The sequence below is a fragment of the Prosopis cineraria genome, unplaced genomic scaffold, assembly GCF_029017545.1.
Source record: "Prosopis cineraria cultivar Desert tree isolate PC_DT_omini unplaced genomic scaffold, ASM2901754v1 PC1, whole genome shotgun sequence".
Classification (NCBI taxonomy): Eukaryota; Viridiplantae; Streptophyta; class Magnoliopsida; order Fabales; family Fabaceae; genus Prosopis; species Prosopis cineraria.
Genome location: NW_026555332.1, coordinates 54,307,111 through 54,364,854, shown reverse-complemented (window position 1 = coordinate 54,364,854; position 57,744 = coordinate 54,307,111). Strand labels below are relative to the sequence as shown.

The 57,744-nt window shown below is 31.9% G+C and overlaps 8 protein-coding genes and 2 pseudogenes across 8 annotated transcripts; 2 read left to right on the top strand and 8 right to left on the bottom strand.

The window, feature by feature from the left end:
• Window positions 1-1,088: 1,088 nt before the first annotated feature.
• On the bottom strand, window positions 1,089-3,359 carry LOC129285344 (GDSL esterase/lipase At5g14450-like; annotated as a pseudogene).
• A 671-nt stretch (window positions 3,360-4,030) lies between these two features.
• LOC129294299 (GDSL esterase/lipase At5g14450-like) lies at window positions 4,031-6,103 on the bottom strand. The gene is made up of 5 exons (XM_054932549.1): window positions 5,715-6,103; window positions 5,296-5,505; window positions 5,012-5,184; window positions 4,550-4,823; window positions 4,031-4,465 (listed from the first exon to the last, which is right to left on the bottom strand). Exons 1-5 carry the CDS (start codon window positions 5,950-5,952, stop codon window positions 4,209-4,211), a joined length of 1,152 nt encoding a protein of 383 aa, XP_054788524.1. The 5' UTR covers window positions 5,953-6,103; the 3' UTR covers window positions 4,031-4,208.
• A 4,016-nt stretch (window positions 6,104-10,119) lies between these two features.
• LOC129291528 (uncharacterized) lies at window positions 10,120-12,310 on the bottom strand. Its single transcript, XM_054928933.1, has 5 exons — window positions 12,038-12,310; window positions 11,597-11,694; window positions 11,128-11,421; window positions 10,587-10,635; window positions 10,120-10,467 (listed from the first exon to the last, which is right to left on the bottom strand). The coding sequence occupies exons 1-5, from the start codon at window positions 12,262-12,264 to the stop codon at window positions 10,386-10,388; spliced, it is 750 nt and encodes a 249-aa protein (XP_054784908.1). The 5' UTR covers window positions 12,265-12,310; the 3' UTR covers window positions 10,120-10,385.
• Window positions 12,311-12,789: 479 nt separating this feature from the next.
• Window positions 12,790-13,242, bottom strand: LOC129302566 (S-protein homolog 29-like). The gene has a single exon (XM_054941501.1). It carries the CDS (start codon window positions 13,240-13,242, stop codon window positions 12,790-12,792), a length of 453 nt encoding a protein of 150 aa, XP_054797476.1.
• A 2,190-nt stretch (window positions 13,243-15,432) lies between these two features.
• On the bottom strand, window positions 15,433-15,909 carry LOC129302556 (S-protein homolog 5-like). The gene is made up of 2 exons (XM_054941494.1): window positions 15,730-15,909; window positions 15,433-15,645 (listed from the first exon to the last, which is right to left on the bottom strand). The coding sequence occupies exons 1-2, from the start codon at window positions 15,907-15,909 to the stop codon at window positions 15,433-15,435; spliced, it is 393 nt and encodes a 130-aa protein (XP_054797469.1).
• Window positions 15,910-21,390: 5,481 nt separating this feature from the next.
• LOC129302545 (S-protein homolog 5-like) lies at window positions 21,391-21,867 on the bottom strand. The gene has a single exon (XM_054941486.1). The coding sequence runs from the start codon at window positions 21,865-21,867 to the stop codon at window positions 21,391-21,393; it is 477 nt and encodes a 158-aa protein (XP_054797461.1).
• A 4,055-nt stretch (window positions 21,868-25,922) lies between these two features.
• On the bottom strand, window positions 25,923-29,204 carry LOC129302533 (uncharacterized). Its single transcript, XM_054941475.1, has 2 exons — window positions 28,758-29,204; window positions 25,923-26,332 (listed from the first exon to the last, which is right to left on the bottom strand). The coding sequence occupies exons 1-2, from the start codon at window positions 29,143-29,145 to the stop codon at window positions 25,923-25,925; spliced, it is 798 nt and encodes a 265-aa protein (XP_054797450.1). The 5' UTR covers window positions 29,146-29,204.
• A 1,127-nt stretch (window positions 29,205-30,331) lies between these two features.
• On the bottom strand, window positions 30,332-30,817 carry LOC129302522 (S-protein homolog 5-like). Its single transcript, XM_054941467.1, has one exon. The coding sequence runs from the start codon at window positions 30,815-30,817 to the stop codon at window positions 30,332-30,334; it is 486 nt and encodes a 161-aa protein (XP_054797442.1).
• A 7,897-nt stretch (window positions 30,818-38,714) lies between these two features.
• Window positions 38,715-43,911, top strand: LOC129319830 (E3 ubiquitin-protein ligase RGLG2-like; annotated as a pseudogene).
• Window positions 43,912-50,779: 6,868 nt separating this feature from the next.
• Window positions 50,780-56,918, top strand: LOC129287252 (pentatricopeptide repeat-containing protein At4g35850, mitochondrial-like). Its single transcript, XM_054923454.1, has 13 exons — window positions 50,780-50,931; window positions 51,049-51,184; window positions 51,281-51,443; window positions 52,281-52,346; window positions 52,468-52,565; window positions 52,823-52,940; window positions 53,031-53,240; window positions 54,617-54,693; window positions 55,048-55,141; window positions 55,847-55,912; window positions 55,992-56,069; window positions 56,168-56,269; window positions 56,450-56,918. The coding sequence occupies exons 1-13, from the start codon at window positions 50,907-50,909 to the stop codon at window positions 56,549-56,551; spliced, it is 1,335 nt and encodes a 444-aa protein (XP_054779429.1). The 5' UTR covers window positions 50,780-50,906; the 3' UTR covers window positions 56,552-56,918.
• The last annotated feature ends 826 nt before the right edge of the window (window positions 56,919-57,744 follow it).

The window sequence follows — 57,744 nt, the reverse complement described above, 5'->3', positions numbered from 1 at the left end:
GATACTTTGTTAAATTCAAAAGAACTGTAACAAGTATTTATGTGCAATTCTCTGTTTGCTTAAAGAGTTGTTTAGCCAGACCTGCAACCTAGCTTCCCACATCAGATGTGGCGGGTTCTTAATCATAAGCATAGGCTATTTGATAGGCTCGAACAGCTAAAAAGTTGAGTTCATTTTCCAACTCTTCATATGATGGGGCGTAGTAGAGATGAATACCTAAAATTGTCTTATCATGGGGTAGGGAGAATGACAAAGAGGTAAGGGCTAATTAATTTAAATTAAATTTTAAATGTTAAATTTTAAAAATTTATAAATTGTCTTTCAATGTTGTAACTATATTAGGATAAATTTATAATTTATTTTTTAAATTTTAACTTGGTTGAAAAAATTAAAAAAAATTATTTTTTAATTAAATTTTAAAATACAAGTAATAAATTTATCACAACAAAATTTTGAAGTTAAAAGATTGAATTATAAATTTTTAAACTTAACATTTAAAATCTAATTTAAATTAATTAATTTTTTTAAAACCTTTCTATCATTCTCCTTCTTTTTTCATGGCAAGGTGTGCAATAGCCTAGTAGGCTACGCGTTGTTTGCACTTTACATTGTGCCTTGATGTGAGAGTAAAGGCTAGTGACAAGAGTTGGATTCCAGATATGTCGTTGGACATGTTTTAGATTCGCACGTCGTAACTCTGGTTCCAAACTTCAGGATGGAGTGGATGGATGATCAATGAAAAGTTTTCACCTTCGGTTTCTTCAATGAAGAAAATGTATTTCCAAGTTGAATTTTGTACGCTAATGGTGGTTTTCTTGCACGTGGACTTTGACCATCTGACGGACGTAGTTCAATTTCACATTGATTGGACAAAGACAAGGTGACTACTTCAACGGCAATGGTAATGTGGCTCTGATCTTTCCTCACAAGATTTTAGTGCAGATAAAGCTTTAGATCCTATCTGGGCTTTCTTGGAAGCAAAATTCGATGCTCAGGATGCAAGAACGTGTTGTTTAGACGAGCTTTTTCTTTTCCAATATGCATGTCATGCCAAGAAACAAAAAAGCTCACTTGCTAAAAGAGACAAGAACGTTGAATAATGCAGTTTCATTTTGCAAGCACATATTTCTCAACAACACTGGTAATTAGATATGTGCGCAGCGCATTCCTGATCTAACACAGAAATAAGCTCCATTTATGCTTGCAATTTGCCACATCACTTCCTTTGGGAATGCTCGATAAGTTGATTTGTAGCTCGAATTTGTGGCAGGACCTACCTTTAGTGCCTGTAACATGCTCGAGTAATTGAAATTGGTGGGTCTGACAAAGAACCATTGAGTATCCGATCAGCAACCCAATGATTAGCAGCCTCAGCGTAATGCACACCGTCCCAGCTTACATATTTCAAGGGATTCTCGCAAGAAGCACCATACACGGCTTTTCCATTTACCATTGCTTTCGTCCCACACCATATATGAGTGTCATTCACGTGATATCCACAGCAGATCTTCAGTGGATCAGCAAATCCTGAAAACACAAACCAAAAAAACCGTTGATACCCTCAGCTTATGTATATCTTGTTACCATTATATGTTTGTCTAATAAGAACCTAGTATGAAAAATGATGCCAATAACGAATAGACAGATATTACCTTCATTCTTGGCTTTGCTGATGAGTCCATATTTTGCAGCATAGACATCCACATACGTAATTGAAGCCTGTGGGAGCTCTGCCCTGAGATTAATCACTCTGTTCTTAAGCTGCTTGTTGAACTCTACAGCCATCTCATTCTGATCCTTCACGCACCCATACTGGTCAAGATAACCTGCTGGTAAATTATGCTTGTAAAACAGGTTCACTGGCAAACACCCAATTGGTCCTGTGTTGTGTATCCAAAATGCCCTCCCCCCTTGTTGGTATAGATGCTTCAAATCAATTATTCAACCTCAGTCCCATTTCAATTCAATCATGTTAATTTTAAGTTTTCCTAAATTCTCAGGAATCTGAAAGTTTATCTACTTACTCGCACTGCAGAGGCTAGCTGGTTGATGATATCTGGCATAGCTGCACGTAGCTGGTCGAAGCTCATCTTTCTGAAGCCAACAGAGAGATCATTTTGACCAATATCGAATGTGTAGAGAGCCTTGGAGAACTCCTCTGGTACCGGAAGTTGCTTCTTTCGAATGGGTTCTTAGCTAAATTTCAAGAAACAAGCACTATATATGCAATGAGTGACAATAACATCGAGTAGTATGGTAGTTTCTTCAAATTTTATAGAAGTATAGCTCACCTTGTTTGTAGAGCTCAATGGTGCGTGCTTTAAACTGATCAAATTGGACGATCTGGATGTCAAGCGAGAATGGGCTTATCCCATACTCAAAAATGGTCTCGTTTTGCCTTCTGATGGTGGATCCTCCAGTCGCAAAATTTGCACCGTGCCGGTAATTGGTCCCAAGTGAATTCAGATAAGCACTCAAGTAAGGCAATTTCAGCTTCTCAGCTGCCCAGAAAATTACTACAGTTAAAAGTTCCCTCACACTTGCCGACCAGTAGAAGCAAAAAAAAAAAAAAAAAATCATTTGCGTGCTTGTTACCTATGAAATCTATGATGAGGCGGCCATCGCTGTCTCTTCCTGAAGGCTTATGGAAGAAGCCCTCGCCATAAGGCCCAGAGATGGGCACAAATGCAGCTGATATGCCTCCAGTGTCTGAATTGGAGTCTCCGAAGTTGTAAATTGCCGGGAATGCACAAAAGAGTGGGCCTTTCAGCTCTACACCACTCACACATAGAAACCAGAATAACAAGAACCCGCAGACAAAATGTTTCCCTAACCCCATTTTCAAGCCTGGGTTAGCGTATCTCATGCTGGATTGACAAGTGAGCTCACCTATTTATAGAGACCCAGAAGCACCCTCAGACAGAACCAGAAGAGAGGGATAAACTTGGCTCATGGGCACAATCTCTAGATATTTGTCTTGGAGCAAGACCCACGTGATTTCATTCGTTCTAGGCTTTTGTACGTTTGCTAATTGGCACTCTTGAGCGGTAAATTTAGAGCTTCATTGATGCCCCGTGTCTGTGACATTGGCCTAAAATAAGTGGCAGAAACAGTGGGTTTTTGGAGTAACATAATGAGGTTAATGTGGGGAATTGAGAGGATAAAATATATCGTATGATTAGGGCATGGGGTCAATGCATAGATCGAACACACGTCAGTGTTTGCAAGGACTTGGACACAAGTCGGCTAGCCTGGATGATACTGTGACGGAGCATATAAATATAATTGAAGTGGACCATCTTATATTGTGTCGGTGTATGCTCGAGAGCTGGACAAGGTTCAAAATTGTTGAATTGAAAAAACAAAAAAGAGGCTTTTGCCGTTTTGCGTAATCAGTGGGCGAGACACAGCCAGTAGAGTCAATCTTCTAGGGATGTGCAACCTACATTTTCATTTCTACAGGAGTGACACCAACCCTTTCTGTTGTAAATGGAAAAGCTTAAAAAAAATTGATGTAAAATTTTCCTGTGTAATTTTTTATTTTAAGATACCAGAAATAATGAGATAATCATCAACACCTAACACTTGCTGAATATCTCTGGGAGTTAATTGCTGAAATGTAATTAGAAGTTATTATTAACGGTCAGGAAAAATGCTGGTAATATTAGACGTTATCAACTTGCCTCGACCTTATTAAATCGGTGGTCAAATAACAATGACCCATACTGGCAATTACGCACTTGCACTGGTGCTCATAAACAAAAATTTCAAGCTTTGGATTTTGATCCCACAAGACAAGAATTGAAAATTTTAAGGGTAAAAGGTTCAGAAACATGAAAAAGATAAGTTCTTTAGTGAAGTTGAAGTACGAGATGATACAAAAGTCCAAAATTTTTTGCGCGCGCGTTTATTTGTCATTGAGCTCAAGCCTTGATTCATTTTTGCTGCCAGTTTCATGTAACGCTTGATTGACCCAAAAATAGAGAAGTTATTTTACCACTTCTTTATCACAATCATAATACAGTAGAACTTGTAAAATATAGCTTTTCTTTCGTTAAAGATGCAGGGGATTGCCCTGTTTTACAAATCACCCTGACCACGCACACCTCTTCCATCGTGTGCTTTAATTATATTAACTATTAAGTAAGGCACTTTGTTATGTATGTAATATTGTAATCATATGATGAGGAAGAACAAAAGGGTCAGAATCATGGGGACCCAAGTTCATGACACGAGTGCGTGATCGCTATTGGTGGATCTGAGAAAGAACCATTGAGTATACGATCAGCAATCCAGCGATTGGCTGCTTCAGTGTAATGTACTCCATCCCAGCTGATATATGAGGAAGGATCTTCACAAGAACCAGCAAATATTTCAGTGCCATTTACTATTCCTTTGTTTCCACACCATATATCATTCCCGTCTTCGTGATACCCACAACAGATCTTAGATGGATCTACAAAGCCTGCAATGTCAAGAGTGAGTAAAGTTGAAATGCGCGGTGGTTTCTTCAAATTTGTGATAGCAGTGAGAATTAATTAGTAATTACCTTCCTTCTTTGCATTGCTGATTAGCTGGTACTTGGCAGAGAAGAGGTCTACGTATGTTAATGAGGCGGCAGGGAGTTGTGATCTTAGAGTGACTACCGTATTCTTGAGTTTTTCGTTGAATTCTTTGGCCATGTCGTTTTGGTAATTCACACAGCCGTTTTGATCAACGTAACCAGCCACTGGGTTGTGAGTGTTGTGCATGGTCACTGCCAAGCATCCAATTGGGCCAGTGTTGTGTATCCAGAATGTCCTTGCTCCTTCTTTGTACAAATTCTGAATAAGGGTACTAAATTCTCTCAGCAAAGCTTTTTTCAAGTATGTTTTTTTACCGCCTTAGTGGAAAATTTTGTTTTGGTTTCAAGTTCAGGTTGCAACAAATATTAAATCTTTTAACTTGTAAAGTGATATTAAAAAATCACAAAATGAGAAGTGGGTTAACTCCTCTTATATGAATAACTTACCTGAACTTGAGTAGCAAAATGCTGCACAATATCCGAGATTACATCATGAGAATCCTCTTTGCCCACTCTGTTAATAGCAGCAGCAATATCATTTTGACCGATATCCATGGTGTAGATAGCCTTCGGAAAGTCCTCTGGCCTGGGAAATTGCCTTCTGCAGGAATGATTGTCTCCTGCAAATCACAGACATACTCAGTTTTAGCAGAATCCAAAAATTAAAAGAAGAAGAAGAAGAGAAAGGGAGAGAATGAAAGGTGTTACATAGGTATTATATCAGAACCAACCAGCTTGATTGAAGAACTTGGCAGTGCGTGCCTTGAACTGGTTAAATTGTGCAGTCTGAATCTCAAGAGTGAATGGAGTGCCTCCATCAAAGAAGGTTCTATTTTGCCTCCTAATAGTTGATGATCCTGCAGCAAAATTCGCCCCGTGCCCATAGCTTGTTCCAATTGAATCAATATAAGCACTCAACAAAGGAAAACCAAGCTGCTTTGCTGCATTCAAATATAATAAAAGAACTCTCACCTGAACTCTCATCTGAGACAAGTTACAAATGAAGTAAAGAAGCCAAACTGACGCAAAAGATTGTGATCATGTTATATACTATACTAATTACTAAATATATGATTGATTTGTATCTGTGAAAGATGTCGATTTACAAAGAAACACAGAATAGTAGAGAAAGAGCTAAGATTAGTGATACCGATGAAGTCAATGATAAGGCGACCATCAGAAGCTCGACCAGCGGGCTCATGGAAGAAGGTCTCACCACAAGGTGAAGCCATAGGGAAGAAAGCAGCAGCCATGCAGCCTGTATCTGAATTGGAATCACCAAAGTTGAAGATCGCTGGGAAATCACAAGAAGGCACAGAATTCACTTCTTCAGACTTCACAGCACTCATCACTAACCAAAACACAAAGATCCCACCAATAACATCCATTGTGTTCTGGTCACAGGCCTGGCTAACCCATGTATATATATAGAGAGAGAGAGAGAGAGGAGAGAGAGATTATTTGGATGGCTTTGCAGAGGCGGAGTGAGTATTCATGTACCTAACGGCTAAAAGTCACATGATGAGGTGATGGTAGAAGTAACAGAGGAATCTAAAATTGAAAGAAATGAGAGATCCGGCTTGCCTGACTGTTAATTTCATGAGAAAGAACTAAACAAATGTGACTCTCTGACAAAATGCTCCTCTTCTCTTTGTTATATCTTTTGATTGTGTTCCTTGTTTGTTTCAATTTTCCCCATTAAATGTTCGATGATCTTTTTCTTCATTTGTTCTATTGCCATTATGATGTTTACTTTTAGCCTTTCTCAAAAATATAAGCAGGCATACAATTCCTAGGTAAATTTTTTTTTTAAATGGTAGGTTAAATTATTTGTCAAATCTTAACATAAACTTAGTCAATGACTCCTCATATTCATAATATAGACCTGGTTTATTTACTTGCACAGCGATCAACGAAGATAGTTAAACAGAAGTTGACTCGTTGAAGATTTAAAAAAAAAAATTTATAATGTTCTCCCAAATTGCCTTATTAAAAGTCATAAACTATATCAATTACTCATGATATTTAATTGTACAATGTACAAAGAGGGTAAAATAAAAAATTAAATGCAATTGATTATTATCAAACTGGATTTATATTTTTTAATAAAAAATAAAAGAAACAGGAAAACTAAAAAAAATAAAGGTTAAATTACACACAGTTTTCCTAAATTTTAAATCATGTATAAATAACTTTCTTAACTTTTAAAACTTAATAATAAATATCCTTGAGCTTTTAGGTTAATGCATCATTAATTATATATCCTCTTAAATTTTATTTTTGTGTGCATTTAAGCTCCCAAATTTTGATTGATATACCGATAATACTACTAAATTTTAAGTTATGTGTAAATAATTAATGTATAAAATTAATCACATAGAGTTATCAACATAAATATAAGAGTTGAGCGGGGTTCATTATAAAGTTTCAAAAGTTAATGAGGTTATGTATATATGATTCAAAATTTAAAAGAGTAATGTATAATTTAACCAAAAATTAAACACTCTAGAAGTTATCAAACTGGATTTATATTTTAGATTGAGAAAGATCAAATAAAAAGACAAAAGAAAAGGGAAATAACAATTACTCTGGATAAAGAGAAAAAAAATACTCTAGATATTGTAACGTTGTGGTAATGGTAATTATGTCTGAGGACTAAGGAGACCAGAAGCGTTGAAATGACTAATGTAATAATCTCGCGCATGATTCTATGCAGTGGACATATGAAGTGTGAACACCTTAACCCGCAGCATTTTCACCCATAAAATCCAATCCAAATGGTTGTCCTATAAGCTGGGGTTTTCTTCTTCGTTCAAGTTTCTTAATTAATATCACGTGACATTGAATCTTTATAAAACGATTTAGAAGCTTTATCTGCAATGACAGGGATCCCGAAACTTAAACTCAATTGATTAAAATAAATATCATATATCCTTTATACTATGCTTGGTATATCCAACAAAAATAATATAAATGCATTGGAAGAGCTTCTCCTATGTAAACTACAATGGAATTCGTATTTAAATTAATCGATAACTGAATATTACACTCGTGCACTGGACGTTAAGTTTTTATCCTTGATTTTAGGGAAATGAATAAGAATAGAATGGTGGAGATATTTTAATGGTTTCAATTAAAAAAATAGATAAATAGTGTTATAAAATTTTAAATAAATTTTTTTCAAATTTACATTATATCTTCTCTCATAATTAATGAGTTTAAACAAGAATATTATTATAAAAATATAATTAATATCCCATCAAGTGCCTTATATTAAGTATGAACAAATTTTTCTAAACACCGCCCTATAATAGAAACAAAAGAGAGTGTAAAATAAATGTATAATTAAAAAATATATAAAATATACCTAATACTTTAATTTTAGGCCAAGTGAAAAAATTTTGTACATTCATTTTTTATTATGGCCCACACCCAATTTTTTTTTAATGTAGACCACACAACTCCCAACTCTTCTAACTATATAAATTTAAAAAAAAAATGTCAAAATGGTTCGGCGATTACAATAGGTAAACATATTAAATAGTAGTCTTAAAAAAATAATAGTACCTCTATGGGTGTAAGAACCCTAGTGTTGAATAATCTATTGATGTATAATCACTTTTTTTATTAAAAATAATTGTAAGGTCTATTGTGATTTCTGATCAACTCAGCTAAATTTGTTCGAATAAAAAATGATAATACAAGGTTTGAGGATTAGGGAAATGAGGGGTGGGGGCAAATAATAAAGTAATAACAGAAAGGGACAGGAGCGAAAATCATGGGGAGAAAACAAGCTCCACATAGCGGATATGGGGTTGTTGAGGTCTCTGCTGATTGGAGCTTGTGCAATAGAGTGCAGGCCTCGCCATTATGGTCTTAATCCAAATTATAATAATCGCTGGGAAGAACAGAATCATGTTTTGTTCAATAAACAAAATCCAAATCCTCCGGGTTGTTGCGAACTGTAATTGGTTGCCTGGGAAGGCAAAGCAATGGAAGGACGGGACAGTAGGCAATGTGCAAAATGCAGGATTCACATGCGGCCTGGCGGGTGCTGGCCGGTACAGACTCGACACAACTATATAATCCCACTCCTTCTTCTTCTTCTTTTTGGTTGGAAATGGAAATGATTCTGACATAACACGTAACATAACTTAGAGACGGGGCTTCTCTCTCTCTCGCCATCATCGTCTTTCTGCCCAGTTTGGTGGTCATCAGAATTCAATATAAAATGATTAAAATCGCGAGCCGTGGTGGATCCCTCCCTTTGACGCCTAGGAGGCTTTAGCATGCTTTACTAGGTCTAGTCGTCTTCCTCAATCTTCATTAGCATCATCAACCTCAACCTCAACCTCAATCTCTGGGTGCGCCACTGTCGGCTCCCATTTAACCATTTTGATTTCACCTTTTGACTCTACCCAACGCTTTACTGACCATTCCCTAAAGGTAATTGCTTCTTAAATGCTAATACCCCGAATCGCATGTTAAACGGAATGTCATGAAGAACAGGACAACCACTTTTAATCACGTATTTAGAGAGAAGTTAATAAATGTGTGCATTGAATTATTTGCCAAATTTTTAATGATAATTTAAACATTAAGATTTTACACAATCCACTTTAGGGTGCCAAAAAACCTTGTGAATTTTGACTTGATCTGATTTTTATCCTTTGCAAAGTTCTTCCTGGCTCTATACTACTTAAAAATGACTGGACCACAGTAGCATTCCTCTTCTGTAACGCGTGGGTTGTTGAGTTCGTGGTATTTTATGCATACTACAATCACATTTTATAGCTTATAATTGTTCAGTTCGCAACCTGACATAGTGACATAGATTAAAGTTTAAATGACTTTTTAATTCTAATTTCTACAAGAAACAAGCGCATGAATTACTAAAAAAAAATACATAATACTAGTGCATTCTTTACAATTTTAAGGAAAAATTAAAATTTAAAACTCTACATGCCTAAAGCCTACGGTAAAATTTACTCCCGACTTACATTTTAAAAAGCCTACGGTAAAATATTTTGTAGCAATAATTTCTTTCTCAATTAGAATCAGATTCTCCTTAAAATTAAATTTTATCGAATATCTGAAAGTCAAACTTTTGATTACAAAGGAATTATGAACCCCAACTGTCATGTTCTTTTGCTTCGAACTCATGGAAATACAGTTTCACCCCAATTAAACATGTCGGCTTAATTTCAAAATCTGATTCTCAATCTATTGTCTCTACATTTATATCTCCAGCACAAGGGAGAATGTAACATTAAATGGCCCAATTCCGCTTTTCCACAAAACCTGCGAGCCCATTAAAAAAAAAGAGTTTTTAAGCTTTCTTTTACAAAATTATATTCTCACTTTTCATCAACACAGACAAGATTGTGCGAATTGGACTTTGGAGGAAATTTGAAAATACACCATTCCCGCTCTAGTCTGTACTCTTTTAATTAATGCCTGGCGCTTAACAAACCTTGGAAAGTTACCAGGCTTACGCAAATATGTCAAGCAAAACATGATATCACGATTAACGAGGAGTATTAGACCGTAGCAGATGAAATCATGAATTAAATTATATTCTAAATCACTAAAGCATCAACTGCGAAACTTGCTGCCTGTCCAAAAGAAGCAAAAAGAGTGAAAAAGGGCAGCAATTATAGCAATGGATTTGCAACAAACCATTGACACACAAGAAAGTTGAGTCAAGCCTATCTTACAGAATGTAATGTAGAAGCAGCAGCACCTTGAATCTTGAATTTGAAAATCCTCACTTACTATCCTGTCAAGCATATAACCACAAAATTTGCATTACCAATGGATACTAGCTTTGGTGGTTCTTCTTACTTTTCTTCTTCCTCGAGGCAAAGCTACTGGGTCCAATTTCCACAGACATCCTTTTCGTCCTGCAAGGTAGGGGGAAAGCTAAGTTCAACAGATACTGTGCGATCTGAAAATTTGCACATGAAATCTAGAAAAAATAATTTTAAATGAAATTCATCCATTCCATAATTTTGCAACATACCGAGAAGATAGCTCTTCTGAATCCTTGGAATTTCCATCTACAGCAACATCTGCGGTAACACCATTTACTCAATTATTAATTTATCTTTTGTATAAGTTCATCAAAACACATATGAGAAACCCAAGTCAAGCTTGAGCTTGACGCACTTAAAAAGCTGCTCTATCCATTGGGACAAAATGTTGTCACTTCACATAATTTGTTGACAAGATAATCTACTTATGTTTTATCGCAAAATAAGATTTGTCACATAGCAGACAGGATAAGATTTTGCATCTAACTGAATCTTTAGATTGTACATGTACCATTATGCAATCGTTTATTGGAAATTCAGTCTCTGCCCATCAAGTTTCCCCCTACTTATCAATAGCATTTATTGGGAAGTTTTCACTCCCAATCATATTATCTTGCTTATATCCCAAACCATTACAACTAATTTTCCGCCTTGTTAACACTTTCTATGACCATGACAAAGCAGCTGATGAAAGAAACCAAACGTGACGTTGATAATAAATCAACTGAAATCAGCAGGAGAGAAACATACCAATTTCATCACCCTCTTCACTTTCCTGCTCTGACTCTGTTCCTGAGCCCCATCGATCTCCTCCATCATCAAAGTCCCAGCGATCTCCAACAGGAGGCACCCAGAATTCTGCCTCTTCAGAGTCACTATCCTCGTTAGAAGACTTCCGTACTTCAGATTTGATTTCTTCAATTCCCTTGTTCTTCTTTGCCTTCTTATTATTATCCTTCTTCCCACCATCTGGACTTAGCGGCCCTGGTTTGCTCTCCCCTTCTTCCATTCCATTACACGACAACTTCTCTGCTTCCTTTTGCTCTGCTCTCAGAAGTTCAAATACATTAGTTAATAAATATCTACAATTTCTCATGCACTCGCAAATTAAAACCACGAGCAATAATGAGAAACCGGAACATCACTTCACTATTTGGAAATTCTCAAGATTCCCAAACACCCAAAACTAAGTGTATATAGTTTATGACAGTCGACAGACCTAGTTTATTGAGAAATTTTTTCCCATTCATATGCTTCCAGATATGTTCCTCTGACTTGTTGACGGTGTCTCCAGTCAATTTACATATCAACTTTGAACTGCAATGCGGAACCAATGTCTATGTTATCCCATTCTGTTATTCATAAATAATCCAAGGAATAAACAGACACATCAAATAAAATAAATTCACAGTATAGCCTAGCGGATAGCTCGCTTTCCATTCTGCGCACATCCGCTTATTGAATCGAAGATAAAAGCAAAAAAAAAAACAAAAAGAAATCCAAAACAGTTCCACTCCATTGGTTTTCAAATATAGCTTGCACATATCAAAACAATGCTCATTGTGATTTGAATTAAAATCGCCTAGGAGTTGACATACGAAGTTAATTCTATGGAAAACCCAAGATGGAGGTGAAGATTTTAAAAACACGAGGGAATTACCGGGAGAGCGGGTCTTGCTTGAACATATTGAAAGGGGGATTATTATGGGCCAAGGCAAAGTCGATGAGACCTAATCGGCACTTTTTGCTGTGAGAGTAGGAGTCCGTGTCCTTGGCGAACAGCTCGTGTCCAGTTTCCACGCATCTGAAGCGACCATTCTCGAGCTCTTTGAAGGTCGGCGAGCCAAGCAGCTCAGAACCTTCCTTCCCCGCCTTGTCTTCAGCCATCGCCACGGCTTGCGTCTCGTTGCCCCTCCCCGAAGCACAACACAATACCTAATACCGGGGACGAAAACGATGTCGTTTAGACCAAACGCAGCGTCGCTAACTTGCCCTGCCCCTGCCCTTTCCTTCTTAAACAATTGAATTTATTAAAATAAAATATAATTAATATTAACTTTAAACTTTAAATCTACATAGGAAGTCATAGTGTTGATTTGGGAAGGGAAGAGATAAGTTGCTTCAATAATTATAGATGAGATTGGAGGCTAGTCTTCTTATTTTATTTACAAATCACTTTTAATATATTTTATTAAAATTAAGAAAAAATTAAAACTCATCAATTCTTATTAAAATTTTAATAAATGTTTAATTTTGTTCCTGTTCTCACCAATATTTAATGATGAGATAAAAGAAAAAATTATAATAAATAATTAAGGAGGTGATTTATAAATAAAGCCAAACAAATTCTTGTCTCGCTCTGCGAAGACGGGGTATGTAAATATACTGACATATTGATACTTGTCGAAGGTATTAGACAGAATTCCAAGGATAGCAGTCAATATAGCCAGTGAGATCGTCGCTTATACAAGGTCCTGATTCCCATATTGTCCAAAAGCATACAGCGCAGCACCAGTCTCGGTCTTGCATGTATATGTCGAAGCAGTGAAGCGAAGTGTTTGAAGGCCACCAAAAGCTGCAGAAAAACTGTGTGCTGTGAATAAAATACCTTGGCCTGAATGTGAACTCGTAAGTTGCTTTTTTTTTTTTTATGGTGTGTACTCCAAGATCGTCGTCCTTGGATTTGCAGTGAAGAGTCAAGTCCTGATTTTGAGACAAGCCATCCAGTATTTGCACCGTTACCTTTGGAGTTATTGAGACATTATTGCAACTACCATTGCTAGCAGCAGCAGAAGCAGTGACTGCATATAACGAGCCATCTTGTTTCCTTCTTCGGATGTGGATCTGATGGCGCAACCAGTTCATGCCGTACGTACACCGTGCCGTCCTCCTTATATGACCTTGTTGGACGAGTTAATTTGATCTTGTTCAAACAACATTAGCTATGCTGCTTACTTTCATCCATAATTATTACTGTAATAACGTTTCGTACTTTTCCTATTACACTCTGCAATTAATGCTTCAAAGTTTTCAAGCTTCCAATATTGCTTGGTAGATAGGTTCATACTCCCTCTGTCCAAAGCATAAAGATTCTCTCTCAATCAATCATTGTTTAAAATATAAACAATTTAGTTTTTGTAAAAAAAAATTCTATTTTACCTCTCATATTTATTAACTTTAATTTTAATATCAATAACTTTATTCTCACTCATCATAGATTAGAACTAAAAGTAAATATATATATATATATATATATATATTTTATCAGAATAAATATTTTATTGGTATGTGAATTACTGTTAAAATATACTTATATTTTGAATTAAAGACAGTATGAGTTAGTCGGGTCAATCACTTCAACTAAGAACCTTTATCCTCAAATACTCTTTTCATTTAATATTATAAAAGCATTTTTAATTGAATTGTGCATCTCAATAATAATTTAGTTAATTATCTCTAAAATTACATACTCTTTTCAAGTTTTTTTTTATTTAATAGAGTCTTTTGATTAAAAATTTTTATTAATTACACTTCTAATTAAGGGTGCCTTTCAAAAAAAATCATTAATTATATTGTATCTTGAAAGACCCAAATTTTTTTTTTAATATACTGCATTAAAAAAATGCTTTGTATTTTTCAGAATATCTTAATATAAACTCATTCAGGATATAGCCATCGATCTCTACCATTGCCATTGCACTTTCATAGTCAACATGATTCTGAAAATGATTTTAACCAATCATTGCTGTACATGCTTCTCAAACAATTCATTTCCGCAACAAGGACATTAACATACAACGTAAGGGTTAAAGAGAAAAAAATTCCATCAATTTTCTTTAGAAGCACCTGCATCCTTAAATAAAGAACTGTATAATAGTATTCATAACGCTATTGAAATGAGTGTAAAAATATTCAAATTGTTAAATTTAAATAATGTCCGTTAACACTGATTGTCTCAAAAAATATAAACATAAGGTGTGAAAATATTCATAAACTTTTTTATTTCAAAGCTTTCAACATTCTTAAATCAATAATGGTAAATGAATATATGTTAACTTTATAAAATATAATTGGCTATATAATCAAGCTCAATTCAAACAATTTAGGCTTTCAAGCTTATTTTTCAAATACTTGAATTATAAAATATTTTTTTATTTTATTATGTTTTTAGTCAATTTCAATTGTTATCTTAAAAATTAAAATTTTTAATTTTGATCTCATTTTAATTTTATTTCAATCTAAATCAATTCGGACTTGGGCTTAGCCTAATTTTTTTTTTTTAGGCTTATTCGAGCAATCCGAATAAGTCCAAAATAATTAAACTCCCAAGCTCGATACTAAAATTTTTTTAACTTACTCAAGCTAACACATCAAACTTGACTTAAATTACTGCATCTAACATCTCCTGATCCATTAAAATATCTTAATATGGACTGTAAAGTTTTAAGAATAGAACTTAATAGATTGAAAAATGTCAGTCTATCTTATAACATTAATAGATATCCATGCATCATTCTTGACTTTATGATGCTATGAGCTCCTAGAAAAAAAAAATTGTGGATATTTTTATATCTCATGTTTATTTCCTTTATTTTAACTATAAATATTAATGAACGTTATTCAAATTTAACTACTGGGCACTTTTCCATCTACTTTATTGATGTTATAGGCATTATTTCACCATCATTCACCTAAAAATATTGAGTGTATTTAGAGAAAAAGTTGATAAATATTTTTATCCTTTAACCGTTTTAAAGAATATAATCATCGTGATATAGTTAATATTATCGACTCTATAATTTATGCTTCCAATGTTTACCCTATGTGGATTTCCTTTTTTTCTTCCTTTTAGATATTTATCTCTTACGAATCACAGAAAGGTTCAGATATATGTTGTAGCATTTGTTAAAATAATGGATAAGGCATGCTCGAGGAGCGTTATTGCCAACAATCAAATTTGATACTCGAGGTGAGGCACGTTAATTTCACCTCAAACATATATCACAATAGAAGCTGATACATGGGTTATAGAGATCTCTCACAACACCTCATTACTCAAGTATGACGAGACTGGGCAGTCTTGATATCAGATAGAGCAACGAAGCCAACAGGCGAAATTGTAGATTGCTGCTTAGAATCGTGGTTCCAAGGAAAGCACTGATTTTGGCAGGGACCGGATTCTTTGATTTTCCAGGTACAGATCTCGCACCAATAGTCTCGTTCCTCTATGTATATGTCGAAGTAGTGAAACGAGGTATCTGATGGCCACTGAAAATGGCAAAAATACAGTGTATTATTCAGAAAAGGATTTTTAAAGAATTTGAACTGGTACATCGCTCCCTCTTCGAGTACGTGCTCTGAAAGATCAAATTCCTTATCTTTGCAATGAAGAGTCAGATTCTGGTGATTCGATAAGTTGTTGATGATTTGCACTGTTGTTCTTTTAGGAAATAAAGACGCCTTCCCACTCTTCACCGATATCGCCGCTGCTATCGTTAGCAGTAGAAGCAGATGTTTCATAGACGGAGCCATCTTGATTTAAGTGTTTTCCTTAATTTGTGCAACAAGTTCATCCCCCACGTCCCTTTCTTATATCACCATGACTTGAGATCCAGTTGACCTTATTAAATTAATTATATTGAATATTATTATTTATCCATATTTATTGTGACAATAATAGTGATTTTGCGATTTTCGCTCATCATGCTACTATTAACTTTAATATTATTAAATTGATTATATTGAATGTTATTAATTCATTCATGTTTATTGTGGCAATAATAGTGATTTTTCCATTTTCACATTTATCTGGACAGCATTAATATTGTTTTGATTTACTCCATCTGGTCTCCATTATAATTAAGGTACCTCCAATAAAATAAAAGATGGGTGATTAAATCATTAATTTTATTTAAAAAAGATCAAACTTGTAACTTTACTTATATTTAAATTAAAATATTTCAAATTTATATTACATTTTCTTTCATAGTTACTTTCTCTGATCCTATTTATAAATCATTTTTAACATGTTTTATCGAAACCAAAAAAAATTACAAACTTCACTAACTTTATTTTAAAATTTAATAAGTTTTCACCTTTATCTCTAATAAATATTCTTAAATCTCATTACTAATATTTTTATTTGAAGCATTTAATAAAAGTAAAAATATAAAGAAAAATATTAAATTGACAAATACCTTATAAATAGAACTATTTTTTTCTCTTTGTATCATATAAATAGGACTAGTGGAGTAATACGTTTAAATAAAAATAATATTAAAAATTAAATGTACTAACTAAGTATTTCACCAAGTATTCATCCAAAGTTATAAGAATTTTGGGAGAAGATTTGACATCTTAAAATATAAGATACTTTAATAAAAATAAAATTTTATTAATAATGACTTTTCAATATTACACTTCTATATATTTTCTTTCTTTGATATTCTTTAACAAATGAAGTATTAAATTAAAAGTATTTTTAAAAGTTTGTATTTCTATTTTAAAAATGTAAAGTTATAAAGTATTTTTAATAAGTTTTATTAATAAGTAAAATTTTATTTAAAATATTTTATAATTTAGGACAGAAAGAGTATTAATACCAACAATTTCTTCTAAAAATTTCCATATATATAGTAAAGACCAAATATATATATATATATATATATATATAAATGTGTGTGCAATTAATGTTATGTGTTGGTCTTTGCATTGACTTCGGAGTGACATTATATTTATTGTGTTGCTTTAATAATTATTTCCATTCATTGTATTGTTTTTTAACCAGCTCATCCATTGTATTGTCACCAAATACATTTCCATGGGCATGGCGTGATGTCTGTTGCTATATGGGGTATTACATACACTGAAATTGATTTTTCTCTCTTATACTGCTTTTCTAAATAAAACAGTTCCTCGAGATTTATATTTTGTCAAAGATACGATGGGAAAATTTTCTTCGTTTGTGTCGTTGCTCTCAACTAATACAAGCCCCCACCCCCTCTTCTTTCTCAAAGAGGAAAATTTCTGTAATCTTCCTCTGTCCCCCCCAGTTTCCCGTCTTAACAAAACGAGGGAAAATGAATGACTCCCACGTCCCATCCATTTAACATAACCAAACAACGAGATGGGAGCAAAATCAGCAAATCCCTGTCATCCCATTTCCTTCCCTCTGCAAGCTGTCATCACCGTGTGGATGTGGGATTTCAAGTGAATGACAAATACCTGAATTGATAATTAAATTTGGATTAATTTTTTTTTCTGCATTTTTTTAACAATTAGGCACCTTCCACTAATAAGTAAGATATTTTTTTTCTTTAAACTATTTTTCAAATGAACAAAAATCCTTTCATTAAAATTCATTAACTTTATCATTTTTTATATGACATGTCTTTTGATATTAATTTGTCCGTTAAATTTTTTTAGGAGTGTTGAGCTTTGAAATGCTATTAAAATAAATTTAATTATAATAAATATTTTTAAAATATTTAGCTTTTTAATATCTAATTTTAAATTTTATTATTTATAAATATTCATTAAAAAATTATAAATTATTTTTAAATATTAATAACTTGAACTAATTTTTAAAAATTTATAAATGACTTATAAATTGTATGTGAATATTTGTAAATAATATAACAATAGTATTCTGAATAAATTATAGAAAATTTGTAACTCATTTCCTCAATTTTAAAATTATAAAAATGTTGCATTATATGAAAATATTAATTAAAACAAGCTACAATTTGGTTCTAAATATCCATTAATTTGAACATATTACATATAATGACTTAAAAATTTAAGAGAGTTAATTAATATTAATGTTCTTAAAATATCATTTTTATTAATAAATATTAAATATTTTAATAATATTTATTAAATTTTATTTTAAAATGACTTCACAATGCCCAACACTCTTAAAAAAATTCAAAGATAAAAAATTAATATCAAAAGACATGCCACATTAGTAGAAAATAACAAAGTTAACGGATCACTTATAAAGAAAATTTTTGCCCACCTAGTAAATGATTTAGGAGAAAAAAATATTATTTATTAGTATAGAGCATCCAATGCCTCTCGAAGAAAAGTACGAGAGAAAATTCACTTTAACCCATTTAAGTTTTGGTGTTTGGAATTAAAATAAGATCAAGTAATAAATTTTTAATTTAACACTAGCTTTAGACTTGGATGAGAGGAAAGTTAGGATTGAAAGTATTATGGGGGTATAACTCAAATCATTTTTATATTTTTTAGAGTTTTTTTCTCTTAATATTATCTCTTATCCATTTTCTCTCTCCTCATCTTCTCCCTTCATTTCCAAACACATGTAGAAATATGTTTAAGTATGTATGATAGTCTCGCATTGGATGATTAAAGAATTCATCATAATATATAAATGTGTAGTGAGTCTTTGTATAAAAGTTTAAGCTATTTTGATAATGCAAGTGGCAAGCCTCAATTTGTGATTAATATAAAACTCTAATATGGTATCAGAGTCAAGGTTGATTTTGGTCTTAAAAAAAAAAGGAAAACAAGAAATAAACGAAAAAATAGTAAAGAAAATATAATAGGTATGATAATTCCACATCGAAAAACTTAAGCTATTATTGAATTTTAAGTATTATGCATGAGCAAAAAAATACACCAATCCTCCTCTTCAAGAGCCAATGCAGTTTGAAATTTGAATAAATTACTAACATTAAATCATGTCCATATCAATTTCGGGGGGGAAATGAGAATAATTAGCACAGAGAGTTTTAACATTAGATATGTATATACATGCATGATCTGAACACAGCGAGAGATAGGATTATTGGATGACATTGTGTGAAGTAGAGGGAGGAACATGAGGGGAGGGGCATGAGATGGTGATGAAGTTGATTGAGGTGTAGAGGCCCAGACATAGCAAACAAGCGTACGAGAAATGCAAGGACCAGAGTCGTATATGCCCCAAGCACACACTTTGCACCAATAGTCTCGTCTCTGTCGGTATATGTCAAAATGGTGAGGAGGCGAAGCCGGTGAGGGCCACCAGAATTGGCAGTGGTACAGCGTTGATTCCCAGATCGGGTTTGGCCTGAATCTGAACTCCCACGTTTGTCCGTATTTGATGTTCTGCTCTCCGAGATCGTCGTCGTTGGATCTGCAATGAAACGACAGATCCTCTTGGCTACTTATCAGATTTCTGGACTATCACCGTCGTTTTTGACGGAATGATTGAAAACGACTCGCCACATTTCTGCGTTGCGGCAGCCATTGTTAACAGTAATAGTAGAGACTTCATTAATGGAGCCGTGTCTTGTTTCCTTCAAGTGAGATGCAACAAGTCCTTGCCATACGCCTCTCTTTTTTATGATCACTGAGAATGAGTTAATTTTATCTGGTAATGATGATCGTTGCATTAACGAAAATAAATCCTTATAGTATTTATTAGTATTAAACTATTAATATGCCATTAATGCCTTAAGTTTTGCAACGATTTTCGGACCTCAAGATTTTTGCAAATTGGATCTGCTATCTATTTATGATTTTAGATTTTTGTTCTCTCTATTCTTTCCCGGATAAAATTTCGCCTGCTACCCCCCCCCCCAAAAAAAAAATCTTACTTCTTAGTCGTTACCTTTTCCGTCAAAACTTATACTCCTAAGACATTTCTTAACAAAAATTAAGATTTTAAATTCATTAAAAAAATATTTCTTCAGCATTATCATTTTTCTGTATTATCTGTTTAATATTCTTATATAAATAGAGTATTAAATTAATGATATTTTTAAAATTTTACTCTCTTCATTCAAAATGTAAGGCATTTTTAATTAAATCTTACCTCTCAATAAAGTAGTTATTTATTTTGAAACTAACCCTATTTTTTTATATTATCTCTATCAAATACCCTACAACAAATATAAAGTCATTCATCAATAGAGACACTTTTTAAAAAAATAATAATTATACCTCAAAATACTAAAAATGCCTTATATTTTTTAATGGAGGAAGTATATTTTTATTTTGAAAAATAAAAAGTTATAAAATATATTTAATAAACTTTATTGGTGTGCATGATCTTATTTGAAAATGTCTTATAAATTAAAATGAAAGTAGTACAAATTTATAATCTTGCCACAGGTTGAGTAAATTATCTTTCCTGAATATTGATTGGTATTTTCTATACAAATACTTCCACTCGTTTTATTATATAAGATAAAGAGAGAATCATTTTTTATCTGATTTATATGGCATGTATTTGACTTCATTTTCATCAGAAATTTCATAACTTTTATCCCATTAAACAATGATAGTGATCGTAAAAATACATCATTAAAATATATATATATATATATTTAATAGATCATAAAATGAAAAATTTGTTAAATTTTTAAAGAAAATCAATTTTAACTCATTTTTTAGTTACAGTAAAACATGGAAAAAATGAATCATAAATAGGATTGGAGGGAATAATAATAAATTTCATAAATCCCACATTTATACCTGGATATTCAATTAATCGTGCTAGAAATTTTTGTTAATGTATTCAATCCAAAACGTATATTCGCTAAGAGATTAAAGATGAAAAAAATTGAAATGAAAAGAAGTAAACTTTTTTGTATGATCTTGTAAGTCTGACCTTTTTTTCACTATCTACAAAACTAATTTAGTTACATAACTGATATTTTTACTTAATTCAAACATGCCAAAAGAATCATTTTGATAGTTAATATTTTTTTTCAACTTGTTCTCTTTTTAATAAATATGCAAAAGGAAATGGATCATATTAATGAAGAGAGGTGAGATAGTTTGATATTTTTATGAAAATTTATTTTAGGGAAAAACATTAATTATCCTTAAAAATCCACAAAATGTCTTGTATATATTTCCAGTTCCAGCACACTTTATGTTTGAAACAAGGGAGTATATTTCATGCCACGTTAGTTTCAAGGCACCTAAAAATTGAAACAAAGTTGATCGATGACAAACATAGATATAAAGGTGATTATACTAAGCATGTGATTTTAATGATCAGGGACGAGATCGGGTAATTTTGGCATTTGATGTAATAACACGGTCAAGGTTATCAGGAACAAGCGTTGACCGCGGTTGAGACTTATTCCAGGGATAGCAAACGCCGAACAAGCAAGGACCATACTCAGTTACTTTCCAAGTACACACCTTGCACTTGTCTCGTTCCTGTTTGTATATGTCAAAGTAACGAGGTTCTCCTGATTGCCACCAAAAACTACAGAAATAAAGAGTCGAATTCATCATAAGATTTGGCCTGAATCTGAATTCAAACGACTCTTCGAATTTCAGAGTGTGCTCCCCAAGATCATGATGCTTGTCTTTGCAATGAAGTGTCAAGTCCTCGTGCTTAGGCAAGGTATTGATGATTTGGACTGTTGTTTTTGGAGGAAGAAGACCTGTCTCGCCACCTTGGCACATTGCAGCAACTATGGCTGTGACCAAAAGCAGAGGCTTCAGAGATAATATCGGAGCCATGTCTTATTTTCTTCAAGTGATATGCAATGAGCTCTCACCACGTACCTCCCTTTTTATATGACTGTGAGTGGGTTAATTTTGATCCCCATCTGATCAATATTTTTACTGCATATGGTAATATTGATTACTGCATTAATGAAAAGAAATAATTATGTTTATTAGAATTAATATTTGGATATGCCATTAATGCATGCCTTGAAATTAATATGCACTGATGCTCAGCCCTCACAATTGGTGCAAATTGGATCTTTCTATTTATGCTTTTAGATTCATGTTCTCCCCAGATAAATTTTATGTATTCACCTTTGGGAACATAAAAAATATTAATTGTTTCTAAAAATTTTTTTGCCTGCATGTAATTATAGAAAATTGGAAATAATTATATTACTAGCTAGGACATATAAGGGAAAGCCATTATTAGTATTAGTGTTTAGATATGCAATTAACATTATATATGCACACAAATGAGGAAAGCTGTTAAATAGCTTAAATTAAGCTAATACAGTGGTATTTGACTTTGACATTTTTTTGTTTTTTATTAACAATCAACAATTCACAAAAATTTAAAGTAATAATAAATTGGAAAAAAACTAAAAAAACTCAAAAGGACAATTATTTTTAATTTTTTAAAGGTAAAATAAAAATATTTAATTTCTTGAAAAATAAGTAAATGAAAGGCAGCTATTTTGAAGAGCTAAGGAGGGGGATGATTTGATTCCCCCGCCTTTTGTTTGAAAGATTCCCCACGTTTTTAGCTGATAAATGTAAAATTTATATTTGAAACAAGATAAAAGTAAAATATATAGAAAGAGAAAAGTTTTATTTGCTTTTATAATGACTTTGGTTAATTAATACTCCCTCCGATTCAAATTGAATGAGCTATTTACAAAATTAACAAAATTAATTAAGTTAGATATTTGTGAAAAAATGTGTCTTGATTTTCCTAAAACACTCCAATTTAATCATTTATATTAAGAACTAATTTTATTGATAGAAACCCTTTTTAATATGTTATCAATAAATAAGATGAGAAAAAAATTAGGAGATAATGTAGACTAAAGTCTCACGTTTAGGACAAAATAAACCTCTCAACTAGCTGTTACATTTAAAACCAGAGGGAGTGTTATCATTCATTGTGTGATTATGAAATTAATTTTCCTTTGATGTAAATACATTAATGTTTGTAAGTTTTTCGGTTTTGTCTTTGTAAATATAATGTAATAACTAGAATATCCTCTGTGGGACTACTTACAAGTTTCAACATTTTAAATGATTCGAAAAATGAATATTCTTTTTGGTCTTATTTATAAATGTCACTTTTAATATATTTTATTGAAATTAAAAAAAATTTTAAATTTCATTAACTGTCTTAAAATTTAATAAATTTTTATTACTAATAAATATTTTTAAATTTTATTATTAGTATTTTTATTTAAAATATTTAATAAAATTAATATTTAATAAAAATAAAAATATAAAAAAGAACATTAAAAATTGATAGGTGTTTTATAAATAAAATTAATTTTTTTTCTTTTCTCGTTACCCTGTTTAACTAAAGGATCCTAGCTGCCGACGATCTTCTATTGCATCCACCTCTTGTCATCATCTCAATTCAACTGAGTGAAAACTACTCGCACGCGGTCTTTCCATCATATCTTTCTTCCTCTTTTTTCAGCAAATTAAATGCCAGGTGGAAGTTCTCATTCACGAAGCCAGTTCCACTACTTCTGTCATTCACATTCTAAAGGAGATCGTTTAACTGCCTTGGCATTGGTTTTCAACGAAAACGTAAGCGCTCGTTGGTTTCCCTGTCAACTAACTCCAACACACAGACTGATTTCTACGAGATCCAAAAAAACCTCATATACTTGCACGATCTCCTGTTGGACCTTCAAGTTTACTTGCAGCCACTTGGAGGTCCTACATGCATGCAGTGCTGGTTTTTCCTGTTCGTGTCTTCATGCTGCTACTTTTCTGTGCAAGTCTTTATGGTACGACGGCTTAGCATTCAAGCGACACCTGTTTCTTTCTTTCATTCTCTGTATAATCAAAATATGCAAGGGACTTCAAAATCCTACAGGAGATGTGTGGTAGCATTGAAGTTCAGTCTCACAGAACACAATGCATCTCTTCGCTTGCTGAGCTTTCAATGGTTATGTTCATGTTGTGTTCTCTGAACAGCTTCGTCTTGATGAGAGTCAGCTTCAGATATGTTGCTTCGTCGGGCTTCAGTCTTCAATAATGTGTTTTTTGGGTCTTCGGTAGTGATAATGGGCATGTTTGTTTATGTTCTCTACTACAACCTACAATCCTTACTGGTTAAAAAGTGGAGTTAGAAGCACTCTCATCCAACTTTCTTCGTTACTGTGGCAACGAAGGACTCTTTGTTCCCAAATTGAAGGAAATTTACTCTTGCTTCATGATCCTTCGTCTCTCTTGAGGGTACGAATGTATGGAGGTTTAGAAGCAATTTCTCTCCAGATCTCTTTGGCGCTCTGTTTCAACAGTTTAGCAGGCAAGGAGTTTATCTGTGTTTTTTGTTTTTGTCTGTTATTAAAGTCTGTTGTTGTTTCAGTTCGGTTTGTGGATTTTTTCTTGTATTTGGTTTGTTTTGTCTTTTGCTTTTGTATCTATGTTTGTGCATGGGCCTGGGATATCAGTTTCATGATTTTGTAGGCCTTTTTACGTCGTAATCTTTTTTAATAATATTTGACTGTTCTTAACAAAAGCTGCAATGTCTTCTCGTCATGGGCATCCACGTGTCATAAAGCTAATGAATGTGAAATTTTTTCCGGTGAAACTTGCTGAATGTGAAATGATTTCGTTTGCACATACGTTTGAGGTTTTATATTGTAATGCCGATTTTATAACTTTGTAAATAGCAAAGCAATTGTTAGTTATTTGACTGAAATTATTTTGTTCATGCCATATCTATCCTGAAGTTAGTTATTTGACTGGAATTATTTTGTTTATGCCATATCTATCCTGAAAACTTTGAGGATGCATCTCCCACCAAAACTATCCCTTGTTAGGAAATTCCGACGTAACAAAGAAATGATAAGAAATATTATAAAATATAATTATTTATTCTTTAATTTCCTGCTGAAATAGCCGCCTTGTTACGGTGAAACTAATAAGACTTGGTTGTTGTAGGACTTTAATAGCATTTACATTAAAATAATTGAGACTTGATCCACCAAAAAATATTGAGGCTTGGTCAATGAATCCATGTATTAATTGTTCTTTTCCATGCAAGTTTATGTCCCATGCCTGGCATTGCAAATCAATTTCGCACCACTTTCATGTCATTAATATATTCATTCTCTGCTGCTTTGTAAGCATTTATGGCGTTGAGAGAAATCATGGGTCAACCCGTTCAAATTCATTTCTTATTATAAGATTGTTCTAAACATTTTATCATAATCAAAGAGATGATGTACTCTTGAAAAGTGAATAAGTTTTCAATTTTACCCATATTCAAATGAAAACTTTTTAAATTTACATTACATTTTCTATTATGATTAATGACTTTAAATAGGGTAATTTTTAAAAAAATTAATTAATACCCTGATTTATAATAAAGACTATACATTTTTTTATAGAAGGTATTTTATGGCAAGAATCAAAATATTTCATTTGATTATATTTATAATTTATTTTCAACATGTTTTACCAAACACCAAAAAATAAAAAACTGTGTTAAGAAGTCAATAACACCCTTTATATAGATAGAACTAAAAAAATTATTATCTTTTTCTTATAAATCAGACGGGTCGAGGAATACTCTAAATTAAAGTAGAATAAACATGAATGTTTTGACTTTTGAGTTTTTAGTTTTGTTTTTGTAAATTCGGAGGATGGAGTACCCGTTAAATGGGAGCCACATTATTTAATCATGTTAAAATGATGGATAAACATTCTGGTTAGATGATTTATACCGCGTCAATCTCAACGCTTAAGCATTAAAGTAGATGCATGGATATCAAATATTGAATCACCATCGTCACTATATATATATATATATAAAGCTTATTACAGTTTGATTCCAGCAATCATCATGGAAGAGATTGAGTAATATTGGCATTTGATCCAGCAAGAGGAAGAGGAGCATCTGCTGATAATGGTGGCTGATACTTATAATGCCAAGGATAACAAACACCAAATAAGCAAGGACCATAATAATTTACGTGCCAATTACACACTGTGCAAGTGTCTCGTTCTTGTATGTATATGTCAAAGTAATGAGGTTCAGACAATATTGGCCACCAAAAACTGCAAAAATAAAGAGTGACCTTTAGAAAAGGATTTGGCTTGAATCTGAACTCAAACATTTCTCTGAATTTGAGAACGTGCTCTCCAAGATCGTTATGTTTGTCTTTGCAATGAATAGTCACGTCCTCATGGTGAGCCAAGGTGTTGACGATTTGCACGGTTGTCTTGGACGGAAAAAGGCCAGTGTCGCCGCCTTTGAACATTGCAGCAACTATGGTTAGCAACAGAATTAGAGGCTTCATGGATGGAGCCATGTCTTTTCGATATTGGAGCAAGTTCACACCGGACACCTTCCTTTTTATAGAACTATATGCATGCATGTGAGCTAATTCTGATCCAGTCGAATCAATATTTTGTCACGGTAATAATTAATAACATTACTTGTCTTTATTAATTTATTATATTCATGAGCTGCTCATTCTGTCTTTATTAGCATTAATACTTGATTATGAGTCAATGCCTTAAAAACCTGCAATGATTTTGCATTATTATGTATGGACGTGCACTATACAGTGGCAAACAAAAATAAATACTAAGCGCGCTTGGATATTGTGTAGGTTTTGTGTGGCGCACGTACAATATGAACACACACATACATACAGCGTTTAAAAAATTAATCTCTCTCTCTCTCTCTCTCTCGCATGTGTATCATTAGACTTTTACATACATAGTATATTATTTTCGATACTATTTATAAGACAGTGACAAAATGGTTTGTTTATTTTTATTTATAAGTTATGCCATTAATTTTCTTATTATAATTTTCTCTTTTTACCTCCTATTTAAATCATGTATTTGATATGGATAAAATTTAAAACTCATTAAAAATTTTGAACAAAGTTAGTAAATTTTAAATATAAAATATGTTTGAAATGACTTATTATACTTCTTCCTTTTTTATTATAAAAGAAACGGTCATGTGTTTCATCGATTTTTAATAAGCAAAACTGTGAAAAAATTTTTTAAAAAAACTATCGTTACATTTTTTTCCAATTGCCTCTTATTAAATTGAAATTTAAATTATTGTTTTATTGATTACAGGGATATTTTAATCTGAATTTTTTATCTTCAAACATTTAAACTAGTAATATGCTTATTTTTAAAAACAGAGAGAGTAAATAGGATTAGAAGGAGAGTAATAAATGATTGGCAAAATGTGTAAAAGAACAACTAACGCCTCATTGAAATTGCGATAGTTAATTTAAAACTCTCCATTACCTAATTGACAAAATGATGTAAATTCATTTATTGGTGTTACTGTTAATTTTCTTTCCCACTCAATCAGAATGTTCTTCTGTTTGATGCAAGTTTTGAGTTTATGAGTGCCACGGCCACCGCGTTCATGTTTATAGTCATAATTAGCCTTGCCGTGTGAGCTGTGAGCTGTGAGCTGTGAAGTTCTCATTCACACGCATCCACGCCATTAATTAATAATATTCATCTTGGCAAGTTATACTTCCTCCTGCGTACTATTTATTTAAATATAAATTAATTTTAATCGTTTCCTCTAATTTAAGAAAAGTTACTCTGTCTTAATAATTATGTTTCAGATTGATAGGCTTAGAAAAAAATGCTCTTGTGATTAAGGCTTAAGCTTAACCTTATTCGTATCTTAATGGTGGTCATTATACAAGTAGTCAATGAGGGGCAACTTCTCGAAAGTACTGTCTCTAAAAACGTACTCCCTCCATCCATATTTAATTAATTATTTTTAAATAAAATTATGCATGCTGATGAAACTTATCTCTTTCAATTTTTTTAAAAAATAAGTACTCCCTTCATTTCAATTTATACAATATTTTTAAATAAAATCTCACATATCAATAAAATTTATTAAACACACTTTACAACCTTATTTTTTAAGATAACAATATAAATTTTTAAAAATGACCTTCATTTAATACTCTATTAAACACATTTTACAACCTTACTTTTTAAGATAAAAATATAAACTTTTAAAAATGACCTTCATTTAATACTCTATTAATAAGAGAATATTAAAGAAAAAGAATATACGGTAAAAATAATATTGAAAAAGTATTATTAATAAAACCTTATTTTTGTCAAAGTATCTTATATTTTAGAATGCTAAATTTTTTTTAAAAGTATTTTATAATTTGTGACAGAGGAAGTATAACTTTTTAAAGACACCCTTCATTAAATACAGTCTTATTTATGAACTATTGAATAGAGAGAGAAAATGTAACAAGAAGGGAAGTGTAATATTAGAATAAGTATAAATAACAAATACCTTTTTTTATTAAAGTGTCTTGTATTTTAACATATTGAATTATCTTTATATATGTTTTATAATTTGGGATTGGGATGAAGGGAGTACTATTTTATAGAAGGGAAAGTTGGTTTAATTTAATAAATAAAGAGTCATGTCAAAATAATAAATAACTTTTTACCTCTAAAATTTTAATGGCAATCCCATAACTCAGGCAAAAGTTAAGAAGATGGATATAGAGATATATCATGCTATTATCAAGCGTAGAGTAGGATAGATGGTGGTATTGGGCTATGGGCAATGGCCGATGCAACAATATTAGTGGGAGGGTGGTTCCAACGATAGCAAATAGTATGAGCCTTCAAGGCTCTATCATACTTACACGCACCTCCTTTCCATATTTTCCAGGAACACAACGCAACGCCTTTATGCTCCACGCAACTATTCTCGTCTCGTTTCTGAACATATATGTCAAAAGAGTGAGACGAAGCGTCTGATGGCCACCTGAAACTGCAAAAAAACAACGTTACTGGTTTTAAAACGTTGGATCTGAATTTGAACTCGTAGTTCTTTCCCACGCCGATTGTGTGTTCTCCAAGATCATCGTCCTTGGATTTGCAGTGAAGCGTCAAGTTCTGAGGTGGATCTGTTAAATTATCTATGATCTGTACTATCGTCTTCGAAGGTACGCCCGGGAAGGGAAAGAGAGCTCTGTTGCCTTCAACAACCATTGTCGTCCATAGTAGCAAGATGAGAAATTTCGCCAATGCAGCCATATGTTTTATAATATTATATTTCTCGTGAAAGAGTCGTATATATGTTGATTTAATTTGGGTTTACGAGGGGTACCAGATTTTTCTACAAATATATGCTGTAATATATACGGCACATCAAACTCGGGATGTGAATCATCATGACGTTTTCGATCATATCTAATTATGTATATGTACACACGCATGCATTTCAATAAGGTGGGTAAATATCTACTAATTAATTGGACTTGCATTTATGACATTAAAAATATTTCCCTTTATATATAGTCTCCTTGTATTTGTTTTTTTATAAACAGGAAAAGTTGTATTTGCTTTTAGAAATCCAAAAAAAAAAAAAAGACAAACAACATCACTTGCAATTGTTCTAATTAAGAATTTGATCGGGTCCGTCGATTTAACTAGTTCAATAGGCAACTGATCCATTGCACAGCCCAAACATGGGAGAAAAATAAGATGATTAGGAAATTGGTGGAATTAGTCAAAATTGATGGAACCGTTTTTTTTTTTTATATTTTAATCCATATTTCTAAGCTACAAATTACGCATACCTGTACCTATTACCTAATAAGCGTATTAGGAAAGGGTTAAAAAAAAAACAAGTATAAAAAGAAATATGAATATATTCTAAATTAATAAGCAAGTATAAAAACAAATATGAACATATTCTAAATTACTCGCTCTATTTCAAATTATAAAACACTTTTAGATAAAAATATTATATACTAATAACCCTCATTAAATACACTTAACAACCTTATTTTTTTTAAAATAAAAATATAAACTTTCAAAAATACCATTCATTTAATAACCTTAAATTCACACCGAATTAGTATTAAGTAGAGAGAGAAAGAATAATATTGAAATAAGCATGTTTGATAAAATCTTAATTTTTTCATAGTGTCTTATATTTTGTGATGGCAAAACTCTTACAGAAGTATCTTATAATTTGAAATGAAAGGAGTAATAAACTAATAATATTAGGATCACAATCTCTATAAATATAAACGAAAAAAATGAAAAAATATTAAAAAAAGATGTTTATATATGTATTCTAAAATTATAAACTTAAAATCTCAAGATATATAGAAATTTCTATAACTAGACAAAGCATTCATATTTTTTAAGATAAAGCTTATGATTAAACGGGAGAAACACGTGATTTCCATCATAGCAAGGTTGAAAGGGAAAATTAGATAAAGGATGTATTGATGACGGACGACGCAACAATAGCAGGAGCAGGGTTCCATGGGTAACAATTGGTGTAGGTTTTCAAGTCCTTATCATATTTACACGCACCTCCTTTCCATATTTTCCAATAACACAAGGTAACATCCTTGTCCAAGCAACTATCTTCGTCTCGTTTTTGAATATATATATCAAAGTAGTGAAACGATGTGTCAGATGGCCACCTGAAATTGCAAAAAAACAACGTCACTGGTTTTAAAACATTTGGTCTGAATATGAACTCGTATTTCCCTCCCACGCTGATTGTGTGTTCCCCAAGATCATCGTCCTTAGATTTACAGTGAAGAGTCAAGTCCTGAGGCGGATCAGTGATATTGTTGATGATCTGCACTATCGTCTTCGGAGGCACGCCTGGAAAGAGAAAGAGAGCTTCGTGACGCTCAACAATTAATGTTGCCCATGCTAGCAGTAGCAGGATGAGAGGCTCCATCAATTCTGTTCCATCAAAGAGTCATTGCTCCCTTCATTTTTATTTATAAAAAAAAATTGTTCCACGCAGTTTAAAAAAATTTAATTAAATATATTAATTATATTTAAAAATAAAAAAAATAAACTACAACATCCTTTATTAATTATATTAATCAAACCTTCATGAATTATTTCTTATGACAATTAATGATAAAGTTATAAAGAATAATTAATGAAGTTTGTAATAAATGCTTATTAAAAATATGAATTGTTTATGTTAGAAAACATTAAAAATAACGGTTTCTCCTATAAAATTCATACACATGCTACTCCACGTTAAAATTCATTAAGTGAGTAAATGTTTAGCATAATTGAGCTTGCATTTATGGTATTTAAAGAAACTCCGTCAAGGTTTTAATATAAAATGAATGCGTGCTTGTATGGTTTGCCCTGAAAATGGAGAAGATGCGGAGGATCCACGTATGTGACTTAAATATGAATCACGATACGGTTGAAGCTTCGATTCTTAACTACTTTTTTTTTTTTTTAGAGTGAATTACTGTTGCGTCCCTCTTATTTTACTAAAATCACAGGGGTCTCCCTCGTGTTTCTAAAACAACACTTTAATCCAATTTTTAATTTTTAATGTTTTAGCACCGTTAAATATTTTAAAATGTATATTTTTTCTTGTAAGTACGTTGGAAAATTTACAATTACTTCTTGCTCTTATAATCGAATTCTATACTCTCTCCCTCCAAGTTTAATGAACTTTAAATAGTTAATTATGACAGCATTTAAATAAATAATTTAAAATAATTGTTTCAAATTGATAACGCAGAAAAATAAACATAAATCATATTAAATAATTTATCTTATTATATTAAATGCCTGTTTCATTGAGTTGTGTGTTTGAAATATTACCTTAGCTAACTTATATATTTATTTTTAAAAAAATTAATAAATAATTTTACATGATTAAAAATAAGAATACGAATAAAAAAGTGAAAATATGAATTAATTTTTTTGTGTTTTAAATGATTTTTAGGTAATATTTTATGTTTGCAGAGGGGGTCTTTTGGTCTGACAAAAGTAATTTAACGGTCAACTATGACTTGGATGGATGGAAATAAAATCTTTAAAGTATGAGGGGTTTGTGTTTTGTGATTGTTAATTCTATGAGAGATTTGTATAAGTTTTTAAAATAAAAAAGAGGTTTAAGTAATTAAGGTAAAACAGAGGGTACGTCTATGTATTTTATTTTATTTTAATAAACCCCATTCTTAATTACTCGTAAGTCCTAATTTATCATACATGAGTTTTATTCTTTAAAACTAATAAAGCTTGTTGAATATGCTTTAAAATGTTTTTTAATATAAGTTTTAAAAAATGTTATTATAGAGATAGAGTGTAATGGGGAAGCATAATATTTTAAAAAAATCATTAATAAAACTTTAACTTTGTTAAAATATTTTATAATTTGAAACGTCAAATATCCTATAAAAATATCTTATAAATTAGGACGGATGAAGTACTTTACAAAATACTCCTTCTTTATTCACATTAAAGTAAGTAAGGTTTAACTAATTTGAGTATAAAGAATTTGGTTTGACATAATAATTATATTTAAAATTTTTAAAAAAAATTGGAATACAATATTCTTGTAATGGATCTTTGCCGCGTGAAAAAAATTAAGTTTGTCTCGTGAACATAAATTCTGATTTTATGAGAGACACTTTGAAAAAAAATTGATGAATACTTCTTTTTTTTCACTTTTACTTATGAAAAACAAACCATATAACATTTTTTCCTATACTAAAAATGGAGGGTGTAATGGTGGGTTAGAAGACATTTTCATTCTTTCACAATTCTCTCAAAAACACTTAATGTCTTAGAGCCGTAAATAAGCTAGCCCTTTTAAACCCACAAATGGCTGGGGTCAAGTTGGTATTTTATGATAGAAAATGATAATTTGAGTTTAAAAGAGTTTGTTCATTTAATACCTTTTATTTTTAAAAAATTAATATGAAAAGATAAATGACCAAGCATCTAATTAGAAGAAATAAAAACCCTAAACTTATTCCTCCATCTCTCATCCATTCATCAAGATTTGACTAATGATGCTAGCAAAATCTAAGTTTTATTAATGTTAATTTTAATGTTGTTATTTGATGTTAGACTTATATGTTTAAATTTTACATGTTCACTGTGGTATGAATTGACTTGATTTTTTTATATAAATTTACTATTAAAAAATGAAATTTAGTGAGGGACAAATCCCCCGATGAATGCCATTTTTCCTAATTAAATTATATTTTAGTGAAGGATTTTGTCTCTCATTAAATTCGTAACTAAAAAAAGCTCGATAAATTTAGCAAGATATTATATTCTCCTCGCTAAATATACATATATTTAAAAATAGTGATATTACATCACCTACTATGTGTGTGTTAACTTATAACATATTGCTAACAAGCTCGTGCCTTATTAATCGCCACATCATCTATCATCTCATACCCCATTACTTGCCACATGAATGACAACTTATGACATGTTATTGTCCACTTTACACCATATCACTTTCTCCTTATTGTGTTACATATTCATTATATTTATATCAAAGTCAAGACTTTAACCCTTAACCACTTACCTCCCAAGCCTAATGCTCTCCTTCTTTATCAGTTGAACTGAAAAACACTTGCAGTCATTATATAATAAATTAAATATATATTACTTAATTATATAAATATATCAAATAATATATTATAAAATACACACACATATACATATATATTAATTTTTTTCAATTATGAATATGTTAAAAATATTTACTCCCTCTGTTCAAAAATATAAAGTATTTTTAATCGAATCTCACCCCTTGATAAAGTAGTTACCTACTTTTAAACCAACCATATTTTTTTATATTTACCCCTATTAAATACCCTATAATAAATATAAACTCATTATTAATAGGGACACTTTTGGAAAAAAGGCAATGATTACACCTCAAAAGATTAAAAATACCTTACATTTTTAATATCTAATTCCTTAAAAAATGCCTTATATTTTTGAACGGAGGGAGTATATTTTATTAAAATTATTCTTTATATTTAATAAAATATTATTTTATTAATGAAAATCAACTTAAAATAAAAAATATTGAATATTAAATAATTTTATTATGAATATTTTAGTTGATTCTTAAATTTAATTTTTTAAAATTATAATATTTAAATATATAATTAAAAGTCATTGTCAAAAGTTTTTTTTTGCAGTAATTAGTTAGGGATATAATTCCTTACTAAATCTCTTGCTAATTATTTTATTTTAGAGAGGGATTGACAGTCTTTCATTATTTCCTCACTAATTCAATAATTCTTTTATTTTAGAGAGAAATTAACAATCTCTCACTATTTTTCTCACTAATTCTCTTATTTTAGAGAGGGATTGATAGTTCCTCACTAATTTTAAGTCGAGCTATGAAATAAATATCCCTAGCTAATTTGGCATTTTAGAGAGAAAAAGATAAGCCCTCGTTAATTTGCATTTTTCTAGTGGTGATTTAATCTCATGCATAATGACTTTTTAAAGGATTATAAATTTTTTTTATGTTCTTAAGTTAAAAAAATAGGGTCGAGGCTGTAAGGCTAGCCGTTACAAAATGAATCTTTGAAATGTAATTAAGCTTATTAAGATCAGCTCATTTAGGCTTTGAGCCGGGAATAAGGGTCGAGTTTGAAGGATTAAGCTTAGAGACCCTGTTTAAATTAGGGTTTGGGCTTTAAAAATAAATTTTTAAAGTAATCGAGCTTGAGAGCTTAGCTTTAATAAGTCCTGTAAAAAAAGCTCGGGCCTGAGCTACCCTTCAAACCCTGTTATATTATTATTTTCTTTGTTGGAATATGTATTTGAAGCTAATGACCTGCTCACCTAATTTTATACGCATTATATTATTATTAATTTTAATTCATTTTACAATTAATTTAATATAATTTTATAAATATCAGTGTACAATATAAAATTTCTAATATTTTTTATTTTTCTATAATTATTATGTTTGTGTATTTATAAAAAATGAACACTTTTTTAATCAAGATTTGAATTTTATTACTAGACTTCTAAATATTTGTTGTTTAATTTCTAAAAAATTATGAGAATTTTGATTTTTTTAAAATTTTAATATTTTAATTAATTTATAATTCTTAATTTTATTTAAATTTTTTTATTTTTTAAAACAGGGCTTGTGAGTTCGGCTCTGAATCCTTCACATAAGGCTGGGCTTGAAAAATGGGGCAAAAAATGATAAACTGGATTTTAGAGCTCAAGCCCTTTATGATCAAACCCGTCTATTTTTTTCAATTCTATTTAGGCCACAACCCTTCAAAGGCCAATGCTAATTGACAACTCTAGATGTGATGCCCCTTGAACTTGAGAAAAACATTGCAATATCTTTCCAACCGTAAAGAAAAGGTGAAAAGCATATGTCCCTTGATCAAGTAGGAAAGAAGAACACACAATCTCATCGTTTTCTTGAATTGTAATTTAGAGGGGTTGTATATATTGTATGCTTATAATTATAATTAGTGCCAGAGTCACATTTATTTCAAGGTGGGCAGATAGATCGATGCCCCAAGATCTAAACCTAAATGTATATGTTGATGTGATTTTCACTCATATTTTGACACGCACTTACTGATTGGAAAAAGTTTCAAGACTCTGGCTAATCTATCCTAAAGTTTTTTTAGTTGTAATTTTATTTTGTTTTTGTTGGATTATTTAGCTTTATTTTAATAGAAATATTTTTGTTGGCAAAGAGAGGGGGGAAAGCAAAGTATCACTCGAGATTGGGGGAGGAAGTAGGGAGACGGCAGTGGATACAAAATACAAAAAACTAAAGTTTAATTTTTAATGTGTATACATATAAGTTTTTTAAGAATCATCGTTTTCATCAAACATCAACAACAATATCATATTATATTTGTATTTGCTCCGCTTGTGATGTTAAATTTTGTTTGAGACCCACATTGTTTTTTTTTCCTTCTTATTTTTATATTTAATATAAAATATAAAAAGTACATTCTCGTGTTACACTTGAAGAAAATGCAAGCAATTTTGTTCAAGTCATAATCAAATAAATAAAAAGTTATTTAAGTCTCTCGTACAAAAAAAAATGGTTATTTAAGTCATATGAATCAAATATCTTACCATTTCAGATCAAAATATTGTTTACAGTATTAATTTAGAACACTTGCAACAATGAAAAGCTAGAAGGGATAAAATTTATTCAGCTCTTACTCACACATATCATATAATTACAATATTTGTATAAACACATTAAATTCTGATATAATTAAAAAAATATTGCTCCTTTGACTTTCGGTCCTGGCTTGTAACCATGATTATGTTTGTAGTGTATGTATTCATATCTACCTGATAGATGATAAACAGTAGCATCAACCAAAATAGATAACTTTTTTCCTGGCCAAATAAAAATAGATAATAAATACTCAATCCATTAAAAAATATTACTAAATCTTACTTCTAACAAAATAATTATCTACTTTCAAACTACCCTATCTTTTCATATTTACCTCTATTAAACACTCTATAATAAATATAAAAAGTCACTATTAATAGGGATACTTAAAAAAGTAATAATTATATTTTAAAAGATTAAAAATATTTTATATTTTAAATATCTAATTTCTTAAAAAATATTTTATATTTTTGAATGAAAGGAGCAGTAAATATATGGAATTGCATTGGGAGGATGACTTTATACATGATTTGAATCATTTAACTTATATTACGTGACATATTTTGCTGGATTGTGACATGGTATATTATTTTCTTAATTTTAAAATTAAAAAGTCCCCCAATAATTTTGTCATAAATATAACTTTTTAGCACAAGAAATCAAGTTCTGATCGCGAACTTATAACATAAAATTTATAAGATGCTACATTCATTTATCTTTATATAAGATTTAATCTTTTTGGGTAGAAAATGGACTGCAAAACAGGCTCCACGAAGCCCATTAGCAGCAAGACCAAAAGTAAGACACTACATTACTGGACCACAAATGCTCTCCGTTTGTTTGTTTTTTTTTTTTTGGGGGGGGGGCTGGTGCAGCTTGGCGCAAAGGGAACCAATGAAACTAGGTCTAATAAAAAAAATTAATCTCTCACAATATGTTAAATCAAAGTTTGATAGAATTGATCCTCCACAATGTGAAAAATTTAAATATTTGTTAAAAGAGGTGTTTATATTTAGTATTCGATAATGTCTTCAATAAAATTATCTCTAATAAAAGGAGTGTTAAAAATAATTTAATATAACTTTCACCATAGCCACGTTTCCTTCCTTTTTTATCAACTGATTTACACGTGTCATGCTTGCGTGTAATTATCTTAATAATCCTTTCTTTTTGGTACATCTTAATAACCCTGGAGAAGTTCACTTTTCAAAATGTAAATTATTTATTTAATAATATATTTGTTAAATGTCTAACTTTTTTTATAATTCAAGGGGCATAACTTCTACATAACTAGGTAGGTCATTTTTTAATTTTCAAGTACAACCATCTTTTGAGTGAAAAGATAAAAATACTCATTAAATGGTTAGTCAATAACACACGATAGCTTAAAATAAAAAAATGATAAAAATATATTTGACAGCCAATTCAATAAATATCACTAACTGCTGCTAATTTTCAACGTTAATCCCTCTCTCCTTGCCAGGTGGGATATAAAATATGATGTGGATTTAAATGTGCTTGCCACCTGTGCCTCTTCCTCATCCCACGAATGCTTTAGAATTGAATGAACAAAGAAGTAAAAGAAACCCGGAAGGTAAAAAGCACCATTGTCGTTGAAGAATTGTAAAAGTCAACAACAATTTTTAGAAAATAGTCAATCCAAAACTCAACAACAAAACAATTTAAAAAAATGTACAAGTCCAAGGAATAAAAAATTTAAAGCAGATCAAGGTGAAAAAGAAAATAGAAGAAACAGATAAAGAAATCAAACACAAGAACACAAGGATCAAACGCAAAAATACTTTCAGGGCATTGAGCACGACAAGAACAATGAGAATCTCAGGATCCTTTGAACCAGATTAGCAATGACAAACCAAAGGGGAGATGAGGACATGAGGTCCTGGCAAGGTGGAGCAAGCAGAGAGGACGATAAAGCAAGACGAAGAAGATGAATGCATGACCTGGAGCCCTAGCAATGGAGGATCATGCCAGACACACCTACTCATGCTGACAAACGCTTAGGAAATGAAGGAGAATGGCAGAGGTAGAGGGTTTTAAAGGTTCTGGATCCGCAACCCTGTCCCTCTAGATACTAGATCCTTTTGGATTAAACCTTAATCCGAGAGCTGTGACCACCATCCCTCTTTAGATCCGCCGTCGCTCATCCGCTTTTGGATCGCGCTGATCGAAGTCCATCACCCTCGTTTTCTTCTCCATCGAAGAGTAAAATAGGTGGATCTGAAGAACTTTCACATTTCTAGGGGCGATGGGTGCGTTGGAACTCATGATGTACAAGATTGGAATTCGGAGGAAGAGGGGCAAGAAAATCCAAGGAAAAAGGTTTATAAAATCGAAACTGCAAGCGGATGAAAATGGAAGGAAGAGGGGATGACACCGATTGAACTCTTGCCTTCCATGTGAGCAACGGCCATTATCAATCCCGACACTAGGTAAGAGAAGACTTGACATTAACATAAAAAATTAATGGCACTTAGTAATATTTAATGGATTGATAATTTTTACACTCATGTAAAATGTTTTTTTTTTTTTTTCATTTTAAGTTATTAGGGTTTTCACATCAATTACTTAACGAGTATTTTTATTCTTTTATCTTATTTTTTGTCAGTATTTTTTGGCATTTTCATTAAAAAACCTTAATATTTAAATAGTGTTAAATTATAAATAAAAAAACTTTCAGAAAAAGCTCTGGAAATTTTCTGGCAAACTCTTGAGAAAATAAAATTAATCTATCTTGGAATATTGAAAAAATAATGGATAATTCAAAACTGCCGCCGTCGAAAAGTTCACGTGACGGCCTCTTGCTTTCGGCGGACAGAAAGGGGGCTCGCTTTCAGATGTTCCCTTATACTCCTGCGAAGGATTATTCGGGAATTCGGATCTTCAATTGTTATCAGATCTACCGTTGAATATACTCTTTCCCAGATCCGAGCGCGTGAACTTTCCTCATTTCTAGACTACGCTCCATTAACATCATCATCGCTCAGGTATGGTCACAACTCACAATGGATTGCCTAATATATTTCTTATTGCTTTCCGAAGGAAGTGTTGTACGAGGCAAACAGAGTTCAGATCTCATGCCGTGCAATACAATGCCGATTTTTTTTCCTCTTTATGTTGGTTAATTGTGTGGTTGTGATAAACTGCCGCTTGTTGGAATGTTCATTTCTAGTTTTCACATCCGGCTCTTGCCCTATTTCTGTTATTGCCCTTGTTTCAATATCGAAGAAGTTGGATGAGAAAGAAACCATGCATTTGTCCAACGGAATTAGTATGCTATTTTATCTATTTATATCTTTTACCAGTTGAACAAAACTTAGACTACTATTAATATTTGGAAGTGCCGTGTGTTGATTGTGTTTGGAGGCACTTGGCTTCTTTGATACATCTGGCGACTTTTTCCGCGAACTTAAATGGAGGCTATTTCCTTGAGTCGGTGGGTTTTGTTAATAAGTCGGTTCATAGTACAATTAAAGAATTTGCTTGGGAAGTTAGAGCTTCAGCCCCTAATATATGTTATTTCAAAGCATTTGATATTGGTTTTGAGACTATCGTTGTCTGGATTCATCCTGTTTTTCCTTGGCTGTGGTCGATTCGATTGGTTGGGTTGATTTTACTGCCTCGTATCTTGAAGGAGAGAAGCAGGTCAGGAACTCTCTTTTTAGGAAACTTGACTTGAGTTGATGGGGGGCAAAAGTTCCAAGGAGGAGAGTTGGGAGCGAGGTTCATCTTATCGTTCAACTTCGTCTTCGTCGTGGAGTTCATATCCTCAATCAGCTTATGACGGAAGTCAGAATTATGAGCCTCAACAGCCTTCTTCTACGCAGCAATATTTCATCCCTCCTCGCCAAAACTATGGTCATGAACCTTATGCTACAGGCAGAGTGGCTGGCGACAACAGGAACCAGTTTGAGAGGAGGTTCTCGAGGATCGCTGATAATTACAATTCTGTGGAGGAGGTAAGAGATGCATTGATTTTCTTCAGCTGAGCATGAGACTTCTTTATTTACCTACATTACCCTTTTTGAATTATGCATAACTCAAACGATTGAGGATCATTTTGTTGTTCTTCTATTTGTTTTGGCATTTAGGAGTCTAATAGAAGAGCTAAACATTTAACTATTTGACTTTTTACCAAAAAAAAAAAAAAATTTAACTATTTGACTGATTGCTAGAAAGGTTCTTTCTAAGTAATATGATATGATTGAATTTGGAGGACTGTGTGTTCATTCTTCTGTCACATATATCCAATCGGATAAATTGAATTAAATACATTGAACATAAAAACACGTTGTTTATGAATATCTCCTGTTGCAGGTAACCGAAGCTCTTGCATGTGCAGGCCTCGAGTCTTCCAATCTTATTGTTGGTATTGATTTCACCAAGAGCAATGAGTGGACAGGTTAAGTCATGCAATGTTTTAAACTGAAGTTAGAATTAATCAAGTGTGCTGTATTGAAATATCCTGTTCCTGGTCTTCTAGGAAAAATTCATTTAACAGAAGAAGCTTACATCACATTGGGACAGATCTAAATCCTTATGAACAAGCAATATCCATCATTGGCAAAACCTTGGCGGGATTTGATGAGGATAATTTGATTCCTTGTTTTGGATTTGGGGATGGTATCTCTCTTAAAGTGCATACAATTTGTTTTAACAGATTTTTTTTAAAGAAGTTTTTCTTTTTATCGATTTCTATTTGAAGTTTAGAGATGATAAAAGGCATTACTTTGATGTCATGGCAGCATTAACGCATGATCAAGATGTCTTCAGTTTCTATTCAGATGAAAGATTTTGTAATGGATTTGAAGAAGTGTTGAGTCGGTATAGGGAAATTGTTCCTCACCTTCGACTTGCTGGTTATATTTCTTCTACTCTCTCTTTCTTGCTATCCATATTTTACTTGTTATCATAGATATAGATATCTAGCATTAAAGCTGTCAATACTTATGATTATTATTTCAGGCCCCACTTCATTTGCACCAGTAATTGAAATGGCCATGACCATTGTTGAGAAGAGTGGTGGTCAGTACCATGTTTTGGTGATAATTGCAGATGGCCAGGTATTATAATCCTGGATGGACTACGTTATTTTTTCCCCCCTTTTCTTTTTATGGGCAAAGTTATAGTTACTGATGAGCACCAAATGGAGTGAGAAACCCGTCCTAAAAAGTTAGCTATTGAGAAGGAGAACCAACATATTCAATTTGAGACTGGGTCTCGACTAGCTAAGAGGATGATATTTTAATCCATGTGACTTATTTAGTTGTCGTTTTTCTCTGTTTATTCATCAACTATTATTGTTTTTATTATTATAAACTGTGAGCTGACGCACAATGATTTTTGCCTCAGGTAACAAGAAGTGTTAATACTGAACTTGGCAGGCTAAGTCCACAGGAGCAGAAGACTATGGATGCCATCGTTGAGGCCAGGTGATTATGTCATTTCTGCCAGAGTTTTTATTTATTCAAATTCAAATATATATTGTCTTATGTGCCTACAATGTCACAGCAAATTTCCCCTTTCAATCATATTGGTTGGAGTTGGAGATGGACCATGGGACATGATGAAGGAGTTCGATGATAACATCCCAACTCGGGCCTTTGATAATTTTCAGGTAAATGATTATGGCACTGAAAAATTGTCTTAACAACTTGCTAAAAATTACTAGTTTTGTGAACTGATCTACAGCTTTTTTTTCATTCCTCTCTAGTTTGTGAATTTCACAGAGATTATGTCAAAGAACATTCCCCCATCACGAAAAGAGGCAGCGTTTGCTCTTGCAGCATTGATGGAAATTCCCTCTCAGTACAAGGCAGCTATAGAACTTAATCTTCTGGGGTAAGTATCTGGCTCCTCTCTGTTCCTGTTGGCTTTAGGTTTTGTTGTCTTAATTTTCTGACAAAAAGTTTTGTGGTCATTTGCATTCATTGGTCCAAAGTAGCAGTCAAAAAAACAATGCTCCCCAGAGAGTTCCCCTCCCACCACCCACGTATGCTTCTGCATCTTTGGAAGCTTCAAAGCCTTCACACCCTGCTAGTTTTGAGCCCAGTGTTCCTCCTTATCGTGACAACATCTCAGATGGCACAGCTCCTCCTGTCCCGAGCTCCACTTATGACAATCAGGTACTAAGTCCCTCAAATGGAATTATATATGTCCAAAGCTTAGGTTTTTATGGAGCAAATTTGTTTTATGAATTACTTGAAATTGTGTAACAACTAACAAGAAATTTTGTTTGTATGTTATATTAATAAGCTTTTTATGTATTACCTTTACGTTCCTCATTGAGAAACTATGTTGTTGCTTCTTGCGCAAAAGAATTACATATAGCCACATTCTTTTCCTCACAAATCAGTTCAGCAACTGTCAATGATACAAGAAAACTGGGCAAGAATTTTGGTAGCCGGTCCTAGGTTGGCTGAAAGTTAGTGGACAAGGGAGTTATTTGTTTTGTGACATGGCTGTCGCTGTACCTCCATTCTTATAATAGTTATTGTGGAGCTACTTGGTTGGTTCAAAACGAATATTCTATATTTTAGTGGGAAATGAAAAGAGCTTGAACCTATGTTTTATTTCAACAGAAAGGAGGAGAGGGGAGATATTTTAATGTCCTCTTGTTTGGTTTGATTGGAGGAGAGAGGAGAAGAGCATTAATACTGAATGAACAATTCTGCCCCTATCAAATTGAAATTCTATCTCTCTCTAAAGATGTTTAATAGTATAAAATCATGTTATAATGTAATCTAAATGTTTTAGTAATGTATTTTAAATAATTTATAAAACATGTTTTCTTTTTGGTAAAAAACAATACATATACTAGTTATTATTATTATAAATAAAAATTACATTGTTATTGAAGGTGTATTTGAGAAACGCATGTATAGGACACAGTATAAACAAAGTATCAACAAAAGCCACATATAGCATCCAACAAAATATCGACAAGTCAGGGAGGTGGATCTGAGAAGCGCTGGTCTGGAGCAGCATTGATGAAGAGTTGAAGAAGGCTGTGCAGGGAAGGGAGTGAAATGTTTAACCAATGAGGGGAGGGGAGTGAAATCCCTCCAACCAAATGGCCTGTCAGAGTTGATATCTAGTGAAACTAGTGTTCTCTGTTAATATATCGTGTTTTATCTGGATAATTAATTTCACTTCACCCCAGCCCGTCCCTTTTGTGTTGCGATTTGGATTTATATTTTTGATGATGCGACTAAAATCTGAAATTGCTGCTGCTGTAAATCTTCCATGATGTTGAAAATGTGGTATTTGGTGATGGAGTATTTTTCAAGGGTTTTTACAACTAAAACATTGAACTGGTCTTGTGCAGCTTTGTCCCATATGTCTGAGCAATTCAAAGGACATGGCCTTTGGATGCGGTCATCAGGTAAAAACGGTTATCAATTTCTTCTCGTAGTTGAGAATGATTAGAATCAGATGAAGAGAGTGCATTTAACACCTCGTGTTTTATGTCTTGTGTGGCAGACATGTTGTGAATGCGGACAAGATCTTCAGACGTGCCCCATCTGTAGGAGCCCTATCAATACCCGAATAAAGCTCTACTAAGCACTAGACCTTGGGATTTAACTGCCTTGCCCGCCCAAAATTCTTTGTATTCTTTTTAGATGATCATTTTTTATTGTTTGATTTGGTTGTGACTTGTGTACGTATTTGAATCTCGGTTCGTCGGGATTAGTAGCGGAAGTTACCATCCCATCTTGTACAGCAGCATGTTTGAGTGTGTTTTTTTTTTTTTTTTGGGACTCGAGAGAAGTGACAATTTGATGCGAAAAAACACTGAATTTTTGAAGTTACATGGTCGTAATGATATGGTCGAACTTGAAACAGGATAGAGGGAAGGAGCTGTTCTTTCGGCGAATCATACACGTTTTTGCCTAACGGCTAGTTCATTATGTGGCACGTGGAAGGTCATTCCCTCGTGGTCGTGCCGTCGCCCGTCGTGGGCGTCCCTTACACTGTTCCACCACCCACGCGCTACAATGACACCAAACTTGGTGCTAGAAAATGTCATGCAATTCTTTAAAATTTCTGCTCTTGCACATGAACAAGTAGATTTTCCTCCTTTGAATTTTGATTTTGTAAGAGTGGTACGCATTCAAAGGACCGGGTCTCGGCCATCTTGGCTAGGGTATGCAACTCCCATGGCATCGTCATACAAAATACTTCAGTTAGTCTTATTTATAAATTAGGTTAAGGTTTAATTTTATCTCTCTATATATTTTTTAAAAGTGTTGAATATTCTATACTTTTAAATAGGTTAATTTTACCTTTGAATTATTTTTTCTAGGAATAAAAAATCTTTTTTATTAATCAATTATTAATTTTTTTTTTTGCTAATGTGGTATATGTGTTGAGTCCATACACAATAACATGTAAGATTTTAACAATATTTTTTAGCATTAATTTGTTTCTAAATTATTTTTATAGGAGTGCTGAATGCTCTAAATTTTTTTTAGGAGTGTTGGTCACCTTAAAATTTTGTTAAAATAAAATTTATTAAATATTATTAAAATATTAAGTATTTTAATATTTAATAATATAACTATTATTATTTAAAAAATTACACAACTCAACTTAATATTTTAGTATTTTTGATATTTTATAATTTTATATTAAAAATGAAAGGAATAAACTTTCAAATTAATGACAGGGGTTTTTTCTTCCTACTTCTTTATTTTTCTTTTGTTAAGTAATTTTTTTAACACATGAATACAATAAGAGATATTTTTCACCTAAATATATTTGTTGGCATATTGTTAATCTTGATTTGTTATCTTTTTTATTTTACTCTTAACACTACAATGTACAGATAATATTAAATTTGTAAATATTTTGAAGGAAGATTGTTAGTTGAGAAAAAAAATTATAAAAAATGACTTAAAAATTAAAGAAACTTAACAAATATTAAAAATATAAGTAAGTTCTAATATGCACAAAGGACATAATAATTTGAGCACTGTTTTGAATAAAAGATTGAAGATTTATATATAAAAAATAAGAAGTAATGCTAGTTTGAATTGTTAATATTTAAAAAGTAATTTATAAATTTTAAATGAATCTTTATATATAGTAATATTTAAATTATTTAATATGAAAACATTTAATACTTTAGCAATATTTATTAAATTTTATTTTAATAAGACTTTGAGGTACTTAATGCCCCTAAAAAAGACTTTAGAGTACCCAAAACTCTTGAAAAAAGAGTTTAGTGACAAATTAATATTAAAGAATATGGTCAGAATTTTACTAGTCACTATAAGTGGGCCTTACGTACATACCACATTAGTAGAAAATAATAAGTTTTTGGACATAAAAAAAATATTTCAAGAGAAAAATTGTTTCACTCAAGAGTGTAAGGTACCCAATGCAGCTAAAAAATAACTATAGAAGTAAAATTAAACCTTAACCTTTATAAATTTATAAGGCAAGAGGAGATTTTTTTTGGGTCCTATTTATAAATTATATTGTTTCATTGTTATCACAAAATTTTTCATTTTATTTTCCCTTAAATGTTAGTGAAAGAAAAAATGTTATTAAAATGTGCATATTTAATAAAAAATAAAGTTTTCATTTAACTTTTAGACAGAGTTAGTAAATTTTAAAATTGTCCTTTGTATTTTATTGAAAAATAATTTATAAATAACAGTAAAAGAATATGAATAATATCTCTCTCTTTCAAATATAATTTGGTTTCTTTTCATTTTTTTCTCTAATATGCTTTTTAAGAGAGAGAGATTGAATTGACATCAAGCACCTTTGGTCACTTATATAATATTCATTTACTCTTTCCATTTCAAGTGTAAGAGAAAATAACTAATTTACATGGTTTAATAAAGTTGATCACATATAATAATTCTATTTGAAATTATAAAATCAAACTAAATTATCCTTGTAATTAATAAAATAAATTTATCTAATGAAAATAAACATTGAATTTATGAGAAGCGATTTGAAAAAATGTAATAAATATTTTTAAAATTTTTTATTTTTGTTTACAATTAAGAAAAACATGACTTTCAGTCTTTACACTTTGCACGCAATTTGTTATTGATCCCTACATTTTATTTTCAATGTTATAAGTTCCTACAGTTTTTTCCGTTCGTATTTTAGATCCCTACACTTTTAAATGGGTGCTAACATGGCATCAACAATATTAATTATGCTGATGTTGACAGTAACACCATTAATTATATGGTGACACCTCAATTAGTGATTAATTTGTATTTTTTTAGAAAAAAAAGAAGAAAAGGTTATGTGTATTTTTAATAATTATTATATATCTAAGTAGGATTCAAGGCTATAAAAAAAATGTCATGTGTCTATTTTTAAGTTTATTACAATTATGTGTTTCAAGGTACATTTCCTATGGTTTTGTATTTCAAAGTCAAGTTTGGGGCTAGATTTACAATGGTTTATTGCTTTTTAATGTATATAAAATATATTATTTCCGTTTGAAGTTAGAACAAAATTTTTTCACTTTTTAGTTATTAAAAAAATAATTTCTTGGGTCTTATTTATAGGACATATTTCAAAAAAAAAATTTGATTCAAAATATAAGACACTTTGTAATAATTAAATTACTTTTTTAATTTTACCCTTGATTGATTAATATGAAATTATTTAATATAGTTGTATCATTATTTAAAATAAAGGATAAAAATGAAAATATATATCATTTTTTTTATGATATAAAAAAATTAACTTTTTTTAAGATTTATGAAATAGTTAAAAGTGTCTTATAATAAGAATTAGAGGGAGTACACATCAACTTTTCTTTCTTTTTTTTCAAAAAAAAAAATACACATCAGCCACTAACTAACACATCACCATATAATTAATTATGCTCTTATTCACATCAGTATAATTAACACCATTAATGCCATGTCAACATTATCTAAAAGTATAAAAATTTAAAATATAGACGGAAAAAACTGTAGAGACTTGAAACATCAAAAATAAAGTATAATGACTAATAACAAATCACGTGTAAAGTGTGAGGACTAAAAATTATATTTTTTTCTTACAATAAAAAACAAAGAGACATATAGCAGATTCTTTTATATTCAAAAATAGAGGAAAGATATGATATTTTAATCATTTTATGGAATGGATTGATGATAAAACTGAAATATCAATTAAAAGAGAATTCACGGTTTGTTTAGTTTCTATTTAAAAAAAATTTAAATAAAAAAATGAAAATAAAAACTTGTTTTGGTAAATGTTTTGAATTTAATTATTTTCAAAACTATTATCATTTAAAAAAAAGAAAATTTAAACATCTTAAAGTGATTTTCATTTTATTTTTTATATTTTTAAAATATAATTATTGTATTTAATTATTAAAAATTATAATTATATTGATCAATGATTATTGTAAACCGCCACCATTAACAATAAGTGCCTATTACTATAGGCCAATTTTTTAATTTTAAAATTATTTTTAAATTAATACAATCAAATAGGTTTCTTTTTATTCTGTTTTACAAAACAATTTTAAATGAAAAATAAAAATCCAAACTAAAAAGTAAAGTCATGTTACTTTTTTTTCCCTTCTATAGGGAGACATGACTATAACAAATTTTAAAAATAATGTCATTACCTTTTTTTTTTTCAAAGGGTACTTATGAAAATATTTTTTAAATATTATCTAAAAAGTTGCATCGTAGTTTATAAATAAGATTAAATAGACTTTATAAAATATTCCTTATAAATAGAATTAGAGGAAATATTATGCAATAATTATAAAAAGAAATAAAAGATGCAGCATTCTCTCAAATTTTATTTAAGTTACTTTCAAATTTTAACATGTTTAACTGAAACTAAGTAAAACTTTAAAATTCATTAATTATACCTAAAAATTTAATAAGTTTTTAACTTCACTTTTATTATATATTCATATTTTAATAATATTTTTTTCACAAACACTTAATGAAGGGTGAAAATAAAAATTTATAATAAAAAATTAATAACATGCCTTATAAATAAAATTAAAAAATATTTTTATTTGTTTTTAAATAGAGCCAAGAGTAGTCCACCAACATGTGATAATATGAATTTCAGCCTGAGAACTTGAAGACCTTGTGACTAAAAGAAATACTTGAAGAGGTTCGAGGGAAAAAAAAAATAGAGAAATTAATTTTTTAATTTTTTAAGTTTTAATTCAGTTAAGACCTAATTCTTCAATTATAATTTAACATAACTCAGTCTTTTAATTTTTGTACATTCAAAATTTTAGTCCCTATTGTTAATTAATGATTTATATTCTCTCCCAAGTAATTTGATGTAGCACAAATGATTCTTAACAAAATTAAAATTGCTCTAACTTAGCTCCATGTTAGACTCTAAACTTCATATCAGAATACCAAAAAAAAAAAAACAATTGTCGAGCTGGAGGTTTTCCCAAAAATAGAACACAGGGGGTGAGATGACAAGAGTGGCTTAGATCAAGAAGGCGAGCAAGATGGGCGAGGAAACAAACGAGATTAGCAACAAGCGATCGGTAGGCTGGGGATCTCCACCATTTTTGAAAAACCTTTTCCTCCATTTTTCATCAGTTATCTTTGTCATTCTTCCCTATGGATCAAAAACCAACACCATCGGCGATGAACAAGAGATAAACAACAAATCAATATATAGAAAATCAATGTGGCTTATTGGAAAGCTTTATTTTTCCTTTTTTTTTTCTGAATCTGTTTTTTTTATTGGACTAGGTAGAGATTTGATTTAGTCTCCTCCATTGATTTGGGTTTCCTTCTCCATTGATCTCAATCAATGTTCTAAACATGAGTTTCTTTCTGTTGCTCTTCGCAAATGCACGGATTATACCAAATAATATAATAAAAGTAAAGTATCGTTATTTTTGTGATTTGTTTAAAAACAACTATCAAATGAAAAAACTAAGTGAGTTTAACTAATTTGAGCCAAAACATAATTAAATGAAGATGATATTGCAAACTAAATTAACACTAGAAAATAAAGAAAAGCAATTGATTGATAAACTTCAAGAATAAATTGGGACCTAGGATTATTTATTCTTCTTGCATTTTATAGCACTAAAATTATCTCCTCTCATAAATATTTTTTGGGTTCTAAAAATATTGAAACAAGTTCTCCCAGGTCATGAACAAGTATTTGGTTAAATTAATCATTCAGTCTTTTGTTACAGTTAATAAAACTAAATTTTAGACACCAACTCTAATATGACTATGTAAGGCTAGCAAGTATATTTTCATCTTACTAGCAAAACTATCTATTTAACATGCAAATATCAAATTTTTTCACTATTTTACCTAAGTTATACACTTAATATAGCCCTCTTAAGTATTAATTAAATGAATCCAATATCTAAATGATGGCCAAACATTCAGAAGCATTAAAAAAGAGTAAAATAAAAACATATATGACATTAATAATAAAAAAGCAGAGGAGAGGAACTTGGTGTTAATCCATATAAGGGTTTAAATAATTCTAACACAAAGAGCTTAGTTACCTATAAATATCAAAAAATTACAAATATACAAAATATTCATAGTCATAATAGGATTACAAGACGAGAAATGAAGAAGAAATAAAAGAACTAAATAAATCAAGTTTCAAATGTCTTCAAAGTTTTAACTCTTAGATCAAACTCATCAAAAGCTCAAATTCTAACACAACAAAACTCTCAAAGTGTCTTTTAAGTGTGTATAATGCATTTTGGATCAAGCTAGCAGCATATATGCATCATACTCGAGTATTTTTAAATAAATAAAATGGAGTATTTTATTGACAGCGGTAAAAATCACAAATGATAGTTTTAATTTTGGGACAACTTTATCAATTTTGTATTGTTTTCGTTGTTAACGAAACTTATCCTTCATATATTTAATTTTTTCATTCAAAAGCCTTTCAAAAGCATTAATAAAAGAATGCACATAATCAAACTTTAAATTAAAATAATATAAATTAAGCCCAAAAATATCAAATTAAACCAAGTAAGCAACCCAAAAAAATGCACATTTTCCTAGTCTAGTTAATCAAAATATATACAATTGAAATAAACTATATTAAAATTAAAAAAATATGATGAAATGACATGAAATTTTAAAAGTTAATGCCTTCTCTATCAAACTGGATTATCATTCATGAGTTTCTTTTGATTCCATCGATGCTTCAGGTCTCCTCGTGCTCTTGTTTTCTTCTTTGTCAATCCATTCTTCCACCTTCATGTTCTTCTCCCTCAATCTATTTTATGCGTTTATGTTCTTCTTTATTCAAGATTATTCCCCATCCTTCAATTTTATTAAAAAAAAAGCCTAATGCAACTGAGTTGGGAGATAATGTCAACAATTTTAACGGTATTATAAACGATTTTTGCCACATAGGCTAACTAAGAGGTGAGCTTTAAATGACTAGGACAAAAATATAAAGTGATGGAAAGCTTGAGGATTGAGAGTTTAAAGATTGAGTTGTATTGAGTTATATTTGAAGGGCTGAGTTATAATTAAGTTAAAATTTGAAGGATTAAAATGTTATTTTTTTTTTTGAAAAAAGTTGCGATGATCCATTATTTTTTGGTTCGGGCCACCGTGATGATCCATTTCTAAGCTTTATTTTGTCACAGAATCTCATAAGCTCATATGAGAAGGTAGAAAATGAAAATCTCAAAATGCAACACGGGTCACAAGCCTAGTCACTGGGCTTACAGGAAAGGTTCCTTGAACAATCCTGAGCCCAAAAACCACTTCATCGGTAATTGGGAAAAGCCATCAGAATCCAAGGGTTAAGAGAAAAAACACAAGCAGAGAGCCACGACTCTGGACTCATCCATCGCTCCTCGACCATGAAGCTCCTTCGCTCCGTCATCGGTACTCCACCTTCTCTCTATTCATTTCTATACAGAGATGTGAACGGAAGAAGCTCAGCGACACATTACGGACTCTGCGATAATCTTGTATGAATTTATGCCCATATTGTTTTTTCAGGCCAGCAAGGATCACTGGTCCGGGTCGCTGGACGCCGATACTTCGCTGCTTCCACAGAAGAGTACTCTAAAAGAAATTATGCCAATAACGTCTCTGAGTATAATACTGTAGTGGGCTCCCTTACCGCTCAAAGAAGGTCCTCTGTTTTTATCTTTCAGAGTTTCAGTTAAGCGAAAGCTTTCATGTTTCCAATTTCCATATCTGGTTCACTGGGTATTCAATTCTTTCATAGGCATTTCTTGTTGAGGGACGTGTATGATGATATGATGCTCGATGGAGTGCAGCCTATTCGGGACACTTTTCATTCGTTCATTGTTGGAACCATGAAAGGCTCTCGCTTGCAAGACGCATTCTTCTTCAGGGACCAAATGAAAGTCATGGGTTTGACCCCTGATGTATATAACTGAAATCTATGTCTTGTGGTCTTTCTTCATATGTTTGCCTGCGCACTATTTTGTACCTGCTATCTAATACTAATTGGCGTTAAATGATGTAATCGGCAGCCTTTCTCTGGACCAACTCCTAAACATTCAAAATATTTGCTAAAAACTGGCTACGTGGTTGCCTTTGTTCACGATAGGAAGGAGCCAATTTGGTTGCTTGAAGTTTACTTATAATTTTCGCGATATAAACTGGATATATTGATATTCCCAATTCCTAATACTTTAGCATTATGCCATGCAAGTATGTCTAAGAGTCTTCTACAGTAAACTTAAATATTTTGACCGTGCTAAGGTAACCCTTTGCTCTCTCCCAATTGAAACAGCTTGTAGATGATGGAAGTCTAAAGCTTCCTGTATAATTTTTTTTAATTAAGTTTATGTATCTTGAATGATAATTTAGCTGCGCATGTTTTGTAATTCTTTATACTTTCATGCTTGCATGGAATGGAAAAAATGATTATTTTTGTGTGGCAACTGCAAGTAAAAAGAAACGTGACTTGAGTTGAGAGCATGACCACATTTGGCGAGGCCAAAGGTGGGCATTTAGAATTAAATTGTAGCAACAATGCCTATGAGTGATTTCATGCTTGCACTGCGTCATCAATCAGCTTATCAACTCTCATACGAAGTCAGTCTATTCCTTTTTTGGGAGTTGAGTAATGTAATTGTTCTTTTGTTCTCTCATAAAGCATTTTGGTTCCTGTCAAATGAATGCTATGTGCCCCGTGAAACTTGTTGCCTGTTAATTGCATAAATTTTCTTTTGTGGTCTCAAAATTCTATGTCATAGGTTACTTTATACAACTTTCTCATTTCAACTTGTGGGAAATGCAAGAACTCTGATAAGGCTATACAGGTATGAGCCACCATCAACTTGTTGACACGCCTTCTTAGAATTCTGCAATATTAAAAGTGGTTATTGGTCTCTTTTCTCTTAATGCACAATGATTTTCGTCGTTTATCCCTTACAAATGAAGATTTTGGAGGAGATGAAGCACATGGAAGTAAAGCCCAATGTGCAAACCTACATCTGCTTGCTACATGCTTGTGCAGCTGGTGGCCGATTAGATCGAGTGTATGCTAAAGCCTTTTCTCTTATGACCTAATAATTCATTCACTAAAAGTTGCTCAGTTTGGTGGGATTCATTTTTGCAAAGCTTAGTGTTTTATGTTTCACTATTGCTGTTTGATGTTACTCCTGAACAAATACAGCCTGGCAGCCTACAATGTATATTCTTCTTTTGAAATTCCTAAGGGCATTAACAAAGTTTCTACTTAAAATTAATTTTTTTTTTTCAAAATGGTATACTATGTAAACTCTTATTGATCCAGGTATGCAATTGTCCGTGACATGACTGCAGCTGGCCTTGGATTAAACAAGTTTTGCTATGCTGGGCTTATAGTTGCACACGAGAACAAGACACCTGTGACAGATGATTTTGCCACAAAAGTAACACGAATTTTTTCTTTTTTCTGCCATGTATTGATGTTCAAGTTCCTCAGAAATTCTTAAACTTATAATTAAAAATGCTTGGAAAAGGTCATTGAGTTTGTGGAGCGATCAAAGATGTGGTCTTCAGTTGAAAGTGACAGTGTCAATGCTGAGAATGTTATGATGGGTGTTTCAGATGAGGAGTTATACAACTTGCCAACAGCAGAATATGTTCATAGACGTGGTGGATTTTTGGCTAGACAATTAACTGCATATCATACTGCATTTCATGCTTCTGCTGATCTAAAAAATGTTGAGGTAAAAGTCATTGTGTGTTTTGTTATTTTTATCTGACTTGTCTGATATATAGTTCTTGCTCTATCTTCTGTCTCTCACTGTTTTAGTTCTGTATGTGACATAAGTTAATTAAATCACATGATAAGAGATGTTGAAATATAATTATGGAACTAATGTCACATTCCATGATTTTTCAAGAAGTTACGATGGTCTTGAACTTTCCAAAATCCTCCAAAAGTCTCTTGATTAACCTTGAGAAGGCTAGAGTGTGTAAGACAATTCTAGTAGAATTCTTAAGATAGAGTCTAGAGAACTCCTTGTAAATATCTATATATTTGTTGTAAAATATCTTGTAGGGATTTCTAAGAGAATCACCAATAACCGTAGGATTGAATTAATCTCCACCGTCCATTAAGGAGGTGGGAACATTCTAGATACAAGAGGAGGTCTATAAATGTTTCTACTCTCCTCATTCGTAACCATCTTTGAGTTCTCAAAGCAATACAATTCTCATATTTCCCAAATTCTCTCAATCATCCTTTGCTTTCAAGACTTCCATCCCTCAACTTTGCCAAAGTATTTTTTTACTCGCAAGTCAAGTTTACTTAGCATCTTCTAGTGAAGAGTGTCTAAGTACCGCACGGATCGAAAGACTAGTCTTGTGACACTAAACCTTGTAGATACGTTTTTGCATGATATCATTATTGTTTTGCGTGTTTACTTGCTGCAAAGGAAATCAGGGTAATGCTGCTCTCTTTTAGTTTATAATTCTCAAAAATGCACTTATGTGCCACCCTATTAAAGGAAGCCTTTTAGACATTGTTTGTCATGCATATGTTGGACACAGATTAAGTTAACAAAAGAGGGGCAACTGAGCTAGGGATTCCAATCGGTGGTATGCTTACTGTCATGAAGAGTGAATTCTACTGGCATGTGGCCTCCAAACTCCTATCAGCTTTCACACTTACAAGCCTTCTGCGGGGATGTAAATAAGCAGTTATCCTGGCCATTAAAATCAGAGCAGACCTCTTTTTCCCCCTAAAAAAAGATCCTATCACCATTACCAGCCCCATAATGAGCTGAGATTCAAGTGATGGAATGACCATTGCTTTGGTTATACAAGCATGAATAGTGCTGCATCATTGCATTACTTTGGTCATATCACTTGATGTTTATTGAATAGAGTTAGTAGACTTGAAAACCAAGACTGACAGAACTTTGATGACCAAACGCAATTGCTTCATCCAGTTCACTTTGGACTTTCTCCATGCCTGTTCATGCGTGACTTGGTTTCTTTTTTTAATATTCAGATTCATGTTTCTTAAAAATAATTTTATATCTCTTTATTTCAAAATCTCTTTTGAAAAATTTCAATTCTTCATTTTTGATTGTGGCAGCTGACAGATACTCTTTTAGAGATGCTAAAAAAGGAAGGGATAATTCCTGATACCTATATCGTCATGCAAGTAATTAGGTGAGGATTTCATGATTATTAATTTCAGAAGCTTTACTGTTTAATAACTTGAAAACTTCCGGAATGCCTTAGTTTGACTTCTCATTTGTCTGTCAATTAATTAAAGCAGTGTGGTGACTCATGTTTGTTTTCATGTGCTAATCATTTGAACCACTTGAGAATTGATTGATTGCCTTTTGCAAGTCTTTTGGTGTATGTCATGGTCCAAAATTTCAGTGTTGTTAACTTACTCTGGAGCCAGTATTAATAATGTGGCAAGCCTTTCACCTTGCTGTTGTTTTATTCTCCTGGTATATGTTTGCCAATTCTATTATTAAATAATCCAATTTATCACTGATTACCGATTTTATACAGGTGCTATTTACATGCTGGAGACCTTGATCGTGGTCTTCAAACATTTGAAGACTACGTGAAATCAGGAAAGCCTCTTGCTCCAGAACTTTATGTGGTGAGTTTGTCTAAGTCTCTGTTATTTATCTTGCTCTTTGGTGTCTTTGGTTTGATTCAAAAAGCTTGGACTTGACCTTGAACTTACCAAGTCCAAGGGACCAGATAGTTTTTCATGAACTCTGATACATCTTATATTGTATTTGATCCTAAGTATATTGGGTCATCTCTATGTAGTTAATCAGTCTCTTTTGTAGCAGCTGCTGTTTTCCCCTGTTATTTCATGCCCTCTCTTCTTGTTAGAGTGCGGGGAACAAATATCATTCTTGGGTTTAGAGGACTCGATGTTAAGCATATTTATCCGCTAAATAGTGCATAGCTGCACAATGCCGTTAGTTGTATGAGGAGATTTCTGTCTGCGTTAGTTGAAGTTTTGTCTGCATACGTTGAAGTGACATTATCTGCAAGTTTTATTCTTTCCACATATTTGTAGCAATAGGTGGTGTTATATTACGAGGGTGGCAGCCAATCTCTACTTGCTACTTGTCTTCCCCACTTGTATCTAGTGTTCAACCCTTCGACTTCCATTTATGGTATATTTGGCCGATAGTTATGTATTTATTCATGGTAACTTCAATTTTGGCTGCTCTCCTGTTGGCTTTCATTTCTTTTGAAGTCAGTTTATGTTAAATCAATGCTCTCTTGTTTCTCTTGTTATGATTCCTTCAAAGAGCACACTTATTTATGCAAACCATCATTGGTGCAGACACTTGCAGAAGGTGCGATGATTGGGCACACTCCAAAGGGAATGCAAATTGCTCAAGACACGCTGGCATGTTGCTCTAACTTCAGTCATTCTGATTACACGAATTATTTAGACTATTAGCTGACCGTTAATCTATAATGTTTAGGTAAATATGACTTCAAGGAACTTTTTCTTGAATCCCAAGATGGGAAGTGATCTCCTGCTTGTAGCTGCTGGTGAGAAGGTACTCATGTTCCTTTTGTTTTGGGCTTTGGAGGAGATATGTTATATTTGCTGCCCATATTTTAAATGAGTGGTCGGGTGATTTTTGTTGAATTGCAGACTGGGGGATATACTACTGCTAACTACATATGGGACCTGATGCGAGCTCGTAAAATAGTCCCTTCATTCCCTGCCTTAGAAGCTTATTACCAAGGGTTAAAAGTGAGCTTGCGGCCTCAATGTTGATTGAATTTTCTGTTTGCTTTCAATATTTCTTGATAGTTTGTGAAATCACATTTGTTCTTGCTACGCAAAATTGCATAATTCGGTCTCTGTTGGGTATAGTTACTGTTTAGCTGTCTTACATGTAAACTGAATCCTTATTTGTTGTTTGGCATGTAGGAACGTGAGATTCCTGAAGACGATCCCAGACTTCTTTTGGTGTCTAGAACTTGTGATAACCTCCGCGGAAGATTCGGTCCGAGGACACCACAAGCTGGATAGATCACCACTCTTGCTTGATTGTAATGAGTTCTGCTAGATGTTTCTGGACGTATTTGACGAGAGAATCCAGAAATGGTAAAATGGTTCATCCAATTGATGCTTGAGCTAGCGTGGGGCTTGGATGGGTTGACACTAGGGTGTCATGTAGACTTTCCAATGAACGCAGGCACTTCAAGTATTCATTTAGAGAAAACTAAGATAAGCTCTTCCTCCTAATTTTACTGGGAGACTCTATCTCGATATGGAATAACTTTGTTTCATCATCTGATAGTTGACATCAGGTAGCGTGAGTTTCGTATTTTTATTTTTTTCCAATTTGAATCCAAATTTTTGCTGGCGGTATATAGATATCCATTGATTGATGGTATATGATCGGCTAACTAATTTGATGGAAGACGTCTTTTTGATTGGGATCCAGGTGTATAAATTTGTTCCGGTGTGAAGATGATTTAAAAGGTCTCCAACGATTTCGTTTACTCAATAGTGCCTCGATTACTGGGTTAATCCCTTGACTTCGTTCACGGTTAAATCCGTTGAAATTTCATTTGTAATATTGGGTAGTTTCTTGATAATTTTGAAAATTAGCTATGATTTAATCTAATGTTTTCTTTAGGGAGAATAATAGATAGGTTTTAAGGGGATCAATTAATTTAAATTAAGTCCTAATTAATTTTAAAGTATTAAATTTTAGGAATTTGTAAATTCGGTTTTCAAATTTATTACTTCATTGTGATAAATTTATAATTTACATTTTAAAGTTTAAAAGAAAAAATATTCAAATTTATTTTTCAATCATGTTAAAATTTGATATATAAGTTGTAAATTTTTTTATAATAAAATTGTAAAATTGAGAGTTAAATTTGTAAATTTTTAAAGTTTAGTGATTTGAAATTGGTTGGGATTTTATTTGAATTAATTAGTTCTCTTGGACTTATATGTTTTTCTCCTTTCTCTTTATAACTCAATTAACTACGATTTTGAAAATCTGATCTTAGTTGAAATTAATTTTTTTTAATGAACTTGGTGAAGTGCTTGCCCATTTTGTTGATTTTGCCAGGGCTATATATCTAAAAGAGATCAGATGGAGACATTGTGATAATACATCCGGGGATCAACAACATAAGGCACTGCAAATTGTCCAAGGATTTGGCCTGGAAACTTCGAAAGGGCTAAACAGGGGCCCAATAAAAAAG

Coding starts and splice junctions, on each gene's coding strand:
- LOC129302522 (XM_054941467.1), bottom strand. CDS start 30,817: ATGGAGCCTCTCATCCTGCTACTGCTAGCATGGGCAACATTAATTGTT.
- LOC129302566 (XM_054941501.1), bottom strand. CDS start 13,242: ATGAACTGGTTGCGCCATCAGATCCACATCCGAAGAAGGAAACAAGAT.
- LOC129302533 (XM_054941475.1), bottom strand. CDS start 29,145: ATGGCTGCATTGGCGAAATTTCTCATCTTGCTACTATGGACGACAATG. Junction 26,333..28,757: donor CTGGAAAATATGGAAAGGAG/GTGCGTGTAAGT, acceptor CAATGTTCAAAG/GCGGCGACACTGGCCTTTTT.
- LOC129294299 (XM_054932549.1), bottom strand. CDS start 5,952: ATGGATGTTATTGGTGGGATCTTTGTGTTTTGGTTAGTGATGAGTGCT. Junction 4,824..5,011: donor ATTTTGCTACTCAAGTTCAG/GTAAGTTATTCA, acceptor ACCCTTATTCAG/AATTTGTACAAAGAAGGAGC. Junction 4,466..4,549: donor CAGCAATGCAAAGAAGGAAG/GTAATTACTAAT, acceptor TTGACATTGCAG/GCTTTGTAGATCCATCTAAG.
- LOC129291528 (XM_054928933.1), bottom strand. CDS start 12,264: ATGGCTGAAGACAAGGCGGGGAAGGAAGGTTCTGAGCTGCTTGGCTCG. Junction 11,695..12,037: donor AAGCAAGACCCGCTCTCCCG/GTAATTCCCTCG, acceptor TCCGCATTGCAG/TTCAAAGTTGATATGTAAAT. Junction 11,422..11,596: donor AAAATTTCTCAATAAACTAG/GTCTGTCGACTG, acceptor TTCTGAGAGCAG/AGCAAAAGGAAGCAGAGAAG.
- LOC129287252 (XM_054923454.1), top strand. CDS start 50,907: ATGAAGCTCCTTCGCTCCGTCATCG. Junction 52,566..52,822: donor GGTGGCCGATTAGATCGAGT/GTATGCTAAAGC, acceptor TTATTGATCCAG/GTATGCAATTGTCCGTGACA. Junction 53,241..54,616: donor CTGATCTAAAAAATGTTGAG/GTAAAAGTCATT, acceptor TGATTGTGGCAG/CTGACAGATACTCTTTTAGA.
- LOC129302545 (XM_054941486.1), bottom strand. CDS start 21,867: ATGGCTCCGATATTATCTCTGAAGCCTCTGCTTTTGGTCACAGCCATA.
- LOC129302556 (XM_054941494.1), bottom strand. CDS start 15,909: ATGGCTCCGTCTATGAAACATCTGCTTCTACTGCTAACGATAGCAGCG. Junction 15,646..15,729: donor AATTTGATCTTTCAGAGCAC/GTACTCGAAGAG, acceptor TGCCATTTTCAG/TGGCCATCAGATACCTCGTT.